Source organism: Momordica charantia (genome assembly GCF_013281855.1).
Source record: "Momordica charantia cultivar OHB3-1 chromosome 2 unlocalized genomic scaffold, Mcharantia_2.0 BLBB01000002.1, whole genome shotgun sequence".
NCBI classification, from domain to species: Eukaryota; Viridiplantae; Streptophyta; class Magnoliopsida; order Cucurbitales; family Cucurbitaceae; genus Momordica; species Momordica charantia.
This window is the reverse complement of record NW_028275160.1, coordinates 5,067,675-5,120,336: the sequence shown is the minus strand read 5'-3', so window position 1 is coordinate 5,120,336 and position 52,662 is coordinate 5,067,675. Positions and strand designations below refer to the sequence as shown.

General features: G+C 33.1%; 5 protein-coding genes and 1 pseudogene across 6 annotated transcripts; 4 read left to right on the top strand and 2 right to left on the bottom strand.

Annotated features, from left to right (window-relative positions):
• Nucleotides 1-4,901: 4,901 nt before the first annotated feature.
• Nucleotides 4,902-5,611, bottom strand: LOC148212703 (auxin-responsive protein SAUR71 pseudogene; annotated as a pseudogene).
• Nucleotides 5,612-17,256: 11,645 nt separating this feature from the next.
• LOC111018045 (Tetratricopeptide repeat (TPR)-like superfamily protein) lies at nucleotides 17,257-19,384 on the top strand. Its single transcript, XM_022293983.2, has 3 exons — nucleotides 17,257-17,615; nucleotides 17,851-18,039; nucleotides 18,377-19,384. The coding sequence occupies exons 1-3, from the start codon at nucleotides 17,430-17,432 to the stop codon at nucleotides 18,875-18,877; spliced, it is 876 nt and encodes a 291-aa protein (XP_022149675.1). The 5' UTR covers nucleotides 17,257-17,429; the 3' UTR covers nucleotides 18,878-19,384.
• A 1,268-nt stretch (nucleotides 19,385-20,652) lies between these two features.
• Nucleotides 20,653-27,408, top strand: LOC111018042 (cyclin-T1-3). The gene is made up of 7 exons (XM_022293979.2): nucleotides 20,653-21,367; nucleotides 22,017-22,251; nucleotides 22,846-22,927; nucleotides 24,852-24,986; nucleotides 25,482-25,657; nucleotides 25,757-25,908; nucleotides 26,212-27,408. Exons 2-7 carry the CDS (start codon nucleotides 22,019-22,021, stop codon nucleotides 27,162-27,164), a joined length of 1,731 nt encoding a protein of 576 aa, XP_022149671.1. The 5' UTR covers nucleotides 20,653-21,367; nucleotides 22,017-22,018; the 3' UTR covers nucleotides 27,165-27,408.
• Nucleotides 27,302-32,971, top strand: LOC111018044 (interactor of constitutive active ROPs protein). Its single transcript, XM_022293982.2, has 9 exons — nucleotides 27,302-28,427; nucleotides 29,561-29,629; nucleotides 30,640-30,690; nucleotides 30,789-30,852; nucleotides 30,976-31,050; nucleotides 31,262-31,516; nucleotides 31,758-31,803; nucleotides 31,893-31,971; nucleotides 32,067-32,971. Exons 1-9 carry the CDS (start codon nucleotides 28,155-28,157, stop codon nucleotides 32,157-32,159), a joined length of 1,005 nt encoding a protein of 334 aa, XP_022149674.1. The 5' UTR covers nucleotides 27,302-28,154; the 3' UTR covers nucleotides 32,160-32,971.
• Nucleotides 32,972-36,330: 3,359 nt separating this feature from the next.
• Nucleotides 36,331-37,718, top strand: LOC111018090 (uncharacterized). The gene is made up of 4 exons (XM_022294039.2): nucleotides 36,331-36,823; nucleotides 36,975-37,115; nucleotides 37,225-37,374; nucleotides 37,538-37,718. The coding sequence occupies exons 1-4, from the start codon at nucleotides 36,341-36,343 to the stop codon at nucleotides 37,628-37,630; spliced, it is 867 nt and encodes a 288-aa protein (XP_022149731.1). The 5' UTR covers nucleotides 36,331-36,340; the 3' UTR covers nucleotides 37,631-37,718.
• A 4,971-nt stretch (nucleotides 37,719-42,689) lies between these two features.
• Nucleotides 42,690-44,755, bottom strand: ASL9 (ASYMMETRIC LEAVES 2-like 9). 2 transcript variants are annotated; one of them, XM_022293919.2, is made up of 2 exons: nucleotides 44,454-44,755; nucleotides 42,690-43,289 (listed from the first exon to the last, which is right to left on the bottom strand). In XM_022293919.2, exons 1-2 carry the CDS (start codon nucleotides 44,631-44,633, stop codon nucleotides 42,963-42,965), a joined length of 507 nt encoding a protein of 168 aa, XP_022149611.1. In that variant the 5' UTR covers nucleotides 44,634-44,755; the 3' UTR covers nucleotides 42,690-42,962. The 2 variants fall into 2 exon arrangements, with proteins under 2 accessions (XP_022149611.1, XP_087977038.1); XM_088120912.1 differs by having other exon boundaries at nucleotides 44,446-44,753.
• Between the last annotated feature and the right edge of the window lie 7,907 nt (nucleotides 44,756-52,662).

Genomic DNA, 52,662 nt, shown 5'->3' with positions numbered 1-52,662 from the left:
AGATGTACATACAAAATGATATGCAAATTCTGAGACGGTGAGTGGCAGAAACTGATCGGTTATCTCTATGAAACTCAGGTGCAGCCTGGAAGAGAAAAACAATGATAAACAGTGAGCTAGGAAGCTCAGTGAGTGGCATTTTAATAAGGAAATAATTTCGTAAAATTTCTTCCATAAAAATAAGTGAGATTTAAACTCTTATAACAAACTTCTCTAAATTGAAATAATAAGCTTTCTCAGCCAAACTCCATATACTTTCTAAAAATACAAATTCTAAATGCATATCAAATATCTTCTTTCAAGCCTAAAACAGATTAAGGAAACTCAACACATATATGTATCCATATTCTATTCTGGTCTACTAGCGCAGAGTAATCTCAATGCGCACAGCAGAATAATTCTATTTTTGGTCCACTGGCATAGAGTAATCTCAATATACACAGCAGAATATTTCTCTCAACGCGCGGAGTAAAATGGTCCCAAAGACCTTCTATTTCTGGGTATACATACTATAGAAACACATTCACATAGCATACGGGTAATTACCTGGATACAACAATATAGTGGTTTGAAAACGATTCTCAGAAAATTCTCAATCTCATAAACAATTCTAAAAATTCTTTTTCTTTCTTTTTAAGAACATTTCTTTCACAAATCACTTCTAAACATATTTCTTTCTAATCATATTCAGTAAACACAACAGTTTCTTAGAAATTCTCAGTAGAAATAATTAGAAAATTCTCAATCTCATTGTCTTCAACTAATTCAAGAGGTTTCCTTAACTTAAAATCAAACCCACAAGCCAATCTTAACTTCTATTTCCTCAAAATTCTTCAAAAAAACAAGTTAAATTACCACTTTTCATTAACTATTTGTTGTTGGCTCTTCAATTCCCGCTCCAAAATGACCATCAACTTCTGATTTCAACCCCTTCTTCTTCAACTATCGAAACCCCCTGTTTTTCGTAACTCTCTCTTTTCGATTCAATTCTTTCTTTTCTTTTTCTTTCTTTCCCTTTCCTTTTCCTTTTCTTTTCTTTTTTATTTTTTTCCTTTCCACGTGTTCTCTTCCACAGCCCACACACAAGGCCCCCTTTTTTTTCAATTTCTCAATTTTTTTTATTTTTTTTTCAAACTTACAAAAATACCCTTACAATTATTTAACCTTAAATAGCGCCGGGCACAAAATAAAGATAGGGAAATGGCAAAAACGAAACTACTTTTCATAGTTTCCAAAAATTGATCTCTTTTTTGGAAACGTTTCTCAAAATTTAGAAATGAGAAACGAGATTGATTACCGAACATGTCTATTTCTCAAAAAATGAGAAATAGGAACAAGAAACAGGAAATGGGAACGTTAAAAAACAAGGCCTAAGTTTCTTATTTCTTGTTACTGTTTATAAAGTTGAAAATAAAATGACCACAACGGACATTTTGAATGTATAGGGATTAAAATAAACTGAAGTTAGGAGTACAATAACCAAGATGAACAAAAACTAAAAGTACATTAACTAAAATGAACTAAAGCCAAAAGTAGGAGTGTTCAAAAGATTCGATAACTCGAAAAAATCGATCAACCCAACCCAACCCAACCCAACCCATATATGGATATAGGGATTAATAAATGAAAATTCTATGGATAGAATTGGTTCAAGAGTTCACCGAAAGTAAGTTTTGGTTGAACCGGATCAACCCAAATTTATTATTAACTTTATAACTATTTCCTTTACTCACCATAATTTTATTTTTGTTTTTTTTTATCTCATTCAATAATTTTTTTAGATTATTTATCCTACAGACTTTTAAAAAATATTTTTAAAAATTTTTTAAAAAATTTTAATTCAATGCTAGACAATATATAAATAAATGTTTAAGATATTATCATTTTCATACTTAGAATAGGTGACCCCAATAATCGGAACCAACCCAACTCAAGTATTTAATGGTTGGATTGGATTGAGTTTATTTTTGAATAAAGGTTACATGGGTTGAATAAATTTATAATCTCAATAATTGAATTTGTTCTAGAAAAAATACATCAATCCAATCTAATCTAACCTATGAACATTTCCAGCTAAAAGTAGAGTAAAACAGTATTTTAACTTGATACAAAATTAGGGTTAGCGATTTATTGTGTTTGAAAATTGATTGCAATAATAATTCCGCCAGCCCCATTGAATATCCTCCCTCCCATCCCCCATTTTTCTCATGCTCCTCCAATTTTTTTATTACTTTCAATAATTTTTTAGTTTCTTTTTTTCCATATCTGATTTTAGTTTTTTGTCGCCACTTAACCACCAAATTTCTTTATTTACTAAAAAAATAAATAATAAATAAATAAAGGAAACGACCAAATTTCAAAACTCTCTTCTGTTCTTTGTTGTTTGGTTTCGCCCCCCTTATCTTTAATGTGCGGTTCACTGTGTTGGGTTTGAATTATGTTGGATCAAATCTCCAAATCTTTTATCATTTTTATTTTACTCTTTAAATTTTTATATTTAGTATTGGTTTTAAGTGCAAAAATCTCACGTCTTAAATGTAATAGGAAATGTTTTTTTTTTCTTTTGTAATTGGGATCATGATTTTTCATATCATGGAGTTTCTTTTACGGATATAGTTCTGCTCAGTTTCGGAATTTCCTAAATGAATTTATGTTTTTATTTATTTATTGTTATTTTCTTTTAGTTTCTTAATTAATTTATGTTTATTCCTGCAATTAAAATATGAAGATTTTTTCCGTCCCTAAACTTTACATAAAAATAATCTCAATATTATCACTTAATTTTTTTCATTAAATATTACTTAAACATTTGTTATTGTAGACCTCTATTTATTATATAAATAATAATTAAAGAAATTGTTCAAAAAATTTAGAACCCACAATATAATAAGAACAATAAATTAAAATAAGCCATAGATCTATAGATTTTTGTGACATGGATGACTCAAATTTTTGAATCTACAGATCTTACAGAGTTTTGTGATATCTGCACTATTTTTTTTAGTTAAAAAAAACCACTAAAATCAAATACATTCATAATTAAACTTAGTCATCAACATCACACTTTTTAAGTAGAAATAAAACCCATAATTTTGAAACAACAATATGGTTCTAACTAAGTTAGATCTATCTCTCTTGACCACTCGAAGAGTGAATTTTGACATTAGAAGTGTCAATTGTATATTAACTAAAGTCATATTAAAGGCGAAGTAAATCTATCGTCTCGAGTTTCGAAGTATGAACTAGGTAGTTGAACTAAAGTCCAGAGTCCAGGTAGTCGAACTATAGACATGCAAAGTTGCCAAATGTCGCATCCCCATTCGATAGATCCCACCTACCTCTCACGGAACCCCTTGTTTATTCATTCCATTCCGTCAGGGTCCCCTTGCCTCCAGGATCCACTGGGTGAGTGGAAGACATTGAGAAGGGCTTCACATCCCTTGCAGAGCTTTGAGGTTGATACCCATCCCAACCAAGGGTATGCTGGGACTTGCGAAGAGCAGCACCTTACGATTTTCATGACCAATTGGATCATTGGAAGGGGAGCTAAGGTAAAAATTATGGAAGAAACAGGTATTTTCACGACTCTACCACCCAGTCAATTCTGTTCCACTTAATCCCTATTTCATAATCTCTAGATATCTCGGTTAGTGGTTGCGCAAGTCATCTCTCTAAGCTGTTGTAACCTCAGATCTTTCCTATAAATACAAGTAATTGCTATTCTCGGGTACACATGAGTTTGATTTTACAAATTCAAACTCAAATATAACAAATCTAGACTGGTTTGAGTTTTGGAGTGTTTATCTTTATTTTCCAAATTTTCAATTCCATTTTACGATCTCAAATCATAGATCATTCGTGTGTGTATATATATTGTTGAGGGTAAGTCCAAGTAGGACACAAGTCAGGTTCCGAGAGTGACAGCGAGGCATGGGATCACAAACGGTTATCACCGTACGCTGCACAGGCTCGCAAGTGTGTCACGACCTCTGTTGTACGACGAGGCAATGAGCACTTGCACCCGACAACAAGTTGTAGGCCTGCATATGAAGGTGCTGCCCACTAATTGTTGGGGGCATACCCCCACTGGCAGCACCCCGTAGAGCTCGGCGCCCCTCTGCCACCTCAAGTGTCGTCCTTCCTGATCAGCCATCCGCGTCTATAAAAATTCACCCGTGTGTATATATATATATATGTTCATCGGTTAATACCTAAGTTTTTTTCTCTTTTTTTTTCTTTTGGAAAATTACCTAAGAGCCCAAATAATCTAGACTCTAACTACTACCGCCAAACAGAATATTCCGCTTCGCTTCTCATTCTAACCATCTTCACCCACATGCACAACAAGCCAACAAAGAAAAATAATAAATAAAAATCCCCGTGACCCCGAAAATGCCCCCACACGAAATATTATATTACCTATATGTCCCTCCCAAAAGCGCTTCCTTCCAAGAGCCACCGCAAATCCCGGCCATGACCGGTAATCTCTCGGTTGCTCCACCCTGACCCCACCAACCTCCACTCTCTATCCCAACCGTCCATTTTCCTCTCCCCCATCTGCACCGTCCAATCCTACTGCCCTACCCTCCTATTTCGATTTCAAGTCTGTTTGTTCACCGAGAAAGTGTGAGAAAAATAAGTTAAATTTCCCCTTCAGGCGCCGACGGGATGTCTCTGCAACTGTATCAACAACCTTCAAATTAACTGAAATCGCAGAATAATCACAAGACAAACCCAACGTACAATCCGTACGCACATTCTCGGTTTCGCAATTTTCACAACAATCGCTTATTCAAATCAAATCAAATTACGGTTTCCACTCAGGTTTCTCCAGATCCAAACAGCAAGGGGAGGGGAATTTGAGATAAGGGGAGGGGAATTTGAGATTCCGATTCCAGAAATTAAAGAGATCAGGGAGAAGTATCGATTCCGTATTTCACTTCCAAAAAAAAGGGGGAAAATCTACAATCAGAAGAGCGGGAGAAGAAACTAAAAATCTCGGTCTCCATCCTGAGAGATCGCAGGGGGAATTGTTATATTTACACCAAAACCAGGACGAGACATAGAAGACAGAGAAAAAAAAAAGGAAAAATTATAACGAATCGGTGGCGTAGAGGAAGTCATCGGAGACGGAGAGGAGATCGTGGAGGTCACGTGACTCCTGGTCGCCGATTCTCAAGGCCTCCATGAGCCGCTCGAAGATGAGCACGTGACAGGGGATCCGGAGGACGCCTTTCTGTTCGTAACCGTACTCCGCCGCCGACTTCTCCAGCAGCGTCACGAAAACCGGGTGGTTGAGCAGCTCGGCGCTGACGGCGAAGCGCTCCATCTCGTCGCCCACGTAGACCGGGACGTGGCCCTGGGGGACCGGGGGTCCGGGTCTGGAACGGCGGAACTTACTGGCCGCCGCCTCCCGGAAGGACTGGGCACGGCCCGGACGGCGGGGAGCGTCACGGCGGAGAAGGCAGTACTGGGAGGAGTCGGAGACGCGGGAGAGACGGCGGATGAGTTGCTTCATGAGGAAGAGGAAGCGAAGAGAAATGGAGGAGAGAAGAGAGAAATTGAGGGGTGTGTGAAAGAGAGGGAGAGAAGAAATGAGTTTATATAAAGTGGGGAGTGGAGAAAAAGGGCGACATAAAAAGCTGATGATCAACTTCGAGAGGTACAGGTAGCGTACTTGGCAGGTACAATTACTCCCTACCCCTCTCTTTCTCTTCTTTGTTAAACCCCAAAATAAAGAAAAAAAGCCTTAAATTTAATTTACCCACTTTCTTTTCTTTTTCTTTATTTAATAGAAAAACCACCCCCCATGCTTTACTTTATCACCCGTATTATTTTAACATTTTGGCTATATTACCCAAAAAAAAAAAATTAGCTTAAACGATAATTGACCATAGTTGCTATATTTCAAAATTATTAGTGGTCAATTAAGTTACATGACATATAGGTCACAATACTGTCTTAGTCTCGAGTTTACTTTTGTATGTCTACTTAATTTTTCTACCCATATATTTATAAATAATTGTAAAATTCTCTTGCAGGATGCTGAGGTCTATGCATTTTATGATGCCAAGGATAATATTGAAAGTTTTTAAATCATAAGGATATTTTTTATACAAACACAGAGTTAAAAGAGGTAATAATTTAGCCTAACATTTATATAGACTTACCTAATATAATATCCTAATTTACATATATTTACCACAGGCATCCACGCCCAAAATTATTATTAGTATTAATTAAAATAATAAACTTTGGCGTGTGGATTGGACCTTCCCCTTTATTAATCAGAGTTTTTTTTTTCTTTTTTCTTTCTTCCCCCAATTATAAGTATTAATTAAAATTTAAGTTGATTAGTAGTGAAAGGTCCCTCATGTGAATTTCCTCCCGATTTCTCCGATTGAGAAAGCCATTAATTTCCATTCATACGAGTTGAACAACAAGTACAAAATGTAACCATAGAATATACAAAGACTTGAATTTTCCTTGTTTATTTGTGAGGAAATGGCCATTAATTTAAGTGAATGAGAGAAAGCATATGATATAATAAGAAGGAAAATTGAATTGAATTGGTCATGTATGTAGCACTACGAAGAGTACGTGGCGGGTATGAGTGAAATTTGGTTGGTTTTGTTTCTTGGAAATTGGGTGTAAGTTACGAAACATTTCTTTCACTGTTTGTAACAAATGGTCCAAGGTTTCTGTGTTTGGAAGGGGACACCCTCAGCCACAGCCCCACTAGGTTCCTGCTTCGTCGTTTTCGTTAACCCCCCCCCCCCCCCCCCCTTTTTTTTAATTTTAAATCCATCCGTTTGGCACACTTTTAAACCGGATATTTAAAAAATATAATAAAATAAAACAAATGAGAAATAATAATCGAGAGTAGGGTGAGGCCCGGCTGAGAGCGGCGGATTTTTAATTTTTAATTTTTCTTTATTTAATAGAGTTATTTATTGCTATTATTATTATATTTGGGAATTTAGTTATTTCCGTAGCGGGTTTCAGTACAGCTCCGTGACTTTGATCGTCTACTTTAACGCTTAGCGAATTGGACTGTGGGAGGCGCGTGGTGTCGACGACCCAATGGGGGCTTAGCGTGGGGTTCAGGCGCGTCTGGAGGGGGGGAGGCGGAGCCGGCAAGGGCGGCGACATGTCGGGTGGGGATAGAATTAATGTTCCTTTTTTATTTTCCCCTAAAAGGGTTAAGGGGATTATGGTTACAGGGGATGGAGGGGCCGAAAGTGTGAGTTTATTTTATTTTATTTTATTTTTATCTATTTATTTCTTTGTGTTTGGGAATCTGCTCATCCTCTTGGAAAATAAAATGAAAGTTACTTCTCTCTTGTAATGGGAGAGATTCAATTCCTTCCCGACATGTTGTTGGAGCAAATTGTATTCTCTCTGTACTAAACGCGGGATTGCAAATCTATTTAGATTTGGAGATGATTAAAGTTATTTTTTTATTTACATTGGAGTGGTGTGAATTCGAAGATATAGATATCTTAACGGGCCAATAATTTTAATATAACATTTGAACTAAAAAAAGAAAAGAAAAAAATGATATAATAGAGACTTGAACCCATAACTTCCATATTAAATTCAAACGGTATTTTTTTTAATTCTGACATGTCGAGAAATAGTTTGGGGTTGATATATATTTGGAATAAGTTTAAATTAAAGCATTATTCAAAAAAAATATCCACCATTTATGTTTTGTGCTTTTGGTTTTTCTGATGTTTGATAACTGTTAAAAAAACAAAAAGTCAAACATGTTTGGTAATCAATTATAGTTTTCTATTTTTAAAAAATAAAAATAGATAGAGATGAAAAATTTTAGAGAGAGAATAAATTTTTTAAAGAAATATTTATGGAGAAAAAAATTTAGAGGTAGATACGTAATCCAATATTAAAAGAAAAAAAAAGAGATTTTGCAAAAAGAAAATATGCTACTTTTTCTGTTTTTGAAATTTGCGTGTAGTTTCAAAATGGTTTTTGAAAAATAAAAAACAAAAAATTGAATCCGTTATCTAAAAATAGAAAATAAAAAATAATTATGGAAGGGACCTAAGGTTTGGATTTGAGTTGTAAATATTGTACTTAAAAAAAGAATTACTATGTAAATATTATTCTTTACTTTTTTATTTATTTATGAAAAAGTAGTATGAAATGAGTAACCCACTTGTTAAAGTAGCGGGACATAATTTTTATTTTTTTTTTCGAGATTTGGATTAGAAACGCAAGATGGAAAAAGGAGAATTTAAAAAGAGAACCCAAAAAAACAAAATATAATGGAATTGATTGACGAAATCCAAATGAAAAAAATATTAAAGCTCCTTTTCCAATGGAAGAATGTTCAAAATAATGAAAATTCCAACACGAGACGGAGAAAGAGTGAAAATTATGCCTATTTCAAAATTAGATTCGCCGTTTACTCGTGATGCTTCCAGCTGGCTCCTCATTATTCATTTTTTGAAATTTCGCATTTTCAACAAATTAATTAATAATTAATATATCACATCACCATATAATTTCCAAACCAAAAACAAAACAATAAAATCCCAACGTCCCCCTTATCACACGAAAAGTAGATTTTTCCCAATCATCAAATTAGATAAATCTAAACTAGCGACTAAATCAATAATTTAATCTTTATGTTGAATCGCAACTTTTTTCTCTATAAATCCAGTAACTTATTTGTTATTTAATAAGTTATTAGTTTTTTTTATAAGTTATCGTATAATATAAAATAATTTTGTATTAAGTAATTTCTATTTTTCAACCTATATAAATAATATTGTTTATGCAAAGAGTTGCACAACACTATTCACCAATCTAGCTCGAACTCGGTCTCCGGCTCGACCTGAACCTTGAAGTTAACCTGCACAAGAGGGCAAAATCTCCGATGATCAAGTTAGTATAGGTCGGACTCAATATTAAGTTCGAGGTCAGATTCAATACTTGACGTGAAATGAGGCCCTCTATTTATAGGTGGTGGGTCCGACTCCTTGTTTTTTATCATGTCAAACCTGTCGGGTTTGAGCAGATCGAACCCGTTCAGGTCGAACCTTGGCTTTTTAGACAAATCTGGTCTGCCGAGGTGGACTTAAAATATTTTTTTATTTCCAAGCACCGTCCTCCACTTGTCCACAATATTTTCTCCCCCAAATAAATATATTTGTATTAATTAATTTCTAAATTTTTGTTTATATAGATAATATATTTATGACGTATCAAACGATCTTTACTCTAAGATAAAAGTTCAAACCAATCTATTAAATAGTTGTAAAATTTTAAGGATTTATTAAATGAAATTTTGGTTCGAGTTTAAATAGTACTCTGATTTTATTTATTTTGATTTATGTACTTTGGTTTATTTTGATCTATGTAATTCTAATTTTGTTTATTTGAGTCCATATAATTTCAAAAGCATTCATCACACTATTTCTAAAAATGACTATTTTGATCAATTAATTTTTATTTTTATCTCATTGTGACAATATTTTAACCCGACAGCTTATGCATAAAAGTTCTTAAAATATAGTCAACAAATTGTTTTAAACTTCAATTGTGTATAAAGTGTTACGCAAATGAATATTAAGAGGGCCAAGTAAAAATAAAATAGATTATTTAAAAATATAAAGATTAAAATGAAAATGTTAAAAAGATAGCATGAACATTAAATATAAATCAAAAGTACAAAAATAATGTTTAAACGATTAATTTTATCCATTTGAACACCGTGCAACTTAAGCCTGCTTTTTCGGCAGTAAGAATTTTCAAAAAAGAACTGGAAGTTTGACCGCAACAACTGACCAAGAAATAAAACTGACCGCGTCGTTAATTTCAACATTGTAAATAAGGGAGTGACGTATGGGCATTTTTGGTATTCAACAAGTCAATTATAATTATAAAGACCCGATGAGAAACCCTGCTTATATTTAATAGTAGAGAGAAGATATCAATTATTTTCCCAACTTCACATACTACAAATTATCAAGAATAATATTATTATTATTTGCCACCCCTCGTTTTGTTCTAGAAACAAGAGGAGATGGAAAATAAAAAATAGAAAAAGAAAAGGACAGGTGGCAGCATCAGAGGGCCTTGTGCGTCAGTTGATTAATTAATTATATCTACCACATGATGTGGGAAATTTATTAGAAGATAACAATGCAATTAACCGTGGTACGATACGCCCTATAATTTCAAACCAGTTAATATGCATTTAAATTCTTAACTAACTAAGTTCACGCTCAGCTCCTCATCAACAAAAAAAAAAATAATAAATTCAAATTTTATTTCATCCTCAAATTTTTTTTTATTAATACAAATTTAAAAGTTTAGAGATGTATTAAATAAAAATTTGGAAGTATGTAAAATTGTAGGGGAGTAGGTGAAGGTGGGGCCGAAAAAGAGAAATTTAAAAAAATAAAAAATAATAAAAAAGGGAGATTGGGGACTATCCGTGAGGCCGTACGGTCAAAACGTACAAGAGGAAAAGTACAAGGCAACGGTCAGGGCCCACCGGGGCTCTGGTTTCTCTGTGAATGACTCGTTTTTCCACGCAGTCGTTTTTAGTCCACGTGTCTCACTGTCATTTGCTGTCTCTCTCTGTCCCTCCACGGCGAGGGTTTTTGTCGTGTTTGGTTGCGGTTTTAGATAACCATTTGTAGGGATTGCTATGAATAGCAGTGGTGTTTGGTTTGCGGGTTTTAGTCAACCCATTTCTTGTTTTTTTATTTTGGGTATGTCAATAAGGTAATTTAATGTTGTAGATAGGCACTAAAGTAATTGAGTAGTGTGGTGTGAGATAAAGCAAAATCTTAGGTACGATGCCAAATGCCAAAAGGGTATTAATTCAAATTTGATTGAATTTTTTTTAAAGCAGGGTTTTTTGGGATGGGGGATTAAATGACCCTACGAGGAATCAAAAGTCGTAATTAATTGATAACCCACGAAAATATTTATATATAATTCAATTAAATTGGTCCAAGTCCAACTAACAAAAATCGTAATGTTTGAATAATGGAGAAGGGCAGATTTTGGGAAAATTTCAAACCCCAAATGCCCCACCACCAAAGTCCCAAATCAAGTGATTGCTTTTGTGCTCTCCACTTCTCTTCCCCTTTATTTCTCTTCAACACTTACCATCCCTTCTCTCCCCTCTTTTTTTGTACATAAATTTATCATCTACTTTTCAATTTTTTCGATTGGATCTCAAATTCACAGTTATACTTTTGAGAAATGAATTTATGGATGCAAGATTTTAAGTTAGACTTAGTTCGACTAGCATTGAGTCGAGCTTAGTGAAGTTGCTCAGAGATCGTGCACCTATAAAAGAGGTGAAACTCTATCTTTTATAGGAAGCTTTAAGGATGCAACTTTCCATTCTAACACATTTATCTTGTGCCAAGAGATTTTCCTCCAGCATCACTTGTCTTCCGTAAAAGGAGTTCAGCAGAGTTCTCGTCTAGATATCACATACTCAGGAAAGTGCCAAGTTGCACCATCTTTTAAGTCGGTGGTGAGTGGTCCTGCTCGTCCTACTTCTTCCTTGAAGCGTTCAACTTATGATTCGAGCACATATTTCAAGGCAAGTGGTCCACGTGGGAGGCCCTGGACCCATACCCACCGATGACAGGGCTACAAATATTTGTCTTCATACATTATGTGGATATCATATTTGTTATATTAAAAGTTTTAATAAGTTAATTCGATTATCGCTTAGTAGTAAAGAAGTTACATGTTTTTTTTAGATTCAAGGTTAAATTCTCCATTTTTATATTTATTAGCCTAAAAAATTATTTATTTTTTTTAACGTTAGACCTTCAAGTCAGTATGAACATAAGAGTTGAAGTCCTTGCCAATTGACCTGTCCTTTTGGTGCAAAACAATATTTTAATTTTTACGATAATGATTGGAAATAGAACTCGAACTTTCTACTCTAATAAAATATAATTGTTGTTTTATCCATTAAACTACTTTTCATTAAAGAAAACTTTACTCAACACATTAGAGAATGGAATGTATTCTAACCAATACAACTCAGCATTATGTGTTGATGGAAAGATTATGCTTCAACTAAATCTTGGATTAGGCAAATCCAATCGAGAAAATCTCGTAGCTTTCTAAAATAATAATAATAATAGAGGAAAGAATCATCCCTCCAATTCGTACTATTAAATACTTTTATCATTATCCTTATCATTATTTTTTATTAGTAATTTAATTTTAATTATATATAAAAGGAATAGCAAAGGATAAGTGGAATGACGTAAATATCCCATTCACAATCGTCTAATTAAAGCTTGTTGTATAAATGGGCAACGCAATTTGATTGATGGCCATCTAAAAGTAGACTTCAATTTTTGTTTGTTTTGAATTCCATTAATAACCATATTTGAATTTTATTTTTCGACAAAATAACCCAATTTCCTTTTCTCTAATATATATATGTTAAAAGTATGTAATAAAGTATTCAAATATCTCAAGTCACAATAAAATAGATATACATTTACGTACGTGTATATATATATATACGTTGAGTTGAGTTGAATCGCACTGTGGGGATTTTGGACCATAATAAATAAAATAAAAAAGTTATTTGTATTTTAATTTTTTTTTTATAATATATCTTTAAAATAGCTTCCAAGTTGGAATTTGAAGGTACGGCTTTTGGATACCTAAAAAGTAGTTAAACATGAGCGAAAGGACGAGGAAATAGCACCGTCCCGACAAAACCTACGGAAAATGCCATTCTTTGATATTTTCAGAAGGGAGGCCTATATTTTTTTTTTTTCTTCTTATTTTAGATTTTAACTCTCAACTCAAATAATTAAGATTTAGTTCATGAATTGTATTTTTATTTTAAAATTTGATAAGCTACATTGAGAGTAGATATGTCTGTAAATTACGCATACTCCAACGTAAGATAAGTAAATGATCATGTTAATGTTTTTCATTGAAGCAATTGGGATATTTTTGAATGAACCAAGCTTTTTCTAGATGACTCTCAAAATTTCAAAGCTACAGTCTTCTAGAAATGGGTTAATTTTCAAAGCTACACAACTTCCAATTCTCTTATATAAAAGCCCCAACTTTTCAAAAAGAAAAAGAAATAATAATAATTTATGTGTTTGCCGATTGCCACCAAATTTTGAAAATGAAACCTTTCTGTTCTGGAGTTCTCGTTACATTAAAATAATTTAAGATCATAAATAAATATCAAAGATTTTTCCTCAAAGAGAAGTGGAATTATTGGTGGATCCGTTGAAATCGTTGGGTGTACGGATGGGATGGCACATGCTTGCAAATTTATTGGTCGGCTAAAATTATTATTGTCTTATTCTTGACAGTTTTCTTTGGTAGACTATATTTTATTTTATTTTTTCTTTTAAAACTTTATATTATGTTCAACTACATTTTTATATAATATCAGATAGACTTGAATGTTTCAGTTAGGTGGATTCAGATGATCTATAGATTTATGTTAAATGTAAAATGAAAGTTTTTTTTTTCGGGTTAAAATCGACCGTGGGTGTATGTATTCATATGAAGATGTAAAGATGAAGATATATATACCAAATTCTAAGAATTAAATCAAATTATTTGACCAAATTTCACAAGTTTTAAATTTATTTGCCTTAACTCTAAAATGATTTTTCGATCCAACAAATTCAAAATATTTTCATTTTACATAAAGCTAAAATCATACAACAGTTTAATTTGAATGATCTTGTTTAACTGGTAGATAGTGTTTTAAAAAATGGCCAGATATCAAAATCAAAATTTAGATTTAAATAATTAATTATTATATATCATAATACACTAAAAAACTCCAATTTTTTTTTAGTTCAATAAAGGTAGAAGCGAAAAATTGTGGGTTAGACATATATGTCAATTACTGGTGTGTTAGGGTCATTTTGACCAACTCAACAAGGTTAATAGATAATTTAGTACACATTTGATAATATTTCTGGTTTTTTAAAATCTTTTTATTATTATTTTTTAGGAAAAACTGTTTCTTAATTATTATTTCCCCATTCCAATTTTTGAGAAATGTTGGTAAATATTCTTGTTTCTCATTTCTAATTTGTAAGAAAGGTTTCTAAATTTAGGTAGAGATTTTAAAAACAAAATAAATTTATTTTTTCTTATTCTTGTTACCAATATGTTTTTTTTTTTTGGGAAAATTAAAACTCAAAACTTAAAAGTCATAAATCGAATTCCCATTTCAATTCTAGAGAATTGATATCAAAAAAGCGGAAGTGTACCTTGATCCATAATTGAATGTTGATTGACGGGTTTGATCTACCAAGTCTAGATGAATGACGATTTTCCCTAGTTTCTACTATGTATATTCGTAGAAGAAATAAGCACATTCTCTGTGAAGGGATGAGAGAAACTGACGTGATTATTAGACTTGGTGACCATAACCCTATGTAAGCGACCAAAAACGATCGGTTATAATGTGTTGATATTTCAAATTTGGCCCCTCATCAATTTAGAAATTATTTTATGATATTTATAAATTTTATCATGGTCGATTATAATTACTCCATTAAAACAGAGGTAACATCACTCATCTTCGTCTAATTAAATTAAATAGCAAAAACACATTAAATTAATACATATGGCCCCATATTATTAGAAAATTCCAACAACTTTTTTTCTAAAACACACATAAAAGTATTGTTTTATAATTTGTATTTTTAAAATGCGTAATAAAATATCGAAAAATAAATAATAACATTGAACATTTAATTTGAAAAAATAAATTTCATATTTATCTTTTACATATTTTAATCTAAAATTCTATAGTACAATAAAAAAAATTATTATCAAATATGTTTCCGTTTGTTTCTTAAAAAATAGTAATAATAAATAAATAAAAACGAAAAACAATCCAACATAATTTTGGTCGGTCTTTAATTGAAAAGATGAAATATGAAATAAGAAATCGAAAATAAAATTTATTTTAACAAACCTTAACTAAACGGATCCTTATCTCTTGGATTAACTCATCTCACTTAAATTAAAATAGTTGTTTTGAAAAACATCTTAAATAAAAAAAAATATGGGTTTGAATTTTAATTTTGGGCCATTTATTTAATAATATGGCCTGTGGGAGTGGCCGTCTGAAAAGATGGGCCATCAATTTCGCCCTTAGCTTCATGGTCATGGCATTGACCATTCACACTCCCCATTTTTTCTCAATTATTTCTCCCATATCCATTAATTCATTTTTTCCCGAACCTTCTTAAAAATTATAACGAAAAAACTTGAAATTCTATATTCAAAAATTGGCAGAGAGTTTATTAAAAATGAATCCGTGTAATATTAGATATAATTTATATGAATATTTATAAAATGGAGACCAAATACTATATATATCCTGACAATTCAATTCAAAGGTTCACTAGATACGCCCAATATATTTGGAAAATTTTAGAGTAAAATTGAGTGTGATGTAACTAATATTTATAAAATTGTGGCGAGAAAACAGTGATGAAATATCTAATTCCGTGACCAATAAAGTTGTACTATTAATTCCATGTTTAATGGAAAAGGGTTGGAAAAATGGGTTCCAATTTCAATTATGTTGGCTTCACATTAGCCACATGGAGAGAGAGAAGTTGTATTCAAAAAATTGGTTGTAGAAAGTTTAGTGTTCTTTGTGGACAATATCTACTTGTAGTCAACCATGGAATTTATTATCATTTTGTGCCGACGGTTGAGCTCAGCGGTGTGAAAACCAAGCTCAAGTATTCAAAAAATTTGGTGTAGAAAGTGTAGTGACATTGTTTATTTTGGTCCTAGTCTTGGTTTGAATATGACATGTTAGATACCTTGTTCTCTTCTTTTCTGACTTGAATTGTGTGAACACTTTGTGCTTGACCCTAATTATCATTATAAATAACATGATCTTGAATTTATAACTTTATTGGATAATCCTACGAGTCGAAGTGTGTTTTTTGATCTGAAAATTGACCAAGTTCGGAATCCAAGTAGATTGAAACAATCGGAACCTGCGAAACAAGGTTAGCACTCTGATGGACAAGTCGCTCTAAGCCTTAAACATTAATGGATTCACGTACCTTGTATGAGAGGCAAACATCCCTATTTATAGGGATGATCTCCAACAGGGCTTCTGAAGTGGCATAATGGTAATTCGACTGTCCGTGAAATGCGGTGTGGGGTGACATGGTATCTACGTCCCTGTAGATATCATAAAATAGTTCAGCTCGTACCCATGTTAGGTCGACCAAATAAGATGTTTAATAGCTCAGTTCGGAGCACAACGCTGAGCTGGAGGAACTTGTGATAATTCTAATTACTTAAGTAGAAACACCCTTAAATATTCGACATGTGGCAGGTGGTAAACAACCTCCAACATGTGTCTTTCAAAAATTTTCGATGAGAGTCGAATATCCATCTGTTGTTAGTGCTGTGTGTGTGTGTGTGTGTGTATATATATATATATATATATATATAATTGATGATTTATCTGTATTTTTGGTGTTTGGATTAATTCACTTGCTTGATATATTGTGGGTTTTAAATTTGTTCAAGTACTTTGTTGGGAAAAAAAACTTCAAAATATATAATTAAAAAAATATAAATAACCAACAATGTTTGTTTTATTCATGAAATAAAAGTGAATAAGAAAGAAAAACATCTAACGAACAGCCCATACATATATAACTGGGCCATATTTGTAGGTCACATTGGGCTCAGTTGGATCCTTTATCAAGGCATCTTCTATGTTCCCAACTGTATGATTTGGGCCGAACTATGTGACGGCCCAATCCGTAATCCACATTGGAAACAGCCCAATAAGTTCAACAATGCAGCTTTACCAAATTTAGTTATGTTCAAGTTAAAAAATAATATATTTGGCTACATTAATGTTATACAATTTTTTAAAAAAATTAACAATATAATTCGAAGCATAATTTGATAGTTGGCCATCTTAAATTATATTACGATTATAATTATTTATGGGAATATGATGAGCTTTTTGCAAATGTTGTGGGCTGTCCATTTCAAATTGATCAAGAGCTAAACCAACGGTCGAGATTCATTCAGTTGACGTTCATTCGACAAAAATAATGAAAAGCCAGAACAGAAAGTGGGCGGTTCCTTCCCTTCGTGGTTTGAATTCAATTTTTTTTTTTTTTTTGAAAAATAACAACAACTAATTAGGAATAATTAAAATTTTGAAATAATTGAGTGAAATTGAATAAATCAATCTCAATCTTCCAATCCCGTCTATGATCTGTCCATTTCTTGTTTCTCCTCGAAGCTTCGCGTTTCACGAGGCTCTCGTTCGCGTTCCTTCTTCGATTTCGTTTCTGTGAAACTCGAGGAAATTTCATCCACTGGGGTTCGTTTGATTTGGGGATTTGTTCAGTGGGATTTGAGTTTCGATGCCCATGGCGACCGCGCCCTTGAATAAAATTGAGCGAGCGCACCAGATGTATCGGGAGGGGCTCTATGTGGAAGCCCTGAGATTCTACACTGAAGCGCTTGCCATGGCCAAGACCAAGTCCCAGAGGATCGCGCTCCATAGCAATAGAGCTGCCTGTCATTTGAAACTTCATGATTTTAAGAAGGTATCGTCTCTTTGCCTCTTATTCCGATTCCCAATTCGAAAGTGTTTCTTGGTTTGCCCTGAATTGGATTTGCATTTCGTTAATTGATTTCATTCCCCGGGAAATGAAACTTCAGTGTTTAGGTATCCTTAAATTGAATATTCTGCTTTCGATCACTGATTCCAAAGAGATTGTCTTATAATTTGCGTATTGGATTGAAGTTTGATTCCTTGTAATCTTGTCGGTTCAATTTTAGGCAGCGGAAGAATGTACGTGGGTTCTTGAGCTTGATCACAAGCACACCGGAGCGCTAATGCTCCGTGCCCAGACTCTTGTTACCCTGAAGGAATACCATTCAGCTCTCTTTGATGTCAACAGACTTATAGAACTGAACCCAACATCAGAAGTTTATCAAAATCTTCAAACTCGTCTCAAGACGCAATTGGTACACCCTCAACTCACTAAACTATTTCCTTATCACGCTGTTCATTTGCTGATGATCGTAAGTTGGTGGATGTTATGCATCTTGTTTTATTAACCGAATGATTTCGATACTTGATCTTGTCAATAGAATCACGTCCATATACTGAAGTTGTATAGGAATTTATTTTGTCAGAATTCTTGCAAGGAACTGGTGTAATTTGTGTGTGTGTGTGTTTCTAAGGGAGGAATTTTCGGATCTGGTTTGTCAATCTCCATCTCGTAGTTCTTACATGTAATTTAATTGGATGCTATTATGCTTGTGGCTATTGGTAAGAGATGTTTTTTCTGCTTAAGGAAAGTCACTTGCTCCAATACCTGAATCAGAAGCAGAGCTTGAAGAGGAAGAGGAAGAGGAAGAGGAGGAATATGATGTTGAGTTCAATGCATATGCAGCCAGCGAGATGTGCAAAGAGGAAAAAGAAAATTCAGTATCTCCAAGTATTGAGCGGGTGCAGAAACCTGAGCACAATTGCAGTTTGACCGAAAATACCGATGTCCAGACAACTCGGGGCTACAGTGGATTTTCTGAAGATGGAAACAGTCAGAAAGCTGAGGTGAAAATGACTACTAGAACTGAAGTTGTTGCCCCTCAAGCACAGAGCATGAAGGGTACAATGGACCAAGGTTCCAAGGGCTGGAAAACAATCCCAAAACCAAAGGGACACTCAACTTTAGACTATGCACGGTGGGACCGAGTCGAGGATGATTCTAGTGAAGACGACGATGACGATGAAGAAGAAGAGTCTGGACCTCAATACCGTTTTCGTGTTAGAACTGTTGGAGTTAGATCGGTGAAGTGAACTGAACATACAACATACAATCAAATGTCTTGCTGTCTTGATAGAGAACTGACACAACGAGCAACTCGAAACCTTGTGGATTCAGAGATTCACATGTTTTAAATATCAACATCAATGATACTTTCAGATCTACATGATGAGGTTTCCGTCACGAGGAAGATTAGCACCATGGATGATCTGATCGACGAGCAAGCTCTACACATGATATCTTAAACAAAGCTCCCAACTTATGTCGTAGTTTGGTTTGAGTAATGTGTCTGCAGCAGAACATCACATTCCGGGTGGTTATCAGAAATGGATAATATTTCTGGCGTCTAATGTTCAATGCTGGCTTTTCGTTCGCCCGAGAAAATGATGTAAATACTATTATCAGCCGCTATCCACGGCGAATTGTTGGTAGACTCAGCAGCAGAGTAAGGTTCAAATTTCCTGATACCTGAAAGAAACAAACAGTTGTAATGTCATGGTGATAAGGTAATTGAATGGATTGTTAATCTTGTTTTTTTACTTTTGTTCCTTTCTTTGTTTTGTTTCGTTTCTTTTTTCTGGCATTTCGGAAGCCATGGATGATGTTTCGGCTAGTTTCGTGAATAATTTGAGAGTTGAAACAAAAATTTGGCCAGAACAAGCAAAATCATGGGTATTAGCTAACCAGTAAATGTAGAGGTAAGCCATTCTCTTTCTTCCCTGTAACTTGTTTCTCCTTTACACCATTACTTGAGCTAATTTATTGTATGAATTGTGTTCGAGCTCCTTGTCGTATTCGTTCGACTCGGAGCAAATATTTATATTTGGTTTCTCAAATAGTTCAACATATTTTCATTAGGGTCATTCTTGAACGTTTTAAATCACTACTGAACCCTCGTGGATTAGCTTTTAGCTATTTGGAAGTCCTAAAATTGCTTCGGAATCATTGGGGATATTAATTAAAATAATATATATATGTTTTTTATATATGAAAATATTAGACTATGGTGGCTTAAATGAGTAATTGTCGTTTACATTGTATATTTCTTTTTCTAACTAATTCTAATTTTGTTTAGACGACAATAATAATAAATGTTAGTGTAAAATGATAAATTGAAGCAAAATTTGTTTTTTTTTTTGTTTCTACAGAATTCCGTGGATTACTTTTAAATGAGTATTTCCTTAGATGGTAGGCAACATCTCTCAGTTGTCTACCCTCTTTCCAACTTGGTTAGCGTTAATTTTAGACTTCAAATTTTAATATCCGTCCCGAACTAAAATTTAGTTACTAACGTTCATATTTCTCACTTATAATTTTTTTAAGAAATCTAAACAGTTTGCAACTAATTATATTTATTGTTTATCGTTTTTTGGAATATCGTCAAAATTGTATATAAATTTTGAAAACAATCAAAATAAATTTTGTCTTTCTAATTCTAATTTCTATTTTTTTTTTGAAATATTAATAAAAATATCGTTTTATCATACTTGAATTAATGGACGTTGGGACAATATAATTCATTTTTTTATTAGAATTAAAAAAATAGAAACATTACCAAATGAGCTTAGGCAGTTTAGTAATATCTTCATTTATTTTAATAAATAAAAATATGTTAACTTAAACATACAATCAAAAAGTAATTTGAGCATAGAATTAAAAGGTTGTAAATTTGAATTCCTACCATCTTGCGTTCGGCAACTATTTTTATTTTTTATAAAATGAGACTTAATTTTGTTTGAAATGGAAATAAATAAAAAACTTGTTTTTATTTCTAAGATTTCTATATAATTTTGTGAAAAAAATATAAATAATTGTCAAATACTTAAATTTTCCCATAAAACTTGACGGAATAGAGTCATAACCAATAGGATGCTTACTTTACCTCCTTAAATTTTCATAGTCTATAAAAAAAAACCAACACATAAAGTCTTTTTCATTAATTATGTCTAATAAATCTACAGAGTTCCAATTTTTTATTTAATAGATCTCCAAATTCAAAATTAAATATTAAATTTAATAATTGGAGTCGACCCATCAACCTTATACACAAAACTATATGTCGAATTCACATTCTCTCGATTAAAGATATATGTCAATTACTGCTGATTGATGCTCACTTTAACGTATTGTTAAACTAGTTTAAGTACTTTGACAAAAAATTTATGAGCTTGAATCCCAAAATATATATATATATATATATATAGTTAGATTAATTATTATTGTTTGGCATGCGTATGCGTATTGTATTTGGTTTGGTGAAAAATAGCACGTATGGAATGGACGGGACGGGGCCGGAGCGAGAGCACCAACAAAAATTTCAGCTTACTTCACTCCCGACTGCTTTTTCCATCCTATCTTTCTCATAAACCCTAACCAAATTTTTTCCCAAATTCTTTTTCTCCGCCCATTATCACAACCCCTCGTTTTTGTTTTTTGTTTTTTTTTTGTTTCTGTTTTTAATTCATGTCCTTGCGAATTCTGCACGATTCTCTCCTGCTCTTCGCCTGCCCAGTTTAAATAAGGTAATGTCAATCGCATTCTTACCCGCTACTTCTGTTTCTGCAACTTAGATGATTACTCGATCATCAATCTTCTTGTTTATGCCGCAATCATTCTTCATTTGAATCTGAATTTTTTAGTTTGGTTGTATCGCTTCGAATATTGGGATTTCGAGACGTAAGTCAATGGGAATAATCGTCCCAACTGAGGGGAGGGGGAGGGGGGCAGCGGCAGTCGTATGTTTCTCTGGCATGACTGTCGGACATTTGTCTTCTCCTTCGTTTTTGTTGTGAATAGTCGAGAGGAGCCACATGGAGTCAATTTAGGAACACTATAGCTCTTATCTAAGTAGCTTTACACGGAAATATAATACCTTTTGAAAGTTTTCTGAGAGAAAAATGTGTTTTTGTTTTTGTACTTTGTCAGTGGTAAAGTTCCTTGTTTCTCCATCTAAAACTAGCAGTTTTGAAGCTATCGGAGTTGTGGAGGCTTTCTCAAACTATTTACAGTTGGTTATTATAATTTGTTATAATTTGTTATAATTTATTTTGGTGTCAAATATGTCTAGTCGTTGTGGATTTATGATTGTAATTTGTAAGTTACTGGATTTGGTGTATCTAACTTTCAGTTTTCCTGGACAAAATTTCCTTGTCTATGAATTTTGGGCAACAGATATGCATATGGAGAATTTATCATCTAGTGATCCGTTGCATCATGCAACATACGAAAATAGTGATTCGAAGCACTCGCAGGACGGGCTGGAGGATGGATCCCGTTGGTATTTTTCTAGGAAGGAATTAGAAGAATATTCACCTTCTAAACAAGATGGGATTGACTTGAAAAAGGAGACATATTTACGCAAATCATACTGTACATTCCTCCAAGATTTGGGAATGAGACTTAAAGTGTGAGTTTTCTAACCATCTTTAAATGTGCTATTGCCTTATGCCTTCTATCTTGTCTCCCCAGTGAAAGGCATTCAGTTTTATTGTTGCCTTATCTTCGGTTATCCCCCTTCATACTGTCATTTCACTTTCTTTAGAACCTTCCGAAGAATTATATTCCATTCACTCCTTGATTTGATTTCATCCCAAGAGTTGTTAAAGATATATATTAAATGTTACTCTGCTCTAGATCTTTTGCCACACTCAAGTTCCTTAATCTATTTTCTGATGTAGATATAGTAAATGCATTCATTTTATTATATCAGGATATAATTTTTATTGGATTGATTTTAGCAGCTTCCATCTCCCGCTTCATCCCTCCTTTGGCTCTCTGTTTCTCTCTCTACCTAGACTACCTTCTCCATGATAAGCCTGGCACTTTTCAACCTGTTTATCCCATTAAATTTTTGTCCTGTTGAAACTTTAAGCATTTATTAGATATTAAAAAGTATCAATTTGCCTCCCTTTTTTTTCCCGTCTATAGCTGTCCCTGGATCAATTATTCTGCTGTCTCAAGATTATTATCTTATCTTGTGGTTTCCATTTTTATTATGCAGACCCCAGGTAACCATTGCTACAGCAATAATTTTTTGCCATAGGTTCTTCCTTCGACAGTCTCATGTGAAGAATGACAGGAGGGTACGTTCATTTCTTTGAGTTTTTGTTGGGAGATATTTGTTTTGTGTGCTTATGTCTGGATGATGGACTTGGAAATTTGATGTCTATAGGCATCTATTATTCTGTTGCTCACATAGGAATCCCACACCCATTCTATGTTGGGATTTCACATAGATATATAAATAATCAATCTCTATTATTATTTAACTTATAACTAATGTCATACATAACTGATAACACTTCTTTCTCCATCCTTTCCTTTCCCCCTTTTTCTTGTTTTAAGTTTTGCAGTGTGTATAATGTATAGTGAAACCAAAACTTGTTCACCTTCGGAAATGAAATCATCAATTATTTCAAACTTCCAGATTCCATACCAAATTCTCCGTTTTTAACCAAGTATATTTTGAAAGTTTGTTCAACATTAATTTCTTGAATTTCTTCTTTGGAATCATCATATCTAATAAGATGATGTATGATACCTTCAAAAGTTGTACACATTTTTTTTGGAAGTATGTGAGGTACATAGATGACTTCCTCTGCTGATAGCTCTCATGATCTCATCCATAGGACCTTTACCTTTGTGACTTTGTCATTGATTCGGCACGGGCATGGAATCATACAGATATGGCGATACGTTAATTTCTAAAAAAATAGGACACACACACGATGGAGACACATCTTTTATTTATTTATTATATATATATATATATAAATAAAATATGTATATATATATTTAATTCTTTAAGAGAGATAAAATATGTATAGTGAACACATAAGAAACAGAATATACTTCACTAAGAATTCTAAAGGCTGAGATAAAAATTCGTGACGTTTGGTCACTCTACTTTTTATGTTTGGTCATATAGTTATAAAGTGGTTTGATTCATCCTGGAGTTGGTTTATTATGCTAGATGGAGAAAAGGTCATTTCATCCAACCAATATGAACATTAAATAACAATAAGATTTTACATGAAGTTGCTCACGACTATGGAGTGCATAAATCTTAAAGAAATAATAAAAAAAAACTAAAGCTGAAACTAAAACTAAAACTAAAACTAAAACTAGGAGGTAGGGGATTGAGAAAAACTAAACTAACTTGCTGGCAGTGGTATTGGGAAAAATCTCACTAGGAAGATAAGAGCCTAGGAGGTAGGGGATTTGAAGATAAGTTCTGGGGTAGTGGGCTTGCGAAAATTCCCACTAAAGAAGGTAAGTACGTAATAATGCTAACCTATTAAAAACCAAAGGCCACCGCTTAATTTTCTTCCTCCTTCCCTGCTTGATTTCAACTGAAGCTCCAATGTACAATTTCAATTGAACAATCGAAAAAGATAGTTACTCTCTCTGCAATTTCCACTGAAAATATGAGTACTTTTCTCTATCCCTTAATCAATTTGGTGCCATGTTTCAATCTAATTTGGTGCCATGTTTCAATCTCCAATTTGAAGGCAAGCAGAGGTATTTTGATGAAAGTTTCTCTTCAACTAAATTCAAAGCATCACATTGTGTTCTCTTGTTGTTTCTTTTTTGAATTATTCTCCTTCTCTTGTTAACGCTAATTGGGGAGTGTTTATTAACTCTTTGTAATTTTGTATTTTTTGTTTCCCTCTTTTTTCACTCTTTTGAGAGTCTGTATCCTTGAGCATTTGTATTATATTTTCATTAATTCACCGAGAAGTTGTATCTTGTTATAAAAAAACTAGTAAAGACGATGGAAATCCTAGCATTTATTTCTTTATAGTTTGCAATGAATAATGATCCATTTTTATTTTTGATTCTTTATGAGAATTTCGTAGTATTTACAAGCCTCTTTTGTTGGGCTTCATTAAAGGCGTTGAAATGAAATCTGAAGTAGGGTATCTTTATAGCATAGGGTTGAGCTCGTACGTGTATTGAGTAGATGATGTTATTTTAGTGCCTCAGTTTAGTTTAATTTTCTTGCAGACAATTGCGACAGTGTGCATGTTTCTCGCAGGAAAGGTTGAAGAAACCCCTCGCCCATTGAAGGATGTTATTCTGGTTTCATACGAAATCATCAACAAAAAGGATCCTACTGCTGCCCAGAAGATCAAGCAAAAGGTATCAAAATGGTTACAGTGGGTCAATTTTCGGTTCATATTTCATGTGGCTGGTATCTTGTTCTAGCATGTCTTCATTTCTGATGTTATTGTTTATGCTACACTTCAGTATTGGGTGATCTATTTTGTTCTTTGTTCATTCGAAATTTCATTTTCCCTCTTGTCCTAACTACAAATGGGCTAGTAGCTCTTTTATTTTTGGCTTCAACAACTTTGTTAAATTTTTAATTTTTAATGAGCATTGTAATAGACTGTTTTTAAGGAAATGACGTGTGGTTTAAACACTTGGAAGCTAACAGTTTGGTCTCTGGTTGCATTTAGTGGAAATAAGATTATGCTTGGAACACTGCAGAGTAATGACTGTTTGGTCTGGAGGTTGTCTTAGTTCAACTCTAGACTGTAGTTTAATTTGTTTCCCTTGTTAGATGAAAATGAAAGCATGTATTTATTTAAACAATTAAATTATTTATCAACATGTTCACATAATCTCCTGCAGGAGGTGTATGAACGGCAAAAAGAGTTAATTTTACTTGGCGAGAGAGTTGTTCTCGCAACTCTTGGTTTTGATCTTAATGTGCATCATCCCTACAAACCCCTTGTTGAGGCAATTAAAAAATTCAAAGTTGCTCAAAATGCCTTGGCTCAAGTAGCTTGGAATTTCGTCAATGATGGGTATGGGCTGTATGGCAGATTGCATGCCTTGGTTTTATGTATTGCCTATAGATGGCTTTTCTCGGTTCTCTTTTCTTGAAATGGGGATGTGGTATGCAGATTGCGGACATCTCTTTGCTTGCAATTTAAGCCTCACCATATTGCTGCTGGTGCCATTTTCCTTGCTGCCAAATTTCTCAAAGTTAAACTCCCATCAGATGGGGAAAAGGTGTGGTGGCAAGAGTTTGATGTCACCCCACGGCAATTGGAGGGTCAGTGTCATGCATTTTCTTTGAATGTAGTAGTTTTAGTGGAGCACTGAAAACTTATGTTGCACCCTTGGACTTCATTTTGTTGAAGTGCACGCTGAAACAATTTTTCACCTTTTGTTTCCTAGATCTTGTGTTGAGAAAAATCTGCAATTTAAGCCAGGCAAAAGTTTATTTATTTATTGATCAATATTTCATGCCTAAGTAATACTTTTGGAGAATGATATGTTTAATATGCCCAACTGTTCTCCTTTTCCCTGCAAATAGTTATGCGATTCTAACTGTTAATAGTGTTATCTTCTGCAGAAGTCAGCAATCAAATGTTAGAACTTTATGAACAAAATCGATTACCACCTTCTGGTGAAGCTGGTGGAAGCATAGGAGGTGGTCCCACTAATCAAACGGCTGCGAAAGCCTTGACTAACAGTGAAGAACGTGCCGTAACAGAAAATCATGTACTAGGTGCAGGTATTGCTACTTGTTCAAGACTTGGAACCTCAAAAGCTGGTTCATCTAGGCCAGCATCTGAACACTCATTTGCAGGTGATCAGCCCTCGAAAGCAATTCCGAATCCAAGTGTTGAAAGTTCGAGTATAGATTTTAGAAGTCCTTCCAATCACAAAACAGGCAGTGAATCTAAGGTTAGGCAGGAGATGGATCCATCGGCGGGTTTCCATGACAAGGGAAAGTCTCAAAACTCATTAAAGCATCAGTCAGAGGGATTGGTTGAGCAAGACCATGCAAACGATATGAAAATAAATGAAAGAAGGGATGGGATGGAACTGAAAGACAAACATGTAAGTCGAAATACAGATTTTAGAGAAGGGACCCTTGGCCTTGGCAAATCCCAGGAGGTTATCAAAAAGATTGATAAGGACAAAGTAAAGGCAGCACTTGAGAAACGAAGGAAGTCTCTTGGCAGCATGACCCAGAAAAAAGAGTTGATGGATGAGGATGATCTTATTGAGAGGGAGTTGGAAGCTGGTGTTGAGATGGCTGCCGGGAGCGAGAAAAACAAACGGGAACAGAGACTGAGTTGGAATAAGTCATCGAATAAACAAGAACACGAGGATTTGTATCAAGAGAAGCAGCGAGACAATGATGGAGATGAACATCTTCAACGAACACGGCAGTCATACGATCTGGATTCTAGCAACATAGAAGAAGGGGAGTTCTCAACTATCAATGAAGTTGGTTATGGGTATCACGAGTCCCCAAAGTCGAATAGCCGTAAGAGAGGCAGGGAGCTCACAGGATAAACCTTTGAAGGAAAAACAAAGGCGTGTCGTGTCCGTGTTGTGTCGGTGCAGCTGGCCAAACAAAGAGAGACCAGAAGATTATCGTTCTGGAAACTCATGTTTGAGAAATTCGGCTCGAGTTTTATTCAGAATGTTTTAGGTATTAGTCATTCCTGGAATCACTCATCATCCAAAGATTAAATTGCTATTCCCTTGAGAAATTCAAATTGAGGGCCGTGCTCTCCACGTAAGTCAACTTCTGCTATGCTTTCCATGTATTTACAACTTAAATACAGCAACGATTTTGAAAGGGCCTCCTCTATGTCTACATAAGAATGTGATGATTAATGATAGACTTTAGAGGTACAAATTTTCAAAGATTGTTGGAATTTGACCAATTTTAAGCTGGGTCATTATGCAATTATGCCGAACATTTTGCAATCACATTCAAACCATATAAACAATGCGAATGGTTAGTTTGATAGTATCTTTCTTCGAGTCATAAATTTGAATCTTTTCATGCATGAAAAAACGAACGCATTAGTAGTAAAATATGTTTTCGTTCACTTTGTTGTTTTCTTTTCCTCGAAGTTCTCGAGGGTACGAAGTTGAGTCGAATTTGTTCAACTAAAATAGGTTTATAATTGGAGATGAAACAGACCCATTTTGTTTGGTAGTTTAAGATGGTTACCATGTGTTTGGCTTTAAGCCAATTTGGAGGGAAAGCGTAACAAATTTGAAAACAAAAAGCCCCTTTTCTTTTCATCATTTTTTCGAAGTTCGAACCTGAAGAACAAACCTACCTTCGATTACCATTTCAAAGTCCGAATTTGAAACTCAAACCAAACCAATAGGAAGGGAGAGCGCGGCAATTAATTAATCGGTGACGATATATTCTTGCTGAGGAATTTGCATTTTTCTGTAATCCCTAATTTTCCTTTTCGAACCGTATTCGGCTTCACCTACCGCTTCTCTGTCTGTAATTCCTGGAGTTTAGAGGAGGGATCGAGTATGTCGCAAAGCAACGGGCCTGATTTCAATCTGCCGGATGAGATTTTGGCGGTGATTCCAACGGATCCCTACGATCAGCTCGATCTTGCGCGTAAAATCACCTCCATGGCTATAGCCTCTCGTGTGTCGAATCTTGAAGCTGACATGGTGAGGATGAAGCAAAAGCTTCACGAGAAGGAGCTGACCATCTTCAACCTGCAGGAGAAGTTGACTCACCTCGAGCACGCGAACCAGGAAGCTGAGTCTAGGTTGAAAATTGCGCTCGATGATAATGTAAGTGGATGCTGTGTTCGTAATTCGGAATGCTTGGAAGCCTTCTTTTTCTCTTTTTATTGGCATTTAGATAGTAAAATTTTGGGCCAACCATGCTGGATGTATGGCGATTATTTTCGCCGTAGCATATGTTGAGATATTTTTTCGATTGAAAATGACAAAACAGGTTATCTGTATTTGCTTAAATTCAATGGCTATAGATTGTTGAGCATCTCAATTTTCGACGAAGACGGATGACTGATAGCTCAGTACTTTGCTTTTGGTTCACGATAAAGGAAAAGACCAAAATATTCCGAATTATCTTCCCAATTTCGGCACTTCAGAAGATAGATTATCGGAGCTCAGATTGCTATATAATGATAGGAATTTGAGATTTGGTGACAGAGATGAAAATTTAAATTTATGATTTGTTGCTGTTTCCAGTTGAGAGAGAAAAGTGAATTAAGGACTAACATCGTTTGAGTAGATTCTGGAACGGAAATTTTCTTAAGGGGGTTCTAAGCTAGTTCAGTCAAATAGAATATTGGTAGATATGGCGTTTGATTGTATAATATTTTCCAGAGAATGAGGGAGACCAAAGAGATTGGATTTCGTATAACCTTTTGGATTCTCCTTAAATAAGTAGCTTTTTTTTTTAATAACCGGGAGTCAAAGCGTTGCTTCCCTATACCTTGAGGCACCTGAGCTTGCCTTGAAGTCCGAACTGGGGAGACATCAAGGGTTCTTAAATAAATAGTTTTGTTAATTTGAACCAGTTAATTTGGTTCCTTTGGGCATGGCTCGAAGATTGAAAAAATATATTATGGAATCTATTAACTGATTGAAATTCCCTGAAACCTTTGCATTCTCTGGTACATTTTGGATAAAACTGACTATGTTATACCTAATAGTTGTTTGGCGTAGATTATTTAATTGGCTGTGCTAAAATGCAATCGTGTGGGAGTTTATCCTAGCAATCAGTTTCAAAATGAGAGCAGAGATGATTAGTGGAAGATACTTTTGCTGCTCCAACTATTATTTTGTTACACTTTTAAGGCCAATTTTCTAGTTCCTCATCAAAGCATGTTGAAGTAACGTTGGTCTCATTTCCTGTTGTTTATTATTGTTTTTTTTTTTGTTTTTTTTTTATGAAGATGAGGCTGTCCAGGGAACGGGATTCATTGTCAATGACTTCAAAGAAACTTGGACGTGATTTGGCAAAGGTGAGAGCATTCTTATACAGAAACAAATAACCTTTGTCTCTCTGGCTATTTTTTTTTGATAAGAAACCAAACTTTTCATTGAGAATAATGAAAACAAAATGGATGTACATGGGCATACAAAAACAAAGACCTAAAGAGGAAAGCCAAACTAAAGAAAGGACCTCCAATCCAAAAGAATATGACCTAACTGATAGTTACAAAACAATTTCGGAACAGACCCCCATAAAAGAACATTAAACCTTATGAGGTCCTAAATAGACTCCCACTTTCTTTCCACCCCCTTAAAATTCTATTGTTTCTCTCCAATCAAATCCCCCACATGATCCCAAAGAAATCCGCTTGCCAAAGGAAACTCCCTTTCTCACGGAAAGGAGAGGACATAAGCACTTCCTATCAATTTCGAGATCTGTATGTTGATTAGTTTGGCTACTAGTCAAACTTTAAGTGAAATAACTTCTTATGGTGCAAACTGAAAGAAGATCAGGCTTGTTTTGCTCATAGACTAAGAGCCAGCATGTGAGCCCATCATGCCATGTGTATCTCTAGAGCTTAAACATCTGCTTGGCTTCTGAAGTGGAAGGAACAAGTCGATGGGATATGAATCTCAAAAGATAATGTCATCATCAATTCATTGATTTCATTGCTTTTTGTCTCTTGTCCTTAAATCTTGAAGTGTTTTGTGCTTACCATTTTATGAGTTGGCTGGACGAGGAATTTGGTTAAGATCTTGGGAAGTCAGGTTAGGGTAATTAAATAACTAATTGTTAAGATATACGTTGCTATTTCTTTGGTATATAGTAAGGTAATTTGATTGAGAACAGAGTTCATGTACCTATTCTACCATGTCTCTAAATTTGCACGCTTCTAATTTCTTTAATTTATTGCAATCACCTCTCATGTTGTTTTATATAATTCTTTACATTTTTCTTAGAATGGTTAATTTTAGGACATTTGAAATGAGTGCTTCAATTCGTTAGATATCATAAGGCTGGTGTTTTTTCGAATGACAGCTGGAGACATTTAAGAGACAACTGATGCTATCACTTAATGATGACTCCTCTGTAAGGTTCCCCGGTCCATAAATTTTACCAGTTATGCTTGGCTGATGATACATAATTCCTCGTGTATAATTTGTCCTTTGATGACTTCTTTTTGACAGCAAACTGAAACTGTTGATATTGGGACCTGTGATCAAGCAGTTCCTAAAGCGTACACTGACAAGGGTATTATAGAATTCCTTGACCTTATTTTCCATTTTCTTCTCAATGAACTATTAGTTCTTATCTATATCACTATATGTTATATATTTGGTGTTCAATTGGACTTAACTCTCACCTGGACTTCAGACGAGGTAACAAATGGACACGTCAAACATCACTCTTTCAGTGGTTCAACAGAGACGAGAAACACAATGGATGAAGGTATTGTGGATTACTACCTTGTTTAATGCAACGGATAGAAGAAAGGAAATTGATAGTAATTAGATTATGATCATAAATATTAACTTCAGCTGATAAAACAATGCGTTATTGAAGTCCTGGAGAATGCCATTTTATTGCCAGTTGGTTTTCAAGGAATTCTCTTCAGTTTATGATGGATAAATTGACACTAAAGGCAGCATTTATTCTTCAGCGGTAAAACATATTGGACAAAAATTTTCAACTTCATATCTCACCCCAAGGCTCACTCCATCTGCAACTCCAAAAATTATTTCAACGAGTGTATCCCCCAGAGGGTATTCTGCCGTTGCTTCTCCACAGATAATGTCTGGTTCAACTTCTCCAACAAAACCCTCATATGATGGACGTATTGCACTATCTCCCTGGTACCCGTCAAGCCAGCAGTCTTCCGCAGCAAGTTCTCCTCCTCGTGCTCGTCAACTGGCTGGTAAAAGAAGTGTTATCTTTTTCTTTTGAAGATCACGACTTTCTTGAACTTTTTGAAGCATGATCTGCAACTTTTACATCTGTGTGTTTATTTTGATGTGGACTTTCTCATTCTTCGTGGCCTCTTTATCTATTACTGCAACTATTTAAATTTTAGATGTCCCCTCGGGATGAAGTTTTCAGCTATTCCCGTGCCTTCTTTTTGTCACTATCTTTTTATCTTTTGTGCTTATACGTTGTAGGTCGCCCTGCTCGTGTTGATGGCAAGGAATTTTTCCGCCAAGCCAGGTTGTTTTCATACTCCACTGTGAATCTGTGTTTAATGAAATTATAAATAGAAAAGAACATGTAGACTGATGATTTATAATCCCATTCAGGAGTCGCCTGTCATACGAGCAGTTTAGTGCCTTTCTTTCAAACATAAAGGAACTCAATGCTCAAAAGCAGACTAGAGAGGTAACTTTATCAGTTTCTTCTAACAATTTGCCATGAACTTATATCTTGGGCATTCTTTTTTCACTGCTAAATAATTTCGACTGCTTTGCTTCCAGGAAACTTTAAGAAAAGCAGAAGAGATATTTGGGACAGATAACAAAGATCTTTTCCTGTCATTTCAAGGATTACTTAACCGCAATGTTCATTAGGCCTGTCTGTACTTGAGACTGTTTACACCACATAGGACTCTCTCCTTTTAGATTTTTAGAGGGCAAATCCAAAAAAGGCTGTTCCCAACGGCTCTCTTGCTCTCTTGCTCTCTCTGAAGGCTCGTTTATGCTGCATGCAGATTCTTAGTTTTTGTTCGTATCCTTTATTGCGACTCTATATGTAAAATATGCAATCTCAAAACCTTTTGTAGTTGTTGAAACTTCTCTTTTGTGGCAGAAACAGTGATTTTTCTTAGATAAGACAAAGAGTGACAGAAACAATAGATCTTGAGGGGGAAAAAGGGAAAAATCAGATGGCTTTCTTACCTTCATCATGTGGTGTGTACCCTTCTGAAGCTGCAGCTGTGAGCTGTCTCTATGATAACTCTATTTGGGGGAAGTTTTACTTTCAGTTTATGTTCTCACTTTAATTACCCATTGGAAGAACCCAACAAAGCCCTGCTGTCAAATTTGCATTTAAAGGAGGGAATTCAGTTTGATCTGACTGAAAGACAGCAACTTGTTTATAATATTTGTGAAATAGAAGAATCAGAGCTTCCAAGAGAACCCAGAAAAGTGAGATGATGATGATGATCACCACCATCTGCTCCAAAATCAGCGTACATTCACTTCACTTGCAAGCTGTCTGCTGCTGCTCCATTACAGCACCAACTTACTTATCAGGCTAAGTACCAACTTTGGTGGGATTGATATGAAATTCTGAATTATTAATTGGTGATTCAGAAGGTTCATTCCAGGTAAAACTAATGTTTCGTTTTGAGAAGAAAAGTATTCGGTTTTGCTTTTGCTAAGTTATCATCTTAGTCCTTATCGTTTGTGTTTGGTTTCAATTTAGTCAGGATTAAATATCTCAAAACGTTTTACCATTGTCGGCTGTTAACAGAGACTTTTTTCTGGATGTAAAACATAGAGACAATCCTTTTGATTGCCAAATTAGAAAAGTTTCTTTTGGGTAACGTCTTTAATGTATGATATTAACAACTAGAAGAACTAAAAAATTCAAAATTCAAAGCTATATAGAGGCTAGTGCTGAAATGTTAATTGATTTTTACTTTCCCCAATTGAAGTGAAGGAAAAATTAGCAGTTTGCAGAAAAACAAATTTGAAGGAAGAGAAAAATTGATTGTACAAGTGATGGGATTGAAAGGGTAATCAGAAAGCACCCGATACTCGTAGCCTTTACTATAAATATTTAAAATTCGATCCATTTTTTGTTTTTTTTTTCTACTTTCGAGGCACATAACAGGCAGACCCAAGATAAGATTTTGGTCAAAAGAATCTGCAAAAATGGCTGTCACACTAGTTTGATAAGATTGAGGTTCTCTACTTGTTCGCTCACTTTCACCATAAATATATTCATATAATATATTATATGTTTGGTTTTGATACTTTGGTAGCCTTGCTCTAAAGGCATCTCTTTTCTACACATGGAAACTGGAGCTGCTCTGAAACTCTCTCATCTCATATCATATAAAAGTGAGAAATGAAAATCAATTTTATTCAAAGTGTTAGAAAGTTACCCAACTTTCAGACACAGATGTTTGAAGTTGAATTCTTTTTGGAACTTTAGGGTGAAATGTGTATTGTTGTGTGCAGATTTGATTGGGTATTGGGTGTAATTTTCTAATTAATGAATCAGAACTTTTGTTTAGTGTCCATTGTTATTTTTCTTTCTTTTATCCCTACCTTTTTGACTTTTGTGAAATGCATACTTTGATATCGAAAGGTTCTTCGTAACTGTGAATCTACTTGTCGAGATGTCATTCGATTTTAAATTCTCGATCATATGTGTTAGTGTAAGAACAATTAAAATTTAACTTTATTAACCAAGACTAAAATATACTTTTCTCCACCTTTCAATTGAGTTTCTACTTATTCTATTCAATGTAGTCTTAAAAGTAATTTCAACATTATTACTCCTAAACTTATGAATTATTGTATTAAAAAGGCTGATACTTTGAAATTTATTTTAAAGAATGATTGATAGTATATTACATAAAACTTATAAAATTATACCATGTCTCCACATAGTTTGTAAACATGGTATATAAATAGTTAAACAGTTGCATCATAATTTTTTAAGAAAATAAATCATACAATGTCACATTATATTACTTGTAATAAATCCTACGGTATAGGTAAATATCCAGGACTCGTATACGTTACACATTCTTATTATCTCACCCATTAACCCTCATAAATTTCATGTCCCAATTTTTGTAACCAATACTTTTGTTACTTTATAAATAGTGATGGTACGAAACCTTCCTAAAATACATCTTATTATACAAGTTGAATAGAGAAATCTCACCTTTGCTCTTTACTCTCTTATCCTCATCTCTCTCTAGTGTTCCTTTATGTTTTTCTTGTCTTTTTTTCTTTTGTTAGTTTTATAACATTACCGATCACTTTTCATTAGAACTTTTTTTTCCTTAGTACAAAGGGTATTTTTGAAACTTTAAACATGCTAAAAGACCAATTTATATTTGTTCTTTTGAGTACAATACTAAAAGGCCAAATTGAAGATAGTCAAATCTAGCTCCACACTCACAACTGTTTACACATCATACTAATTAGTGTAATTTCTCTAAGTTTTCACATGATTAAAGAAAGAGCAAACAGAAGACAAACTGTACTGTTGAATTGGTTCTTTTGGCATTTCTTTATGGTCAAAAACAAGAAAATATAGGTAGCTAGGCCATTCAAAGCTTTGGTCTGTCCACATGCAAAATTTATAGGGAAATGGCTTTTAGATAATCAACCAAAAAATAAATATAAAATAGGAAGAACCCTATTCTCTTCTCATGCAAAAACTAAGTTAAAATCAGTCCTTCCTTCCAAAGGACATCTAAAAATGCACTGTTTGTCCAAGAAAACAAGGACATGAAATAGGCCCCATTTGAAGGAATATTATTTTTTATCCCTTTTCAAGCCTATTTAATGGCAAATGCCATGGAAAAGAAAAGAAAAAAAATGATAGGTAATTAAGAAGAAGCCTTCAGATTTGGGGATATATTGTTGTACTTTGACATGTTGATGATGCTCTACAAATATATTGTTGCAAAGGCAGACCCATGTGTTAGATTCTTTTGTTGCCCTATTTTTATTTTTAATTTTCCTTAAAGAAAAATAGGGTTTCTTTAAGTTCTTTTAGCAGTACTTAAGTCTGAATACCACTTTAATATCTGTACCAAGAATACTATTCCCACGAGGCCTGCCCATTGCCCCTTTTTCAGGGTTCTTCTTCATTCACCTTTTTCATTTTTATAATAATACTAACAAGTAACACATACGACGCCCGTAAAATTTATCATTTTTTTTACTAAATGCAAATCTCTCCCACTCAATTCTTCTTGTTTTGTCTCTCTCATTTCTAAATACTATATCTCTCCATCTTTACAAAATTCTCTCTCTCTTGATATACACCTCTCAACATTTCTCTCTCTAAATATTAACTCTCAATCTTTACGAATTCCAAATAGTGGATGGGAAGGAAAAATATTGAAAGGATTAAGAGAGATATATAAGTGAAGTCTTAGAAAGAGAGAAAATTATTTTGAGAAGGTGGAATTTGTAAAGGTGGAGAGAAAATATTTGAGAAAATAATAAAAAAAAGGAGGAGAGAGAATTGAAGAGGCGGGTTGCCAACATAAGCTTAGCTCAACGATAATTGTGATCTATGTCTAATCAAGAGAATCAAGAGTTCGAACCCGCCATCCCACTTGTTGTACTAAAAAAAAGAGGCAGGTTGCGTGGGGGAGGGAGACAACGCACCACAAACACAAAGCCACGAAAACATGTTTAAGATTAATCAACAAAATAGGGAGATTGAGCCTCTATATACATTGTGGATATTAATATAAGAATCATGATCATATTTTCATCCCTAATTGTGGATAATGCACATTAATTAATTAGTTTATATTAGGCTAATTAAGCTCTCTTTTCTCTTAAATAGTTTTGGTGTCAAAAGTGAATAATGTTATGGTTTTGGAATTTTTGTTGTGAACAATAAACAGGGAAAATAAAGATGCTGAGTGTGGGAAAGTTGCAGCCCTAGTTTTACGGTCAGCTGACCGAGCTGCCCAAGACAACTTGCCTCAAACTTTCAAGCCTCTCTCTTCAGCTCTTTCTTCATATTTGCAATCTATAAAAGTTGGATGCTTAAACTAAAGCCTTGGGGTCGAATAAAGATCAAATTTTTTGAGACCCCAACAGAGAATTTTCTCTCATTTTCTCTCTCTCTAAGATCTTCCATGGCTTCTTCGTTTCCTCAATTCTACTCGGAGCTGCTTTATCCCAACAATTTTTCAGATGGAATGTTGGGAATTAGAAGCAATAATATGGAGTTGGCCGGAGGCGAGGAGGGTTTGATTCCTTCCTTCGATCAGACGACGGTGTCGCCGGTCCCCGACCACCCCGATGCCCTTCTCGCAATGCCTTATCCCGACCCCTACGGCTCAGTCTCCGACATGACCGTCCCGACATTGCCTGATCAGTTTAACATGGGTTTGTGTAGCATTCATAGTTTAGTCGGCGGCCGCCACCACCCTCCGGCCATGGCCGCCACCACTGCATGTGACTTCGGCGATGAGCTCTTCAGCTTCGTGCCTGATTTCAAGCCCCTTTACCACGATTCCTGGGTAATTTGAACTCTCAATCTTAACTATCTTGCAGAAGCTTCTATATCTTTCAATTCTAAAAGTGTAGGACAAATATCCTTTGTTTTTGATTTCTTGGCTCCACTTTTTGTATAGAAACCAAAAGGGCATTAAAAAAATTACTATCATGCAGGTTACTCAAAGTAATGAAATGCATGGGGTGGAAGAGACCAATATTAAGGTGGCCAGCCGCTACTCAGAAGAAGAAAGGAAGGAGAGGATCCTCAGATATTTGAAAAAGAGAAACCAGAGAAATTTCAACAAAACCATCAAGGTGAAACTTTCTATCTCGAAATACAATTTTGAAAGTTCAGAAATTTATTAAAGTTTTTATTGGAAAAATTTAGAGACTAAACTTATAACTTAACCTTTTACATTTACAGTACGCATGTCGTAAAACCCTAGCGGATAGACGAACTCGAGTTCGAGGAAGGTTTGCCCGGAACAACGAACTGTGTGACCCGGAACTAATGGCTCTCAAAACCAACCAAATTAGTAGCCCCTCTCACAACCTTAAACAACAAAGAGAAACGGTGAGAATATCAAATTTTACAGTCTTATTTTACAAGAAATTTATAACCCTTTTCACTTATATGGCAAACCATCAGAAAAAAAGAAAAAAAAAAGATCTTTTTCAGATGAGTGGACCATTTTTCTTACCATATTTTGTTTGGCTTGTGTTTTCTTTTTGGACAGAATAAGGAAGAAGAAGAGAGCTGGCTGCAAGAGTTGGCAGCAAGTCTAATGTATTTACCTTATGTGACAAATTACAGTGGGCTTGGGGTGTAATAATTTCACAATCATTACATTTACCAAACTGTAAAATTTGATCGGATCCTCTACTTTCGACTAACTATTTTTTTTCCCTTCTCTCTCAGCTCTCTCTTATTTAGTCCTTATATCTCATGCAAATTAGTTCCAAGCGCCAAGAAGAAAAAATTATATTAAAAAAAAATTAAGTCGACAAAAATTTTCACTCTCATTTATCCCGTGGTGAATTTTTAGAATTGAAATATTATATGTATAAAAAGTTATAATTCCATAAGATTTCTTAACTTCGATCATCTTAGAGCCTTCATCTGTATTTGTCATGAAATTAGTGAGTTTAGAATGAAGTTTAATCTTGTTGGGTGTTTTGGGTTAAAAAAGATTTTGGGATTTTGAAGTGAAAGAGGTGATTTTGTGGGGGAATTAGACAGCACTAAGAGTTGTATAAGAGCCCAAGTGGGGTGTGGGTGACTTATTCTGTAGGTGATTTATTGCCTTTTGCCGACTCATTTGTAATTTGGTGGTTGAGAACCCATTATTCAGATTCCTTTTCTAGTACAGGAACACCTATCACCCGTTTCAAAAGATCTTAACGGGATACGAATCATATGGAGTTGAATCTATCACTACGGAACTCAAAAACTTAGGCCGATAATAAGTTATTTTAATAGTTAATATCATTTATTAATATTTTAGTAGTCTTGCGAGCGCTGTTAGTTAATTTGAAGTGGGCAATATGATCATACGACGGTAGATAAGAGCCAAATTCTGGTAGATCAGGAGATACAAGTTTTCTTGGTTTTTCAAGCCTATTTAGGACCCAAGATATATATGCCGAACTTGTTTGAAACTATTTAGACCCAAGAGTTTAAAATCAAAAGTTTGTATAAATAAGTGTCAGAAGGAAATAGCTAGTATTTCAATATTTTCACAATAATGCGATATTAATGGTTGATTTGGAATTTAAATCCAATTAATTTTGTTTATAATTTCACTCAAAATTATCATATATCGATAGAAATAGTGGTGAATCAAGAATTTTTTGTTCATATGAGATCGACTCCCCTCAATGAAAAATTTATAACCTTTATTAGGGATATTAGTTCATAAAATATAATTAATTTTAGACGCATAGAACTATATTGATATTAATTAATAATATATTTTTTATATGAAGTAGTTAAACTAAATTTGGTTATGTCGGAAAAAAAAGTTCTAATAGATCATTGACTTTAAAAATAATGTAATAAATTTGGTATATAAGTTAGTTATATTACAAATTTCTAACCATAATAATTATGATTATCACTAATATATTACGTATATACAAGTAATGAGAATCTAATATAACTAATATTTTAATAGGTGGTATCTTAATTTAATTTAATTATATATTAATGTTCTTCTCAGTTATTTAATGGAAGAGATCTTATAAAAATAGCCAAATAAGTAAATAATGAGAGAATAGTCACAAAATATATGGTATGCAACTGGACGGACAGATCAGACCAATCACCCAGAAACATAAACATGGCTGTTTTTAATGGGCTTTATCTCGCCACCACTCTCCTCTTTGTATAGAGTTGACTATTAAATGCTGGTTTATAACGTTTTTATTTTTTTTTTCTTTTTTTTTCTTATTGATAAACAGATAGGTTGGGTAACTCGTACTCTTTGTTGTTTCTAAATTTTAAAAAATGTTTTAAAAAAACCTTAAATTTTGGAAACTATAAAAAGTAATTTTGTTCGTTCTGTTACTGTTTCTTGATCTTATATATTTTTTTTTTCTGGGGAAATTTCTTAATCTTAGATTAAATAATAATTACTGTGTATCGAGTTTTCCAGCCCTGTGGTTTAGGTGCCCACCTGAATCTCACCAATAACGAAATAATAATCGTGTTTTGTATTTTATATTTTTTTCTTTGATATATTTTTGTGTTTTTTATATTTTATATTTGTTGTGCTTTTGACTTTTTTTATCTTTATATTTTATATCTTTTTGTTTGTTTATATTTTCTATATATATATATTCTTATTTTTTTATAAAATAATTTTATTTTAAATAAAAAATATTTTACAAATTCATTCTTTATTTAAATCTAATAATTTAGCAAAGAAATTATATTGTACATTATATATTTTTAGTGAATTATATATTCTTCAATATATGTCATATCTTTTTATATCATATCTACTAAATTTTATTTTAACTAAAAATAAAAATAAATTAACATGAGTTAATATATATATTTTCAGTCAAGAGGTCGTGAGTTCGAATATCTATTCTCATAAGTTATTGTACTAAAAATAAAAATAAGAAAAAGAACATAAGTATTCAAAACACATTTTGTAAACAAGAAAGAGAAATAAAAAACTCCAAACAGGAAATAAAAAACGAGAATGTTACCCAACAGATCCTATATTTCCTCCCACTCAAAATTTTGCAATATAAAGAATGATATTGATCCCATATGTATATTTGTTCTCTCAAAAATTGAAAATTCACTGGAGATATTTCATGCCCAAACGAACCAGTATCATATTTTCGAAACTTCAAATCAAAAACCCTTTTGCCCAAACTACCAAAACTTGATTCATTTTCTTTTGGATTAATTTAAATAAAATTGCTAAAACTATAGTCAAAGTGGGTTATGATTTATGAATAATGTTTCAATCATATAACTCCAAGAAATTAATTAAAGAAAGGTAAAGATCTCTGCCACTTGGTGCTTTTATAGATGACATTCATGAACTTGCTATATTTTTATTTGATATATATATAGGGTAGGATATATAGGTGATATAGGGGATGGTAGTCGGGCATTGATTTCAAGGTTTGTTATTATGAATATCTTGTCAAAATTCAACCTTTAGAGTTCATAGGAGTAGTCCAAATTAAAAGTGAGTTTTGTAATAAATTCTTGGGAGAAATTTTTTGTAAGATGGAGTTTGATTGATGATGGCTCAGGCTTGGTAGGTTTTTTTTGACTTTAAATGTTGATTCAAGAAAGCAAATTATGATGCATCCTCATTTGTGTGGAATCTGAGAATGGAAAAAAAAAATGTTTATTTTTGATCAGTTGAAGTTCATGCGAGAAGTGAAAGCAAAATGTGACAACTTTAATTTCGTCAACATGTGTAATTTTCTTTTTAATCAGTTGAAATGATTGAGAATACTTAGTGTTATGATTTATTTTTTGAAAAAATGCATTGTATAGTTGAGATATTTTTAAAAGATTTTATTTTTTTAATATGATTTTTCTCTCCATTACTATTACTATTGCATACGTTAATTAATAGTTTCTCGCGAGTTTAGTCCTAAACTTTAATTTTAAGGTTATATTTAGAAAATATATAATATGACTCGAAACTTTTAATATTGTATCTAGGTCTTAAATTAAAAAAAATGTTTAATAAGGGTGAACAATTTCATGTCTCTATGAGAGCAAAATAAAGATTTTAATACTATTTTAGTCTTTTTTTCAGTTTTGATTTTATTTTGGTCTATACATTCAAAACATTTATTTTTTATATGTACTTCTTTTAGATTTTGTCCGTTTTAGTCTTTGTACTTTTGAAATGTCTACTTTAATTCCTGTACTTTAAATGGGACTGTTTGGTATTCTTTTAACTTATTTCTCATCTCACATATTTTTTTTTTTATATTTGACATTACATTCAATAAATTTATTTAAATGTAGTCATAATAATTTTGTACTACAAAGTTTCCATGATATATAAAAATTTGTATTAAAAAATTGCATGCAATAATTAACATAGTCACTTTTTAAAAATAAAGGACTAAAACAGAGTCTTGAAAGTACTACAATAAACAATAAAACAAGATGGAAACTACACAACCCAAAATAGAAGAAAACTTAAAATACATGATGAACCAAAATAGTATTTCTAGTAGGCCGTATTCTAAGACTTCAAAACTAACAAATAGTGCAGAATTGGAGGAAAAAAATGCTCATAATTGTCCTTGAGTGATGACATTTTGTGCAATAATACAAGATCATAAAAGGCATAAATAATTAAATCTGACACCTGAAGTTAGCATGTTGATTTGTGAATTTTACTGTGTTCATCAAGTTAGTTAGTTACTAACCACGGAATAATTTTGGTATTTTAGAAAGAGATCAGTAGAACTTTGTTCATTATTAATGTTCATAATCACATGTCAATCTTTGTTTCTTAAAAAACAATTCGCCTTCAAGAATCCATAATTCTACTCAACAATCATGTCAATCTTGAGAAGTCAACTGCCAATTCAGTACAGAAATTAATTGAAAATCATCCACTAGAAAGTTAGGAAAATAAATAAATAAAATTGAAGAAAATGGCCTAGAAAGGCACACAATTTATGTAAATTATTTTTGGACAAATAAATCGCTCGGATTATAATTTGGGTCACAGTGATAGATCCAGAAAGAAGGTTCATTTCAAAATTGAGGGACTTGCCGGCCTTACACAGATCAAGTTGCTTAAATATTTCAATACTTATACTAGATATTGATTTTGGGTCGTCATTTTTGTAGCCAATAAAGTGCACAAACTGAATATGATAATCATTATTGTAACATATAAGTTTGTGTTGGACGTGACAAAATTCGGAGAAGCTAATGATTCCAAAAACATATGACTTTTCCTAAAAGAGATTGGCTAATGTTAATAATGCAACGGATCCACAGCTTGTCATGCTTAGAATTTCAATTTTCTTTTTCTATTCGATTCATGTTCTTTTCACATAATGTGGAAATGTGTGTGCGCATGCTTCTTATAATTAACTCAAAATTAGGGTCTAAAATTTCAACTACAGACTCTTCTTCTTCATATAACTGTATGATTCTCTTGCACAAACCTAATCTTTAGAAAAAAAAAAAGTTTTAACTAACAAGATAATTAAAGGATCTCACCGGATCTTGATCCTATGATCCCTTTTTTTAATTAATGAATTAATTTTTAATTGTTTGCATAAACATTTAGCAAGAACAAACATGTGGGCCTCAATTAAGTCAAACATTAAAAAAAAAAGACACAATAATTTGATTATTTAAACTAAAAACATATAGAAATCTATAACAACTCTCATAATTAATTACATTAATGTTTACGCATTTACAATATGGTTATCAATCATCATAATGATCTCCGCGTAGGCGCCTAGGCGCTGTTTTCTTTTCTACAAAGTTACATATATGTAAATTAAAAGAGAAAAAAAAAAGGAAAAAAAAGCAGACGTACAATAAAGCAAGCCCATTATAATGATAAAAGAAAGCACATTATAATGATAATTTGGAAAAAAAAGGTGAAGGCAAGAGAGCGCACGCCTAAGGCTTAGATTAATTAGCTAACACGACGACCATAAGGACTCCCCCATGTTGTCGTGGCCAACCATGTCCATGGTAAAAAAGGACTTGTTTTGCGCCGGAATGTTCAGCTTCCCGGCAGTTTCCGGTGAGTGGGCGGCGCTCGGAGTGGAGGTAGATGGGAATTGGCGCATCCGCATGTGAACCACCTCCGCCTGCGCGATTGCCAGCTGCGTTTGCAAGAGATCGATCTGTTGCTGCAGCGACGATATGGCTCCGACACACCCATACACTGGATCTCGCATCCTTGCATTCGCTTCGTACACCATCGAGCTCACCGCATCGCTCCGTTGGTGTTCTGGCAATTCCTACTCATTGACATATATATTCGTCAACTCTAGTGACACTAGTAACATTAAAAGTATGAAAAAAAATACCAATTCTATAATTTTAAGGTAGATGTCATTATGACGTCAAAGTTACATAAATAATATTGCCTTATGGTAATAAAAAAAAACATTTACAATAATCTTACCCTTTCTTTTGGAGCTATTACACGACCAAAAAAGCAAAGCGGGAAAAAAAAAACCTAGGCAGAGGCAAGCTTTTTGTTGTCGCCATGGACCCAAACAAAAGAAGGGAAAAAAAAAAGAAAGCTTCAGGTTTGTATTGTAATTTCTCCAAAAGCTTTAAGCTTAATGGAGCATAAAGTGGAGATGATAAAATTAATTAATTATAATTAAAACATTATATTTGCTTTTAATGTGTGATGTGGTAATTAATTAAAGGGAGAGTTTTGATTTATTATATAGTACAAATTAATAAAATGATCCCTTTACTCTTTCATACGCCAAGGAATCTCCTGGGGTGGTCGTCCAACTGATTTTTGGCTCTGCTTTTTGAAAAAGTAGAAAATTTGGTAGACTTGGGCTCTTCTCTTTTTTCCACAAAGGGTGGGCTCCTCAACTGTAATTAACCACTATAACTGAAAATAAAACAAATTCTAAAAAATCGTAGTGTTTCATTTGTTCACACTCTAATTTTATCTTTATAAATATTATAAATTATTTAGAAAAGTTGAGAAAATAAATATGGTTTTAATTTTTTACTAACGTAAAAGAAAAGAGAAAGGGACGTTTAATAATCTTGTCGTGGCTTATAAGTTATAATCCAACTTGGAAAAAAAAAAAAGATAGGAGAGAAAAAGATGGAACACCATTGAAAGCAAAAGCCAAACGTCATGTCGATTCCCCAAGTCTTTTTTTTTCTTTTTCCTGTTTTTTTCTGCTGTTTAATTTTCTATGTAACGTGAAGAAATTAGCCTACCTAGTATGTTCTTTTGTCTGTGGGAGCGGTTTTGTCGATTTGTGAGTGTTTGTTGTCGGTATTTTTCAATTGTTCATACTATCAAAGACAATTCAAACAGAAGTTTGCCCTCCCCTGGAACCAAACGTCTAATTTATCTAACATTAAGCATTACTCTAAAACAGAAAAAAATACGAGCAATGTGACTGACAATCTTACAATCGAACCTGTAACATTTTGTTGACGTTGCTGGCTCCGAAGACCTTGTGGACGCTGGCGAACTTGTGGGGCTCGTCGGCGGGAAAATAAGGGGCGAAAACACAGTCGTGAGCGCAGCGGCGCCGGAGGAGTTTGCAGGCTGCGCATGGGGAGAGAGTGCCTTGTTTTCTTCCACTACTCTCCTTCATTTGGTAATATAATAATCTAGCTATAATTGATCAAATTATATATGTTATATATAATTTGAAAGGGTTTAGAAAAAGTTCGAAAGGGTTTTTAGAATCAGAAATTCAGAAGGGGAGAAATTAAAGAGGGAGGGGATGGTGGATGTTATATAGAGAAGTGACGGCAAATCTTTCGAGGGTCCTACCAAAGAAGGAACTCTTTAGATTTTTTTGCCTCTTTAACACAAAAAAGAAAAAAGAAAAAAAATTCTATTTTTTATTTTTTATTTTTATTTTCTTTCTATTTTGTTTGGGTTGAGAAATGAGAAGATCTTTCTTTTGCCCCCACACATTAAATTATGATATTTTGTCTCCCTCCTCCTCTCATTTTTCCAGTTTTTTTTTTCTTCTAATTTAAGTTTTTCAACATTACCCACTTATTACCATTTTTATAGTTTTTTAATTTATTTATTTTTAATTTTGGACTTGTTAAAAGAACTTGACCACATGCTATGAATTGTTTTATAATTTTCATTAACTAATTAATTTATTCCATGTCAAGCATATTTCGGTACCAAATTAACAATCTGTGTCTTTTTTTCCCATATTAATTTAAACTTGTTGATTTGATGTCATTAAGCACCAAATCCGCCCATAAATTGTTGGATTTTTGTAAATATATATACTAATACTTTTCCTATGTATCTTCTAATTTTTTGCTTTTTTTTTTTTACAATAAATTCCGAGGTTTGATCACTTTGATAGTTCAATTATATTGTCTATTTAAGAGATTTTTAGGTGGGCATTTACTATTTTGAGGTTTTATTTATTAGGTACAATAATATGTGGGGATTAATTTTTTAAACTATATTATATATGTTTTGAAACTTTGAATAGGACCTGAAAATTTTTTTTTCCTAAAGAATATATACACGATAGGTAAATTCTTAGTTAAACAAATTACTCTTCAAAAACATATATAAACCTACCCGAATCGGCCTTTAATAAAGTTTTTTTTCTTTTTCAAATTTGAACTTCGTAAAGATGTATTTGAAATGTTAACCAATACGAAAGCCTCGTTGAAAAACAATTTTCTACAACAAAATATATTTTTAATAATAATGGTTAGATGGGCGTTCATAATCTTTTAAAATTAAAATATTTACTAAATTACTAAGATTTTATTATAATCTTAATCAAATTTTTTATCTACACAGAATGGTATATAAAAATGAATTTAACAAAACTTTGACGAAATAAACTTCAAAACCCCACTTTTTTTTATTTTTTCCTGGGCATATATGTCTTTCTCTACATTCTCCAGGTACGATTTCCCCTCTTTATTTCCCTTCTAATAATTTAATAGTACGGAACTAAAATCGGATTCCACAGAAAAACACAGCTTGAAGCTTAAGCTAATTTGGTCGTTAATTAAATGTCGTGGATATATTTATAAATTGAAATTGGCCGGGGCTTTTACGTACATTTCTTTGACAAAACCAAAATTAAATATATTTAATAATATATATAAAAAAAAAGGTTTTAAAAAATTGAAATACTAACCTCCAAAAGAAAAAGATACGAACGACAAGATTTGGAATCCAAACTGACGAAAGAAATACACGTGCTTAAGATCGTTTGCATATGCTCTGTGATCTCACTGATGTTAATGGAAATTTTTATTAATTATCTATTTTATGCTTTTTTATATTATTATTCTTTTTTCAAGCAAGTTACATCACTTGGATGCGAATTTCAAATTAATGATATTTATTAGTCTAATCTTCTCATTGGTCAAATTGGGTGCTATAGTCTTAAAAGAGCTTGAAAATGAATTATTTTTTATTTTTTGATTTAATATTTTATGAAGTAGACCACTCCAATTAATAATAAATAAATTTGGTGGAGGGAAAAAATGTTTCGGTAAAAAGTAAAAACCATGGGCCATTTAGACCACCTTATACAGTAACTCTTGTTTTATATGTCGATATTCAGAAAATAAAGATTGAATTAATATTCAATAATAGTGAAATTGAATATTCGAGAAGGACTCGTTGTGGGGCAAAATGGAATTTTTCCTTTTTTTTTTTTTTTTTTTTGTCCTTTAGAGAGAACATTAAAATGTTGTTCTTGTTAGATTTGAAATTTTTCTAAGGAATTAAAGATGCATCGTGTGGTAATTATCTTTCTTTGTTTTGTAGTGATGCAAATTTGATAGATCCAAAAAGTAAAGAAATTTAATAAAGTTTCATAATTTTTTAAGCATTCAAGGTTCCTGTTATCTCTTCTTCTTGTTTTTTCTTTTCTGAACACAGTGTTAGTCAAATTGTTTAGTATTTGTCACATAAATTCAGAAAGGTAATATTACGATCTTATCATGTTAATTTCGTTGAACAAATTATTGACCAATAAAATATGGTTAGATGCATTTTTGTCCAATAGATTTTGTTTTTAATATAACAAATCGGTAGAAATATTGGAAACCTCCCCGTCAATGAAGGAGGAGATGTTAATTACCATTAAATTATTTTCAGGTTGATAAATTAAAAATAATTTAAACTTACAAAATGTAACAAAAGTCAAACGAGTAATTACAGTCCACCTTTGAGATTAACATATTTCCACCATACTTTTTAACTAAATTAATATCTTAAAATTGACTTAAATTATCACGATGAACCTAGCTCAACTAGTTAAGAAATTGTTTATCTAACTTTTTATTAAAAAGGGAAAGTTGATTAATTTCTTCCACTATTTGTTGAACTGAAAAAAAATTGTTTTAATCTATTGAACCTATGATATATCTCTCTAGCTATCATTCAAATAAAATGTCACATTAAAAAATTCAACTATAAAATTCTCCTCTAATGCAAGCTATGGACGTAGGTTTATGGTAAAGTTTAATGAAAGGATGTATAATCATAAGTGTGAAACTTATGAAAGTTTAAAAATCAACAAGATCGAGAAGCTAAAAAAAGGAAATTTAGGTTGACCTAAAAGATTTACAAAATAGGCAAAAGGAAGTAAAAAGTGTAGCATAAAAAACATTAGTTACATTAATACAAAGTTTTATTAAACAAATTATTAAGTCGGTTAGACGTGTCGGTGGTGGTTTTTTTAGAAAGAAAGGGAAATATGGGTTGGCAACAAAATCAAGGCAATTTTCTTGTTTTTAGGTGATTATTCCAAGTACCAATATAAGCTGATGCGATGGCAAAAAATTTCTAATTGTTTTTGTTTTATTTTCTTTTGTTCACAAATGATCAAGTTAATTGATTTTTTAAAGCGTCTCTACGATTATTTCAAAAAATAATTTGATGCAAACGATAGTATAGAAACTTTCTATTTACTTTTCCTAATATAATTGATGGATTATTCAAAAAATATATGTTGATGCAATTTTTTGGAAGCCGATCGGATCGGGAGTCAGTGAATTAGATCGACCATCGATTGATCAAGTTGAGGTTGGGTCTAGTTAAGAGAAGCCGATCAGACTCGATAGATAGGTTGTGAACAGGGGAAGGATGAGATCTTATTGTTTGGAAGACCGAAAGAGTAGATAGTCTTCATAAGACCTTGGCTTTGGAAGTTAATTAAGGCGAAAGCGACCTGCAAAAAGAGAAGATGAATAGATGCCGACATGGTGTCGGTCTACCACACTTCGATGCTTAAGTCCGTATACGAGAAGGAGAGAAGGAAATAGTGGCTTGAGAGATCAATGGCGTACCTTGAAAGGTTGCATCTATTACAAATTTATAGGGCTTGTGGGAAGTTCGTATACCACGTGCATTGAGCCATGTCAAAGGTAGGCAACACTATTGCATAGGTTGAACCCGTGTTTGGCTGCACTATGAGCTGGCCGTGCTAAAGCGATGCAATGCTATATATACTGCTGGTTTCGCTATATTTTAGCGCATGACTGCACTATAGTAGGAGCTACACTATTGCGTGTGATCGGTTGCGCTATGTATCGATCGCATGCGTAGTCGTACTATTTGCGTGTCTTGTTGCGCTATACGCCGGCTGTGTATTTGGCCACGCTAAAGCGTTGCTGGGCACCTGGTTGCACTAATAGCACGCTATTTTAATGCACGAGCTGCACTATGTGAAGGCCGCGCAATACGCATGGTCGTTCTATTTCCACCCTATGTCGTGCTAAAATGGCTCTGCCAATATATATACCGCAACTTTAGTGTATTTTTTAGTGCATCCCTTAGCACATCCTATAATGCACTATTTAGCATATCCTATAGTGCACCATACATATATATATATCCTTTGAGGAAAAACCTTTCGAGGATGATTTTCTGAAGAGATACCCTATAGTTTAAACTTTTAATAAATTTACTTTGAATAAAATAAATATATATATATATATATAATTCAGGGCTATTGATGAAGTATTAGTGAAGAAAAATAGACTCATTTAGAATCCGTTGCAAGAAATATTTTAACTCTTTTTTTTGGGACGAGTGGTTGGACTTCTAATATTTTGAATAAATCATGTTAAGATGAATTATATTTTAACTCTTAATTGATAGGACTAGGTTTTATATAGTTTAGGTTCGAGCCTCACTCATTTTGACGTATGAGTTTATTTAATCCAAAATTATTAATTTACTAATTCTCTCTTGAATTATAGACTTTTTGAATCCACCATTTAACGTGCACATGTTATAACTATTGTAGTGTTGTCTGATTGATCCAAATGAGCAAAAGTAAATTCTAAAGAGTTTTAGAAGGAATATGTCAAACCTATGTAGATAGTATTTTAATATCCCATGAGTTTATTCTTAGTAATCAAATGTGATTGGGTTAAACAATATCTCGTAAGATTAATTGAGGTGAGTGTTAGTTGACCCAAATACTCACTAATATAAAAAAGATTACATGTACATGTTGCAATACAAATTAGTAATTATTTTACTTTTTAATTTTCAATTTTTGAAAATTAAACCTATAAAAGAACATTTTTCATCTTTTTAAAATACGTTGGGATTACTGCTAAACTCTAACCTTAAAAGAAAAGGTAAATTTCTTTATTTTTTTTTAGCTATATTCACGTGGGTAATTAACAATATATTCAACTTGTGTGTTTCTTTATTTGGTTTATCCACTTTTTTAATAATTTCAAATTTGTAGTCAAAATTTGAAAACTAAAACAAATAGTTTTGTTTCTTTCTCGAAATCTACTTAAAAATCGTGAAAAGATATTGCAAAGAAAAAGTATATATAATTTTTTTAAAGAACAAAATACAATATAAAATCATTATCAAAGGAAGCCTACAAATTTAGACTTCATAGACCCGATGAACCACATCCCAAGATTTCTTTTTCAAATGGACACGTAAATTCCAAAATTAGGGTTCATCAAGAAGCACATGCATGCATATATATATTATCGTATTTATAATTCCTAATAATGTAGGGTTTGTTGATGGGAGCCCTACACAAAAGAAATTTGGGTTTTAAAATAGACTCTAATGGCTGCAAAGAGGAAAAGTACGTACACTCCATCTTTCTAGCTATTATATTCTATAACGAAAAAAGAAAAAGAAGAAAAGGTAGTCTGAAATCACAATCACCAATCGGGACCTATTTTGTTTTAAACAACGGTGTGTCGAAGCCAAATATAATGGTCATATCAGGACTAATCCACACCGAAAGTACATATGTATTATATTAGGCAAGAAATTGAAAGCTTGAAAACTTAGTTTCTGGCCAGATGAAACCAAACAATATGTTGTTTGGTCATTATCATGTAACATATCGTGACCATTCCCATCCCATCCATATATATGTGTGATGGACAAAATATATATTATAGTGTGCCAAAAATTAATTACTAAGTTTCTTTAACCCAAGTTCAACTCACTTTACATTCTCATGTCTTGTCTCTCCAAAATTCATTAGCATTTCTCTTTGATTGGATATGGTCATTCTCTGATTGTGATTTTTAACATCATATTGCCATCACCAATCAGTCATCCCTCTCTTTGGTTGCCCCAAAATTAATTGTGCGTATTACGTTTTGTTTTAAGTTATATGATGTGGCGGTGTTTGTGTTCGATTTTAACAATTCCTCTTCTACCAACCTAACATATCTCAACTGTTTAAGATATAAATACATTTGACTAAAATGTTAGATGTTTGAATCTTAACTCCACACCATATTAGTATTATATTTGAAATAAATATATAAAACATACACCTTTTGAGCTCTTCTCTCTCTATGTTAAATCAAGTCATATTATTTTGATGTTTCGTAATTAAACCAATGGGTTGTGAGTGCTGAATATGAGCATAATTTGATTGGGTAAAGACATGACTTGCCTCCCTAAGTTGGGACGAAATTTGTCCCTAAAGGATATCTTGGGATTTCTTGGAATCTTGGGTTTGAGTCCAACTCCACCAAGTATATCCTATGTCTAGGGGTATAAAAGTCAAAGGACCGCTGATCCCTGGGTAATCAAGAAAAGAAAGTTTGGACGAAATTTGAAAAATTGCTTGTGAGTTTTAATGGAAACTTTCTTTTTTTTTTTTAATCAAGAGTTTATGATACGTTAAGAAAAAAACGTTAAAAAGATAATTTAGTGAGAAAATATATCGGTAGAGAGAGAAGTTAGATTGAGTGAAGTAGAAAAAGTCATAATATGAGGAGAAAATCAATTTTTACTCCTAGGCAAATTGTGTATCAATTATTATCCTACACTCTCTCAATTTCGTCAAATTGAACTATATACTAAGATCAGTATTACAATTTTTACATTACAAAATATGTTAAATTCTACTATATTTACCCACTCATTTTAACAATGGTAGGTAAAAAGTCTCCCGAAACTCTTTAATTCTAATACAAGCTAGTATGTAACGTCGTATACAAGATTAAGCTCCATGAATGCATTCTTTTCCCGAAAAAATAAAAAGTTTGGGAAGGCCAAAAAATCAACCATTGAATAAATCTTTCTCAACATTCACAAATTTCAACAATAATCTCGCTCTCGCTCTCGTGTCTATTTCTTTCAAGTTTCATCAATTTTCTTTAGTACAACATGTGGAAATTGGAGATTTGAACCTATGACTTTTTAGTGGCGTCTCAACTAGTTAAACTATATTCGGATTGGCTTCAATCTTCGTCAATGTTGCATTAGGCCTTGGTATTTTAATTATATATTTATACTTCAAAAACTTTTCAATAGAAAAAACATATTAGAAAGTAAATTGCAACACTAAACTAATTACATCATTTACCTAAGTCTAAAGTCTAATTTTCAGGAATAAAAATTGGTTATTTCCCAAAGTTTATTAACAGAAATAATTTGTTCAAAATTTCACATAATCCCCAACATACTCATAAGAATAAATTTGGTTTAATCAACATTATCATAAATTATAAATTAAAAAAGTAGAGAGGTTTGAGTAGACACGTTACGTTCATGATTGTGTTTTAAAGAGAATAAAAAACGCGTTGGCCTGAAAACCTTAACTACCAATTAATCCATCTAATCTGAATTATTAAGACAAATCACTTTTCCTTTTGTTCTTTTAATCACACATTAGTACCACTAATGAATCAACATCATCAATTTAGAGCTGACGTGGGAATCTTATCCATCGCCAAGGAAATTTCATTTCTTTCATTATTATATATATCATATTAATAAGACTCCTTGGCCTATCTTAAGATGATGTCCTTTTAGATTTATCAATTTTGGTCGAATCCTCATTTGAATTTTAGGCTCTGAAATCATATTAATATTCAAAGAGTTACATTTCAAAATTAATTAACAATAACAGAAGTAGTTTATGTATGTTATAAAATTTTGTTAGGTCTTTTATCTTTTCGATGTAAGATCCTTAACAAGATATTTATTTGTGTGTTTGGTTAAGATGATATTAAAAGTGATCTTAATCACACGTACGTGGTTCTCCGATCAATTGTTTTAGAATAAATTGGTTTTCTCAAATCACCAAGATGCTTAATTTTTCTGTTTTTAGACAAATACATTTTGGCTCTTTAACGGGTCAATCACTTTAGAATTATCTTTCTTAG

Excerpts from the sequence above, each read along its gene's own strand:
- LOC111018090 (XM_022294039.2), top strand. The coding sequence starts at position 36,341 with ATGCTTAAACTAAAGCCTTGGGGTCGAATAAAGATCAAATTTTTTGAG. Across the intron at positions 36,824-36,974 it reads CCCTTTACCACGATTCCTGG|GTTACTCAAAGTAATGAAAT; the intron begins GTAATTTGAACT and ends ACTATCATGCAG. Across the intron at positions 37,375-37,537 it reads TTAAACAACAAAGAGAAACG|AATAAGGAAGAAGAAGAGAG; the intron begins GTGAGAATATCA and ends CTTTTTGGACAG.
- ASL9 (XM_022293919.2), bottom strand. The coding sequence starts at position 44,633 with ATGAAGGAGAGTAGTGGAAGAAAACAAGGCACTCTCTCCCCATGCGCA. Across the intron at positions 43,290-44,453 it reads ACGTCAACAAAATGTTACAG|GAATTGCCAGAACACCAACG; the intron begins GTTCGATTGTAA and ends GTCAATGAGTAG.
- LOC111018042 (XM_022293979.2), top strand. The coding sequence starts at position 22,019 with ATGCATATGGAGAATTTATCATCTAGTGATCCGTTGCATCATGCAACA. Across the intron at positions 22,928-24,851 it reads ATGTGAAGAATGACAGGAGG|ACAATTGCGACAGTGTGCAT; the intron begins GTACGTTCATTT and ends ATTTTCTTGCAG. Across the intron at positions 24,987-25,481 it reads CCCAGAAGATCAAGCAAAAG|GAGGTGTATGAACGGCAAAA; the intron begins GTATCAAAATGG and ends AATCTCCTGCAG.
- LOC111018044 (XM_022293982.2), top strand. The coding sequence starts at position 28,155 with ATGTCGCAAAGCAACGGGCCTGATTTCAATCTGCCGGATGAGATTTTG. Across the intron at positions 28,428-29,560 it reads AAATTGCGCTCGATGATAAT|ATGAGGCTGTCCAGGGAACG; the intron begins GTAAGTGGATGC and ends TTTTTTATGAAG. Across the intron at positions 30,853-30,975 it reads TAAAGCGTACACTGACAAGG|ACGAGGTAACAAATGGACAC; the intron begins GTATTATAGAAT and ends CCTGGACTTCAG.
- LOC111018045 (XM_022293983.2), top strand. The coding sequence starts at position 17,430 with ATGCCCATGGCGACCGCGCCCTTGAATAAAATTGAGCGAGCGCACCAG. Across the intron at positions 17,616-17,850 it reads AACTTCATGATTTTAAGAAG|GCAGCGGAAGAATGTACGTG; the intron begins GTATCGTCTCTT and ends GTTCAATTTTAG. Across the intron at positions 18,040-18,376 it reads CTCGTCTCAAGACGCAATTG|TCACTTGCTCCAATACCTGA; the intron begins GTACACCCTCAA and ends GCTTAAGGAAAG.